The sequence below is a fragment of the Bactrocera tryoni genome, unplaced genomic scaffold (genome assembly GCF_016617805.1).
Source record: "Bactrocera tryoni isolate S06 unplaced genomic scaffold, CSIRO_BtryS06_freeze2 scaffold_7, whole genome shotgun sequence".
In the NCBI taxonomy this organism is placed as follows: Eukaryota; Metazoa; Arthropoda; class Insecta; order Diptera; family Tephritidae; genus Bactrocera; species Bactrocera tryoni.
The window spans coordinates 11,643,355-11,715,443 of NW_024396366.1; the positions used below are offsets into that span (position 1 = coordinate 11,643,355).

Genomic DNA, 72,089 nt, shown 5'->3' on the forward strand with positions numbered 1-72,089 from the left:
CTAGCAAGCAAAACTCCCTTTAGAAAGCCCAAAAGCCTCTAAGACAGTTAAATGGTTATTGGGCATGTAGTGATGAGGAAAAGGCAAATTGCTTTGCAAATCACCTAGAAAAGGTATTTCAACCTAATTGCCCATAGAACAACTTAAAGTTGCCAACTTTGGTCAATACCACTAAAGAGTCGCTTGTGTCTATTGGGACTTCTACTTCTGAAGTTACTGGAATCATAAGAGAGCTAAATTCGAAAAAAACACCAGGACACGATAAAATTACTTCAAAAATGCTAATTGAATACCAAATATTGCTACAACGGTGCTCACCTTGCTCTTTAATGCAATTCTTGGTTTCGGATACTATCTAATTTCGTGAAAAAAGTCGCAGATCATCATGATAGATAATCCTGGGAAAGACTTAAAAAAGCCGTCTTCCTAAAGACCAATAAGTCTCTGACCCTGCATTTCTAAAATATTTGAAAAAGTGTTGCTATCAAGGATGACTCCTTTTCTCCATGAAAATAATAAAATACGAACGCACCAATTCGGTTTTCGTGCTAAAGGTTGGTACGCAGCTCTCAAGTAATTGCTCAAGGAAAAAAATACATTAATTCTCAAGTAATTTTGGCAGCTGGTTACGCATTGTGAATGATCTACATTAGAAGAGCAAGAGAGAATAAACAAAGAAAACAAACTTTGTGCGTAATATGTATGTGTGTATGTATATGGTAACATAAATATTTTCATTGAGATTTAAGAAATGTTGTTGATGATTGGTAGGTTTTATACAACATTTCAAAATGGAATATACTTCATAATAATGATTTCAACTAATTTAGGATGAATTTGACGATTACTTCGAATTTCCTTCAAGAAACAATTGTTGATTTGATGTTTCTTCGCAAAACAAGGTTTGCCATATTCACATTTACTGAAAAAGTATCAAAAATTGGTACTAGATTTCTTGAGAGCTGCGTACTAGCACAAGTAAGTTTGTCGCAGGAAAGTATCTTGACCGTTTCTTAAGCGTTTTTTTATATGAAGTTTTTACGTTTCTTGCGAGCTGCGTACTAAGCTTAAACATGGCACTCTAGAGCAAGTAAATATAATTACCAATGAAATCAGGAAAGCATTCGAGCACAGAGAGTACTGTTCAGCTATTTTCTAAAACGTTTTACATTACGAATGACATAAAACTGTGGAGTCATATTTAAGATACAGGAACTTTCCAGTTAAAGCTTAGTACGCAGCTCGCAAGAAACGTAAAAACTTCATATAAAAAAACGCTTAAGAAACGGTCAAGATACTTTCCTGCGACAAACTTACTTGTGCTAGTACGCAGCTCTCAAGAAATCTAGTACCAATTTTTGATACTTTTTCAGTAAAATGTGAATATGGCAAACCTTGTTTTGCGAAGAAACATCAAATCAACAATTGTTTCTTGAAGGAAATTCGAAGTAATCGTCAAATTCATCCTAAATTAGTTGAAATCATTATTATGAAAGTATATTCCATTTTGAAATGTTGTATAAAACCTACCAATCATCAACAACATTTCTTAAATCTCAATGAAAATATTTATGTTACCATATACATACACACATACATATTACGCACAAAGTTTGTTTTCTTTGTTTATTCTCTCTTGCTCTTCTAATGTAGATCATTCACAATGCGTAACCAGCTGCCAAAATTACTTGAGAAATAATGTATTTTTTTCCTTGAGCAATTACTTAAGAGCTGCGTACCAACCTTAAAGCAACAGATTTCATATCAGAAGAACGAGCAATAAGGGCTGGTGTACCTCAGGGTAGCGTGTTAGGCCCAACTCTGTACATAATATAAACAGCAGACATCCCAACAGCTATTAACGTATTGACATACACTTTCGCGGATGACACAGTTCTAGTAAGCTGTAACAAGTGCCCCATCAGAGCATCAAGAATGTTAGAGCAGCACTTAACTTTTGTCGAAGAATGGCTAGCCAACTGTCGTACAAATATTAATGAGCAAAAATGCAAACATGTTACATTCTCGCTAAAGGTTGGTACGCAGCTCTCAAGGAATTGCTCAAGAAAAAAAATACATTATTTCTCAAGTAATTTTGACAGCAGGTTACGCATTGTGAATGATCTACATTAGAAGAGCAAGAGAGAATAAACAACGAAAACAAACTTTGTGCGTAATATGTATGTGTGTATGTGTATGGTAACATAAATATTTTCATTGAGATTTAAGAAATATTGTTGATGATTGGTAGCTTTTACACAACATTTCAAAATGGAATATACTTCATAATAATGATTTCAACTAATTTAGGATGAATTTGACGATTACTTCGAATTTACTTCATGAAACAATTGTTGATTTGATGTTTCTTCGCAAAACCAGGTTTGCCATATTCACATTTTACTGAAAAAAGTATCAAAAATTAGTACTAGATTTCTTGAGAGCTGCGTACTAGCACAAGTAAATTTATCGCAGGAAAGTTTCTTGACCGTTTCTGAAGCGTTTTTTTATATGAAGTTTTTACGTTTCTTGAGAGCTGCGTACTAAGCTTAAGACCAGAAACGTGTCGGACAGTTAAAATAAACAATGGCGTAGAACCAAAAGCGAATGAAGTAACTTATCTTGGTATTCACCTGGATCGAAGCCCCACGTGGTGAAAATATATAAAGAGTTAAGTTACTTGCATGAAGTTAAGAGCAGCAAATTTAAATTGTCTTTTAAATAAAAATTCTAATCTTAGCCTAGACAAAGTCCTGTTATACAATGCAATCATACCACCACCATGGTAAATGCGTAATGAAAACATTCATAAAGATCTTGATATTCCTATGGTAAAGAAGGAGATAGAGGACAGTAGAATGACGTATATTTTTAAACTTCCAAACCCATTGGTTACTGCCTTGGCAAATTCCTGCAATCAAACACGTTTAAAAGAAGTGATCTACCAGCCTACTAGAGAGCAACGTACTGCCAAAAAAGCTCAACCACATTCTTTAGCTTCTTTAGTATTAAATAGAATTAATATTTAAATACCTATTTGTTAGGCTTTTCCAAACAGATAAAATAAATAAAGAAATATTGAAAAAAATATATAATAACTTATTAGTATTCAATACATCTATGTACATAAATGTAAACTCGCGGTATTTGATATATTGTTTTGGCTTATGGTATTCTTTGAATTAATTAAAAAATGTAACACAGGGTGTCCCAAAATTAATTCAAGATTTAAATTTGTCGCCATTCCAATTAATCTTAGCAGTTGATGCAGTTAAAACACTACAGCGTATAATATATGAAATTTTCGAGCTGCGGCCGCCAAGTTTTTATTATGTTTGAAATGTTGTTCAATAATGAAGACAAGTTTTACTTCTTCACCCTCCACCTTTACAAAGCCTAAATTGTCATCGGTTGTTTTTTTTTGTAGGATTGTCACTACTTTAGTACATAAAAATTAAATCTTACATTAATTTTTGAATATCCTTTATTATTAAATAGCAAAAATAAAATTATTAATGTCACAAACGAAACTGAAGTAAGTGAAAGTATTGTTATACTTATGAAGTTGGTTAGCCCATTTTAATACATATTTATTTTTGTAGAATTTGCCAGAATCAATTTCTTTGAGGAATTGGATATGCAAAAAATCTCATTAGAAAAGCGCGATCCACTGTAGATTAGCTATACAAGTACAATTGCAATATTTTAAAACTTACATATATCGTTCAGCGAATTCGCCATTAAATAAACTTGAAATCAATAAATAGGCTGTGACCTCTAGAATAAGCCTTTCGTTAAAACGAGCTTTAAAATTTCAGATGTTTGAACTTTAATTTTGCTGAAATAATGAAATTTGCAAAATTTTTTAATTTTCAGATGTAATTATCGTTGAAGTCAAATTATATAGTTTTATTTATTCTTGAAAACTAGATGCTCTTTATACATACACTGTTGGTCAATAGGTTAGACGCACGTTTACTTGCATTACAATTGTTTAAATATTTATTATTTAATGATGATTGAAAAAAAGTTGAAATGCAAAAACATGGATAAATTAATGACAATTTAAATATAATATTCAAATATTTATTCAAACTTAACAAAATTGTGTGTTTTCAAACATTTTCTTAAAGCTACTCACAAAAAAGATGCCTTTTTCTTGGACATTAGAATAGACGCACATAAGCATTTAAATTTTTTATAAGAAAAGAATTTTTTTAATTTTAATTTTTAGTCTGCATAACTATTTGATTTATTAGAAACAAAATAAAATAATTTTAGTAATGAGTACTTCCTCCATTGTTAGTAATAACTTCATACATCCGGTCATTCATAGAATGATACAGGGAATCTATGTAGCTCAAGGAAATTTCTCTCCAAGCATCTTTAATAGCTGCAGTTAATGTCTCCTTATCTCCGCATTGCTTTCCTCCTTCGTATACCTTCCGTGTTAGCCAGCCCCAAACATTTTCAATTATGTTAAGATCTGGAGAATATGGTGGCCACGGGTTACGGGTCTGTTTTGACTCGAAATAAACGACTTTACTACACGGGCGTTATAAATGGGAGCATTGTCTTCTTGAAAAATCCAAGGAATTGGTTCTAAGAGATCTCTTAATTGTGGAAATAAGTACTCCAGCAATGTTTTGAAGCGACCGCCGTTCATCTTCTAATCGATAAAAACCAAGTCAATCGTTCCATAAAACGTAATGGCACCCCATACCATGACTGTATGATATCGTGATAATAGTATTGAAAACCATCGGGGCCATCTAAGTTAAAACGTTTTTCATCAGTAAAGACCACTGAACGTCAATCATTAAGTCGCGTGACCGACTAAACAGTCTACGTCATGCATTCTTTCGCGAATCGAAGCCGTTTTCTTTGCGTAGTTCATTCAGAGGGGGTTTTTCCCGATTTTTAAACGCTTTAGGTGTAGACTCAGTCGAATTTGAAGCAATTCTAACAATTTTGCGTACTGATTGTTCAGATAGGGCTTTCTTATTTCCTTTATAGTTTTTTCCATATTACTCTGAATCCTTTAAATATCTATCAACGGTTCTGGAGCTGCGCTTTATCTGTTTGGCGATGTTGCGATTGGATAGTTCTTGGGAGTAAAAAAAATCTACTTTTTCACGTTCCAATAAGCTCAGAATAGTAGCTTTTCCCATTATTACTTTAAATGTAGCTCGAAAACAATTTATTTGCTTATTTTTAGTATTTCAGACTAAGGGCAGATTGAGAGCACTTGAGTATCTGGATACATCACAATCTCTTGTGAAATTGATTGAACAGTTGCTACGCTGGGAGTTTCAACTTTGTGTAAGTAAAGGAACTATTTAATTTTGAACTTGATTTAAGAAATTTGTAACGATAAACTATAATTTTATTTTTTATGCATAATTCAACATCTACTATTTTACAGTACAAAATGACGTTGTTTATGTTGAGAAGTGCTAAGCCGTTAAATCTTTAATGGAGCATCGTTCTTTTGAGCCAAGTTTGATTCGACGCAAAGAAGAAAAGGTTCGTTCAGCGCTAGCATTTGTGGCTGGCAAAGCGCAAAGTGCGGGATAAATCAAATGAGCAGGAATGAGAATTATAATCATGACAATTTAACAGTAAGGGTCTTAACTGCCTCAAAAAGTGAACCGAGATTTAAATTTATGCCAAGAGATTCCCTACTCTTAAATAAAGGTATAAAGGACTTGCCTTAAGCTGAAAAGTAAAAATTGTTGTTTAGCAACCTCTAACTTGTCAGAAGGGATTTGGTAACTAGGGTTTTATTCCACAGAGCCATATTCTAACATAGATCTAACCCAAGTTTTCAAAAGGGTTTTATTAACATTCGTTTCTCTGAATTAAATCAGCGTTTAACAAAATCAAAAAACTCCTTTTGCTTTCAAAATCAATGGTATCAATATGGTCTATAGACCAGCAACACCCAAATCAAAAAACTTAAAAACTTTCTCTCGTCTATGGCTTATAAAAAGTCAGCCGAAATGACGAAATTCATTATATTTGGTGATATCTCTACCACGGGTTACGGGTCTGTTTTTAAAAGCCAGTTATACATAAATCACCTTAACTGTGACTGCGGAACTTTTGATTGGTTATTCAGCCTGATTTTACTTTACCAAGTAGCGAGAAAGCAGAAACCAGAACAAATGTCGAACTTAATATGTAAATATGTACATATGTGTTAATTACTGGTTTTTCGAGTTGATAATATTATTAGAGAGTGAACAGTATTACTTAGTTATAAGCAGGTGCCATTTTCATGATAGTTGTATTAATTTTAAATCTTGACAATATATTTTAGTTTTTAACGGAGATATATTAAAAATGAATGAGTACGAAGTGAGTAGAAAATATGTTTAAACACAATAATTTTAGTAGTAATATCCTGAATGTTCGGATTTTATATCAAGTGTATACACGCTTTAATTTATTGAGTTTGACCATTGGAGCTAAAAGCTAGGAATATGTATTCTAACAGAATCGTGGAAAAATGGTCTTATGGACCGCGAAGAATAGAACCGAAAAGAATAAAATAAGAGATTGCTAACTTTTTAATACTACTAATACTTTGGATTGTGCCGAAAAGATAGCAATAAAGCTTAGTTCGAGTGCATTGATGAATTTAAAGACGTGAGAAATATTTCAAAGTGTCTGCAAAACATTGTTATAAAAACTTTTGCACAGCAAATGTGTATGTTCAACCTTATTTGATTAAAACCTGAGTCAAGTTTTGAAAATAAACTAATGTATGCTTATAACAAAAATTCCATTGAACTTCAATAAGACATTAATGTTGTGCTATTCTTGTCCTTCTAAAGAACTAAAATTTAAATCTACTTGAACATTAAAATGTTTAATATAGCATGACATTTTTCTATTGCAAAGCTGTATGTATTCAGCTCACTTCTTAAACGTGAGTAGGATACCTCTGTTGTTAATGATATAAAGTGTTAAATTTCCTTAAAAATTAAAACTAACAAACTACATATATACATATTAAATAAAATTTTACTTATGAAAAAAGCTAACTAACTAAATACTAACATAAATCTGATTTGAGTTTGTTTTTAATCAAAGCCTACGTGATCTTGTGGTTCACAAACTTATTGAATAAACCCTCTGATTCAACAATCCTCTGCGCAACTTCTTACTTGAGCAATTCTTCTTCTCGCTTTAAATCTTTTAGTTTCTTTTATAAATTACTATAATTAATTTTTAATCTTAAGTTTTAAAAACACAAGGAAAAAAGAAATTTTTCATTTGAACCAATCATATTACTCAAACTGATCTAAAATATGAATATGTTTGTCTGTCCGTTCGTCCGACTACTTGAGTAAAAATTGAGATATCTCGATGAAACTATGTATGTATGTGGGTTCCTTAGTAAAAAAAAAATCGAGTTCGTAGATGGGCGTAATCGAACCACTGCCACGCTCGTAAATCGCCATTAACCGAAAACATATAAAGTGCCATAACTAAGAACTAAATTAAGGTATTAAGCTGTAGGTATCGCAACAGCAAGGGCCATCTGTTGCAAACAAAAAGTGAGCGTGCCTCCGCCCTCAAAAAAGTTTAATATACATATCTCCTAAGCTGTTTAAGCTACAACAACCAAATTTGCTGAGTACAAATCTTATAAGAACTTCTACCGACAGTGCGAAAATGGATATAACGGTACTGTTAAAAACTACTAACAGCGCGATAAATCAATACTTAAATATGTCAAAGACATTAAATTTTACCACCGACAAAAATTTGATGATGGGCGTGGAAATGCACACTTTCTGGTGAAATCCCATATCTCGAGACAAAATTTAGCACGTGGCATTCTTCCTACATTCTTATGTCACAGTACAAAATGCACGAAATCGGACAACAACCACGCCTACTGCTCATATATTATGACCAAAAATTGTTTAAATCCAATAAAAACCGTTCAAGCCCTTAGGTTCCGAATATTCAGACCCGGGTACCTATAGTTGACTTTCGATCGAAAATGTCGGTCAATGTGTGATATATATAACTGAAATTAAGAGATAATACTTCTCTTATAATAGTGTGTCTGTATGTCAAAAATAGATTGAATCGGACAAATACTTCCCTTAGCCACCATACTCTGAACTCTGGAAAGGATGTAGGAGTATTTATTTACATTATACAAAAACCATTTTTTAACTAGTAAAGCAGAATGTTTTGGATCCTTATCTTGAATAAAACCATTTAAATTGAGTTTAGCTGCTGATGGAGCAAAAATATTTTTTGATATTGCCTAGTAGTTCATTCTTTACAAAAATCCTTCGATTTAAACAAGGGTACTGAAGCTAAATACAAGTGCTGTTTCGCTTTTTAATCTTCCAAACTCGAATGAAAGAGTTCTTAGTTGAAGGCGTCACGGAAGGCATTCTCCAGAATAGCCTTAAGAGCCGAGGTGCATGCTGCTTGGATCCCCTCTGTCGTTACAAAATGTTTGCCTTTCATCGGCCTTTTCAGGCAATGAAACAGAAAAAATTCCGGGAAGCCACATCTGGGCTGTAGGCCAGCTGCGGAAGATTTGGAATGCCGGTCTTCGTTAGGCACCTGTTCACAAGAAAGGCGGTTTGAGCCGGAGCTTTGTCGTTGTGAAACCCTTCGATTCAGTCTCTTGAGGACTTCCACGCAAAACTTGGCATTGACGGTTTGAGCCGGAGCTTTGTCGTTGTGAAACCCTTCGTTTCAGTCTCTTGAGGACTTTCACGTAAAACTTGGCATTGTCGGTTTGTCCAGAGGAACAAATTTATTGTGAACGATGACTTTGATGTCAAAAAAGACAATCGTTTTCACTTTCGATTTGCTCATCCTTCCATTCATTTTGGGCGAGGAGACGCTGGCGTGTGCCAGATTTACCGAGTTTCACACAGAATATAATCGGGCTCTATAGAACGCTGCAGTCGGCTCCAGGTGCTCGGAGAAAACTGACCAGTCACTCGTTTGTTAGCTAGGAATGCCTTCTACCGAATCCAGTGCGTGCACGCACGTTCCGAAGTACAGTCGCGGCGGAAGAAAATCAGTAATATTACTTTCCGAAAAAACCCTGCATATGTATGTATAACTCAGTAGTCATCGGAAACATTAAATTACACAGCCAAGATGGTTCGGAAAGATGAAAATTCTTCATAGAAACTGATGACTCAATTGGGCAAAGGGTAAAGCATCGCCCTTTAAATGAAATCGCATATTTACCTGACCAATTTCAACCAAAAAATATCTGTCAATCTGAGAAATATATTACAGAAATTCAGAAAATCATTTCCCGATAATAAGTAGTGTACCGCTGTGTTAAAATTGGATAAAGACGGTCTCCTTAGCTCTAACTTACCGAATATAAGGACTTGTACTCTTCCATTGGACCATACACATATATCGATAAATCTATGAGATATTTGAGTGAAATTCAGTGAGCATAATTTTCTGCAATTTTAAAAAAGGATACAACCTTAGCCTTAGTCTTACTTGGCCGTGAATATATATATCGGGTGATTTTTTAAGAGCTTGATAACTTTTTTTAAAAAAAAAACGCATAAAATTTGCAAAATCTCATCGGTTCTTTATTTGAAACGTTAGATTGGTTCATGACATTTACTTTTTGAAGATAATTTCATTTAAATGTTGACCGCGGCTGCGTCTTAGGTGGTCCATTCGGAAAGTCCAATTTTGGGCAACTTTTTCGAGCATTTCGGCCGGAATAGCCGGAATTTCTTCGGAAATGTTGTCTTCCAAAGCTGGAATAGTTGCTGGCTTATTTCTGTAGACTTTAGACTTGACGTAGCCCCACAAAAAATAGTCTAAAGGCGTTAAATCGCATGATCTTGGTGGCCAACTGCCCATGCATCCCGAAAAATGCACTGTTTGGTGTGGTTTGTACGCTGGTGGAATCATTGGACCGTATTTTTTCAAAGATGCTGTTGGACGCAACGTTACGGTGAATGGCGATCGCTATCGTTCGATGCTAACAAACTTTTGTTGCCAAAAATGGAAGAACTGAACTTGGTTGACATGTGGTTTCAACAAGATGGCGCTACATGCCACACAGCTCGCGATTCTATGGCCATTTTGAGGGAAAACTTCGGAGAACAATTCATCTCAAGAAATGGACCCGTAAGTTGGCCACCAAGATCATGCGATTTAACGCCTTTAGACTATTTTTTTTGTGGGCTACGTCAAGTCTAAAGTCTACAGAAATAAGCCAGCAACTATTCCAGCTTTGGAAGACAACATTTCGAAGAAATTCGGGCTATTCCGGCCGAAATGCTCGAAAAAGTTGCCCAAAATTGGACTTTCCGAATGGACCACCTAAGACGCAGCCGCGGTCAACATTTAAATGAAATTATCTTCAAAAAGTAAATGTCATGAACCAATCTAACGTTTCAAATAAAGAACCGATGAGATTTTGCAAATTTTATGCGTTTTTTTTTAAAAAAAAGTTATCAAGCTCTTAAAAAATCACCCGATACATACCATAAGTAAGCCAAACAGGTGAGAAATTTCAATGTTTTTTATTTCTCTTGAAGGAACGAATTCGATGAAGCAAATTTTCTAGTACTTTTTACACTATATCAAGCCGTATGTCATGAAAGCACGTTCAATATTGACTTCTAAATCTTGAAGAGAGTCTGGCTTATTGCTTAGCCAATGACTTCAAATATTTCCAAAAGAAGTAGTCTAATAATGTTAAATTACAAGTTCTTGGTGGTCATTCAAAATTTCTTTAAATAATCGAATCTCCAAACTTTTCTCGCAATAATTCGGTTGTTGCACGTGCTGTGTAGCACGTAGCCAAGTCTTGTGGGAACCAGATATTGTTAAGATCAACTTCTTTCAATTGCGGCCATAAAAAGTTGGTTATCTCTTTTGTTATTGTGAGGGGCTTGTTACTTGTGAGGTTTTCCTTATGTTGACGTTATTTCAAAAGCTCAAATTTCTGATGTGTGAAAGCAAACCTCACAATACAAAATCGGTTGTGTTTGTTTTGATAATTTCAATATTTTTAAAGAAATTTGCATTTATTTTATTGAAATAGAATAGAAGAACTATTCTTCCAAACGCGTTATCTATTATACATATACAAAACTGTAAAACATGGTGGCGGGTCAATCATGGTTTGGGGGTATATCGCCAAAAACGGTATAGGTCGTCTGGTACGCATTAATGGAATCATACGTAAGGAGCAGTATCTGACCATTTTACAACCAAATTTGCCGATAGTCATCGAAAATTTAGGTCTTGCTGCTGAAAAAGTTATCTTTCAGCAAGACAATGACTCGAATCACACGGCTCGCCTTGTACAAGATTGGATTAAACGACAAAAATTTTCGACCCTTACATGGCCCCCTCAGTCACCGGATATGAGTCTAATCGAAAATTTATGGAGTCATATCAAGGCGCACCTGGCGAAGTACCCTAATCCTCCTAAGGGGGTAAATGAGTTGTGGGAGCGGACTCAAGAAGTTTGGAATGCAATATACAAAAAGTATGCCCAACCGGTTGAACGCTTTAAAAAAATCTAAAGGTTTTTGGAACAAATATTAACTTTTTGATTATTATGTTTTAACATTACATCGAGTGCAAAACTGTAACATTGAGCTTTTTTTACGTTATTACTTTTAAACATATTGAATTGTTTACTTTAATAAAGCTAAGGCTACAATTAATTGAAAACAAAAATTAAATTATTAAAGTCCTTCTTTATTTTTGTTTTCGACGTCATTTTAGAATGGATCACTGTGGGGTGTTACAGTATTGCTCGTCACTGTATGTATATAAGTATTTGTCTATTACAATACATAAATATGTAACTTATGCTGTTTTTACATTTTACTTCCTTCTAAGTGTGAATAGAAAGACATATATATATTTATGTTTAAATAATTCAGGCAAAATTTTATTTGTAAATATGTATGTATGTGTTTAATACATGTGCGGATAAAAAGATATTTTTGTTGAAATAATACCCTGTAATGCTGCAGCTGTTATTGAGTTGTTCTTTCACATTTTGAAATTCTAAAAATAAATGAAAATATTATATATGCACCAAATTTAATAAATTTGCAGGATTACTCACTTTTCTTGGTTGTCCATTTCTTTATTTTGTCTTCTTTGTTTTTGAAAAAAACTGCTTCACAGCAAAGTTCTTTTCGCCTCATGTAGTGAATGTTTTGTTGTTGAATGTTTGTTTCTCATTGCAAACCTTACAAAATAAACCTCACAAGCCAGTTTCTCAGAATAAGTATGTTAGTATACACAGCTCTGGATACATCGGCTTCATTTTGGGGCGGCACAACTTCCGTTTACGGTTGTGTCGGCTGATGTTTTTTGTTTTTACACGATCGAAATCTACATATCAGTGAATTGAGCTTTCCGAATGCCGAATTTGTGCTGAAAATTATTATGTCGCATAATTACCTATTTTATTATAAGCCAACAAAATTGTTTTTTATTAAAATCGAATTTATCGAGCACCGAAATGTAATTTATTTCAGCAATTCTATGTGGTCAGACTATTGTGGTAACTCCCTGTCCTTTAAGCATTGGCGTCGCACTTATAGAATTTTATTGTTGTCCTGAAATTTTGCTGAACGCATAATATTGGCGGAATGAAAAATGATTAATTTGTTTTTGGTCCAAGAAAAATATGCCGGTCAGTTGATAGAACCATTGTATGTAGTAAGAATGTCTGCAAAGCTGGCACTAATGGAAATAGTATTTCTTGATGACATATTCTCTTATTGGTTCAAATTAAAAAAAAACTTATGTAAGCAGTTCAAATCCAATTTAATTTTTTTTCTGTAAGTTTTTTTGTAGTATTGTTTTGTAGAATTTAGTGCTATTGTTTCATTTGAAGAATTTATTAAGGAATATACATTCTAATTTTAGAGTTGTATTATTGTATGTAGTATTTTCAAATCGGCGACTAGCAGAAAGTTTCAAGTCCGGATATACTTATACTCTTGTGGAACCCCCATAGGTGATCTAGAGACTGATGCGCAGAGCATACCCAAATTATGGATTAAAGCCCACCGTCAACATACTGATTGGACCTTATCAGTGTGGCTCTAGGCCTGGAAAATCAACTACTAATCAGATATTTACCAAACGCCTAATCTGAAAGACCTGAAAAAGAGAATCGACACACACCACCACTTCTTCGATTACAAAGATGCTTTTGACAGCACAAAAAGGAGCTGCATTTATGCGGCGGTGTCTGAATTTGGTATCCCCGTAAAACTAATACGGCTGTGTAAACTGACGTTGAACAATACCAAAAGCTCCGTCAGGATCGGGAAGGACATCTCCGAGCCTTTCGATACCAAATGATGTTTGATATAAGGCGACTCTCTTTCGTGCGACTTCTTCAATCCACTCTTGGAGAAAATAATTCAAGCTGCAGAACTAAAGAGAGAAGATACCATCTTCTATAAGAATGTACCGCTGATGGCTTACGTCGATGATATTGATATCATTGGTCAGAATGGATAGGGAAGTGAAGCAAATGGGTGTGGTGGTGAACGAAGGCAAGATGAAATATCTCTTGTCATTAAACAAACAGTCGTCGCACTCGCGACATGGCTCCCACATGACTGTTGACAGTCATAACATCGAAGTTGTAGATAATTTCGTCTATCTTGGAACCAGTATTAACAGCAACAACAATGTCATCCTTGAAATCCAACGCAGAATAACTCTTTCCAATAGGCGGTACTTCGGACCGAGTAGGCAATTGAGAAGTAAATTCCTCTCTCGACGAGTAAAACCAAATTCTATAAGTCACTCATTATTCCCGTTCTGCTATATGGTGCAGACGCATGAGCGATGACATCTGATGAGTCCACGTAACGAGTTTTCGAGAGAAAAATTCCTTCTTCGATTAGCTCTATTAATTTCTCTATCTCCTAAAAGCAAATAAATGAGCAGTGAAGAAATTTATAGAACATATGTTAAAATGAGTAACATATAGAAAAATATACAAAATGAAACTCATCAGAACCAATAATAACAAATGATCAAAATAAAACCACAGAAATACAAAATAAAGAAACAGCAAACAGCTGTTTATGGTTATGGCGGAAAAGCAAAATTCAATCGATAGGTACCGTGCTGGTTATAGCCATAGCGTTGTAGTAGGGCACCAATAACTGGAAACAGGTTTGCTCGTAAAGCTGGTTTGATGAGCTTTTTATTTGATTATGGTTATGGAACCTATAATTGAACCTTTATTCCTTCCTTACCTGTTCATTTATTATGTTTGATCAGAAGGCATATCGGTCAATATGTAAGATACAAAATTAAGCGAATAAATATGTAGTATTGGATATACTGATGTTTACTCATGTGTGAAAATAGTAGTCGATTTAGTCCAACGCTCTAGTTGGTTGAGTTTATTATCGCAGACACCAAGTAAAATTTAATAAAGAAATTAAAGGCGTTTACGATCTATAAAATTAGGTCTTTGACTGTAATCTATTCACGATATCATGAAATAATGAATGTTGAATTATTTTGTAACATTTTAAAATGTAAAGTTTTTTCAACGCCTGAATGTATTTCACCGAGAGTAGCAAATGTTTGGTTACATCCCAACTTAGCCCTTCTTTACTTTTTTGAATTTTATTTTATATAACTACATTTACCTTGTGCCGCTATAAATATTTGGTTAATGTGCTGTTTCTCGCCTTTTTATTAATTTGATTGTCTTTTTCCGAGTCGTAAAACTTAGATCCAAGACTTATCGCCAGCAAAAATCGTTTCACGAAATCCTGCTAGTCGTAGTGGTTGAGTGATTTTGGTACTAATCGTACTTTAAATTTTCTTAGGCACCAAATGATCTTTCAAAATAGTTTTAACTGATTCTTTCAATATTCCAACGATACCATTAAGATCTCTGACTGTTAATCGTTGGTTTTCAAGCACCAATTCCTTTTTTTTTATTAACGTGTTGATCATGAGTTGATGTTGATTGCCGTACTGGACGTGGTTCGTCGTTCGTCCACGGCCGAGAGATCATCTTTAAATAATTTTTACCAATCAAAAAGACTAGAAATTTGATTCTGCACACAAAATTTATTGGATATTTTTTTTTTGATCCAATGACTTTCGACAAATTGATGTTTTTGGACTATCGCCACAATCTTATACCATATATTGTAAACGAATGATGTACACATATTCACTTGCACTTGTTTTTGAAATTAAATTAAATAACTACATTAATTATATAATTTTGTAAAGATATTATTATTTCACTACAGGTTTTTTGATTAGATCTCACTTTATTTCATTTGATACACACACAATGTCGAAAACCCTTCTTATTTGCGGGTGAAAACGGAGTCATTCCGATCTGATTTTTTATCTTTGGGGTGGAGGATAAACAATGGTTGAAGTGCTGGTGTTTAGTGTGCTTGGTTAGTTTCTACAATGTGTTGTGCTTGTGTTTGGTGGGTGCTTTGAAGTCTCTGCACCTTTTGTAGTGTGATCGCTAGGGCATTTAATCTTGTTAATTTTCGCTGATTCTGAGTGTACCCTTCCTGCGCTGGACGGAACCCCGATGTTGTTGGTACCGGTTACGTGTATGAATTGTCGACGGATTAGCTGGCAGATTGCACGCCTGCTATGATCTTGATATTCAGTTCTTGATTGAGAAATTTTGCTTGAATCAGTGGAATCCAGCGAAGTCTAATAGTTTTGCCACCGAGGAAAGTATTTGGCTTTTGGTTATGAACTGATGCCAAAGATAACTGTTTTCAGTTCGTAGTCACTACGTTTAAATGAGTTAAGCATCTAACCGAAAAACTGGGGCACCCTAATAAAACACAGCTCAATTAACCACAGCTGATGACACTACAACCTACCACATCCGTACACCAACTCACTCATCAAAAGGATGTAGAACGGGAAAGCAGACACAATTTGTTACACATCTTATCGCACATCAATTTTTGCTTTTCGATATTCGCTTATACACTGCGCCGAGTTAACACCTAAAGCTACTTTCCACCAATTATACAATTCGACCACGATCCGCGGCAACTCGATCGCCAGCACCGACAAATCTTTTGGAATTGGAGTATCGCCACCTCGCCCATCGATATTCATATGTAAAGAATTTATAAAATATAAATTTATTGATTTAAATTGTTGAAAAAACTAAGTGCATACAAAAACGGATATTTTAATTATAATTACCGCACCCCAATGTATTGAGTGTACACTTAAACAGGGTCCTTCGAGCCTTAAAAAAAGGCACTATAGATTACAGCGAAAAGTTGTGAAAACAAATAGCACGGTGAAGTGACAAAAATAATATACAAAAATATGTAACATATACAAGAAAAAGAAGAACTGAAACAAAAAATTCAGTGAAACGAAAAAACAAAACTGTGGTGACAAAAGCATAAAACGGCGCGTAAAGTAAAAGCACCTAAACAATAACACAAACCAAAAACAAACGAGCGCGATCAATAAAACAATATACATACAAACAACACAACAACACTAAGAGGTAGCCAGCTGGAGAACAGGAAGAAGAACAAAACGCAGAAAGCATTCAGCAACATATGCACATACATATGCAAAACATACCATATGAAGTACCGAGTGAGCGTATTATGCTCGTTTTAATTTATTAAACGCAAATACTTATGTATGATTAAATTACAGTTTTATCTTATATAAAACTTGTAATGGAAATAGGCCTTAACGGCTTAATAAAACAAAATTCAAACACGGTAAAAGCCGCAATACCGCGTGGCACAAAATAATATATAGATATGTAGGTACATACATTTATATATCACTTAATAAGTATTAATTGAATGCCTACATAAGTATGCTTACGTTGTGTATTCCAAACACACATAACCCTCCAACAAAATAATTATTCAAATATTTCCTTGCACCAGTATCCGGCAATACCTCTTATACTTGATCAAGTAATAAACAGAATTGCTTAAAATTAGTAAGGGAAGGCGAACATTAAAATTATAACATAAAAAGGAACACAAACAACAAAAAATACCAAAAAACATACATAAGAACTTATATGCAAATTTTCTAATGCGAACAAATTTCTATGCCTTTTTAATATTTATAAAAATATATACAAAGAGCATACGGGAGAATACTTCCCTATCGTGCGACTTCTTCAACCTGCTTCTGGAGAAAATAGTTCGAGCTGCAGAACTGAATAGAGAAGGTACCGTCTTCTATAAAAGTGCACAGCAAACGACTGGCGCGCTATTGTTAACTCGGCTATAATCGCGTAAGCGGTGTCTACGCCAATGAAGAAGAAGAAGAAGGCACTGGTAAAAAAACCAAAAATAAAATATGGACTCTTAGAATCACCACATTATTGTAAATCATTGGCGTACGCAATATACGAAAACTGCTTGGATCAATTAAAGGTAATACAAGCAATTACACCTATCCCACATTCGAGAGTAGAGCTGCCACAAACAGCATCCACTTCGAGGTACCATGTGACTCTGAGAAAGTTCATAGAGGTTATGAAGAATGGCCGTCCTTCCGAGACATGCTTACAGCCGTATCAACCATCCCAAACTCTCAAAAGCACAAAAAATATGTCCCCTCAGATCAGAGGCGGCTTTGCCCTAAGGGCCAGTAGGCCCGGGCCTAGGGCGGCCAGATATTAAGGGTGGCAAATCGTGCCAAAAAAATCACTGATAACAACAAGATTAACAAGAAATAACTCAAATCAAAGTACTTAAATAATTTCGTACATCGTACATATAAAGTATCTAGTCCTAACTTATTGGTCTTACGCGCCGCTGTGACCTCGCTCCTTGCCGCTGCCAACCCCCGTCCCCCCCACGCCTTACTCGCTTGCCCGCTCGTGACTGCGATTGTCAACAATGTGCGTATAGCAATTGCAGTGAGCGGATTAAGTTTTTCATTAATTTGGTAACGACATTCGCGACGCGACGTGTATGCACTGCTATATTTTTTCTATTTACATACCCTGCGAACCACGGCTACCCGCTTGTGACAAATATTCCAATACAACTACACATTTTTTCTCTATACACTAACACCAACGCACATTTTCGGGTTATTTTTTGTTTACCTAAATGCCATGAAAAAAAGTTTCTTTCATCTCTTGATTTATTTGAATGAGTGCGAAGGAGAAAACATAATTGTCAATACTGACAATAGAAAATCTCAAAAAGGGTAATAAAAAAAATTATTGAAAGACGCATGTCGTTCGTGATCGTGCCATCGTAAAGGAGGCTCGTACAACAACAAGGTAAGTAAATGAATTTATGTGATTTTTTAACAATATTTTGAAAATAATTACTTCATTTATTTTTATAGCATTGGAAATCAGAACTGAATTGGAAGTAACAGCAGCAGCTATATCATCAGAAGCGGCAAATATCAATTGTTAAGTAAGTATGTGAAAAAAGTGAGTGTACTTTGAAATTGGACTGTGCAGTCCAATATAATACGCAAAAATAAATACATACTATGTACATATGTATTTTATGCGTTTAAGGAGGCCTGCACAATCCAATATAATATGTGAAAACAAATGATTGTTTTAAATTTTAAATGATCAAATAATATTTATCTTTTCTTTCAGAGTAAATTCTATTTGTATTTAATATGTATATTTTATTCTTTCAGATAACATAAATCTTTTTTTTTTCAGATATTATTATCATTTTATACAATTAATCTTTCTTCAATGTAATTATTATTTATTTTCAGGTATTAATAACCTTTATTTTACTTTCAGGTTTTAATAATTCTTTTATTTAATTAACCTTTTTTCAGATATTAAATATTTTTGTAAATTAAATATATATTTTTATTTATATAAACTGTAATAAATTTTTGTAAACATATTAAAATAAAATAAAAATTTTGAAAATTAAAAAGTTTAGTTTGAAATTTTAAGAAATTTTAAAAGTAGGAATCAAAAAATGCAACCCTGCATCAGCTATTTAAAAAGAGAAAATGCAACCCTGCATCAGCCGTCGATTGGGGATATTAGAGCAAGACAGATATACTTTTTTATAGGACACTGCTGAATGAGCGCAACAAAGATGTATGATCACATGTATACGTACGTGAGTGGGTATAATTGTCGCTCGGCCTATGGCAAAGTACACATGTTTTCCCTATGGATTACCCACATTCTTACTCACTGATTATCAGTTTTTTTACCCGCTCATGGTTGGCAGGGTAAATATTTGTAATTATCTCACGCACACATAAAAACTTTGTGTTACATAGTTAAATATGGACGGAAAGAAAAGGGTAAGGTTAAGTAGGCAGAGTATCGCAAGCGAGCTAAAGAAAAAGATGATAAACAAAAGGATACGATTAAAAAAACGCGGAAATTAGACGATTTCTTTGAAAAACCGTCTACAGATATTCAAGATCCTATTATTGACCCAACACTCGACGTTCTAAGTGGTAGTGGCGTTCCGTCCACTGATGATTCTGCAGTGTCTAAAGTGCCTTCAAGTGAAAATACTTTGATCAATGTGGCAAGTATATCAAAAGAACAAGCCGAAGATATCCCACTCGATTTAACAATTTTTGCTTATTTTGTTTAAGGCTATTGGATTATTCCTTCCATTTTTGGCTTATATTTACATATGTTTGAATTCAATCATATTTATTGAAATGAGTAAGATCATACACATATGAATGTACATATATATGTATGTAATTGTGCGCATTCAGAAATTCAAATTATTAGTTTATCATTTATCAATATACTGCATGTGCGCGCATTGATCTATTTGAATATACATACATACATAAATATACATATATATATTTGTATACATTGCCGAACAAAAAATGCAAAAGCATACAAATTTACATATGCGTACACATGTTAATATGTCACAAAAAAAAATTTAAACATTGTTCTACAAAAACAACAGTTGCCTCAATTAGCATAAGCACCACAAGTCAACACGGCAGCCAAATGGGAGAAGCCCAAATGCAGTAAATCTTTCAACAAAAACATTTTCATTCATAAACGGAGACGCACATTCAACAAGCGACCTCGCTACATTCTTACAAACAGATTCCGTAACATCTCCCCGAGCATGCCTTTGCTAACAAGCAAAAGCTAAAAATCATAAATTGAAAAACTTTCTCATGTTCCTCTGGAAGGAAAACTGACAAGTTCGCAAACTCACAAAACGCAGAAAACAGTGAGAAAATGTGCATACATAAACATACATATTTACAACGGTTTTAGGGCGAAGCTGTTCGAGCGGCAAGGGAAGCGGTGACAATCGGCGATCGTTTGTTAGTTTCTTTCGGCACAGCTCGGATTTTCTACCAACAACACAATGTTGTGACGCTTTGTCGTCGCGTCAGCGTTTCGAATCACTGATTCTTTGACAAAACATGAGCAAGAATAAAGGGATGTTCAATTTATTCCAGTATGAGAGCGCTTCAAAGTTAGCGTTTTTTATAACATTTTCCATTATGTCCAGATTGAACAAAATAATATTTTTTGGGTATTTAAATTAAAACACCCAACATTTAGTACGAATAAAAATTACTGCTTTGGTGGTTATTTATTATATGGAGCAACTATTTAAATCTTTTTAAAACATATTAGAACAACTGACTTTTGACCTTTCAATACCTAATAAAAGGATGTAAGCTTGTTAGCTCTTAATCATTAAATGTTTTTAATCATTTTCCATTGAAAATATTACTATGATTCTTCAAATTACAAAACGTTAATTTTAAGTTTTTTACATTTTTATACTCTCGCAACAATGTTGCTAACGAGAGTATTATAGTTTTGTTCACATAACGGTTGTTTGTAAGTCCTAAAACTAAAAGAGTCAGATATGGGGTTATATATACCAAAGTGATCAGGGTGACGAGTAGAGTCGAAATCCGGATGTCTGTCTGTCCGTCCGTCCGTCTGTCCGTCCGTCCGTGCAAGCTGTAACTTGAGTAAAAATTGAGATATCATGCTGACTTGGTACACGTATTCCTTGGCTCCATAAGAAGGTTAAGTTCGAAGATGGGCAAAATCGGCCAACTGCCACGCCTACAAAATGGCGGAAACCGAAAACATATAAAGTGTCATAACTAAGCCATAAATAAAGATATTAAAGTGAAATTTGGCACAAAGGATCGCATTAAGAAGGGGCATATGTGGACGTAATTTTTTTGGAAAAGTGGGCGTGGCCCCGCCCCCTACTAAGTTTTTTGTACATATCTCGGAAACTACTATAGCTATGTTAACCAAACTCTACACAGTCGTTTTCTTCAGACATTTCTATATACAGTTCAAAAATGGAAGAAATCGGATAATAACCACGCCCACCTCCCATACAAAGGTTATTTTGAAAATCACTAAAAGTGCGTTAACCGACTAACAAAAAACGTCAGAAACACTAAATTTTACGGAAGAAGTGGCAGAAGGAAGCTGCACCCAGGCTTTTTTTAAAAATTGAAAATGGGCGTGGCGCCGCCCACTTATGGACCAAGAACCATATCTCAGGAGCTACTACACCGATTTCAATGAAATTCGGTAAATAATATTGTCTTAACACCCTGATGACATGTACGAAATATGGGTGAAATCGGTTCACAACCACGCCTTCTTCCAATATAAAGCTATTTTGAATTCCATCTGATGCCTTCTCTGTATAATACGAGTATAAACATTAGGAACCAATGATGATAGCGGAATAAAACTTTACAAAAATACGGTATTTGAAAAATATGTAAATGACGTATTATGAAATCTCGATTATCACTTTACCATGCGAGAGTATAAAATGTTCGGTGACACCCGAACTTAGCCCTTCCTTACTTGTTTATAAGTGGTTTTGAACGATGCAACAAATCCCTCCGTTTACATATTTTTATACTCTCGCAACAATGTTGCTAAGGAGGGTATTATAGTTTTGTTCACATAACGGTTGTTTGTAAGTCCTAAAACTAAAAGAGTCAGATATAGGGTTATATATACCAAAGTGATCAGGGTGACGAGTAGAGTCGAAATCCGGAAGTCTGTCTGTCCGTCCGTCCGTCCGTGCAAGCTGTAACTTGAGTAAAAATTGAGATATCATGATGAAACTTGGTACACGTATTCCTTGGCTCCATAAGAAGGTTAAGTTCGAAGATGGGCAAAATCGGTTAACTGCCACGCCCACAAAATGGCGGAAACCGAAAACCTATAAAGTGTCATAACTAAGCCATATATAAAGATATTAAAGTGAAATTTGACACAAAGGATCGCATTAGGGAGGGTCATATTTGGACGTAATGTTTTTGGAAAAGTGGGCGTGGTCCCGCCCCCTACTAAGTTTTTTGTACATATCTCGGAAACTACCATAGCTATGTCAACCAAACTCTATGGAGTCGTTTCCTTCAGGCATTTCCATATACAGTTCAAAAATGGAAGAAATCGGATAATAACCACGCCCACCTCCCGTACAAAGGTTATGTTGAAAATCACTAAAAGTGCGTTAACCGACAAACAAAAAACGTCAGAAACACTAAATTTTACGGGAGGAATGGCAGAAGAAAGCTGCATCCAAACTTTTTATAAAAATTTAAAACGGGGGTGGCGTCGCCCACTTATGGACCAAAAACCATATCTCGGGAACTACTAGACCGATTTCAATGCAATTCGGCACATAATATTTTCTTAACACCCTGATGACATGTACATCTGATGCCTTCTCTGTATAATATATAGTACATTACGAACCAATGATGATAGCGGAATAAAACTTTACAAAAATACGGTATTTGAAAAATATGTAAATGACGTATAATGAAATCTCGATTATCACTTTACCATGCGAGAGTATAAAATGTTCGGTGACAACCGAACTTAGCCCTTCCTTACTTGTTTTGGTAAGATTTCAATCTGGCCATCGCTCGAAACGTCAAAACCTTTTGAACTCGATTAGCTGTCAAAGTTCAGGAGCTTTTGACGTTTAGCAACTACTCTCTCACTTCCAATGAGAGAGGAGTTGGACATCTCTTTATCTCAGACATAAGCGTCGGCCATTGGTTGTCCGTGACAACGGAGATGCGGAAAGATGCCTGCGGCACTTATTATTCCCTTATGAATTTGTACATATGTATGTATGTATGTACGTAAACGGCTCGTATTTGCTTTCGTAAACATACAGACAAATGTGCCAAAAAATAATACACATACTTGTATGTATGTACATTGCATGTCCTGTGAAAGCATTTGCTTATTTTGCTTGTCAGTCTATGCTTAAGAAATAAATTTTAAAAATTTTATTGAAAATAATATGAATTTTAAGATATACTTATGTCTTCTTCTTCTTAATTGGCGTAGACACCGCTTACGCGAGTATAGCCGAGTTAACAACAGCGCGCCAGTCGTTTCTCCTTTTCGCTACGTGGCGCCAATTGGATATTCCAAGCGTAGCCAGGTCCTTCTCCACTTGGTCCTTCCAACGGAGTGGAGGTCTTCCTCTTCCTCTGCTTCCCCGGCGGGTACAGCGTCGAATACTTTCAGAGCTGGAGTGTTTTCGTCCATTCGGACAACATGACCTAGCCAGCGTAGCCGCTGTCTTTAATTCGCTGAACTATGTCAATGTCGTCGTATATCTCGTACAGCTCATCGTTCCATCGAATGCGATATTCGCCGTGGCTAACGCGCAAAGGACCATAAATCTTTCGCAGAACTTTTCTCTCGAAAACTCGCAACGTCGACTCATCGGTTGTTGACATCGTCCAAGCCTCTGCACCATATAGCAGGACGGGAATTATGAGCGACTTATAGAGTTTAGCTTTTTGTTCGTCGAGAGAGGACTTTACTTTTCAATTGCCTACTCAGTCCGAAGTAGCACCTGTTGGCAAGAGCAATCCTGCGTTGGATTTCCAGGCTGACATTGTTGGTGGTGTTAATACTGGTTCCTAAATAGACGAAATTATCTACAACTTCAAAGTTATGACTGTCAACAGTGACGTGAGTGCCAAGTCGCGAGTGCGACGACTGTTTGTTTGATGACAGGAGATATTTCGTCTTGCCCTCGTTCACTGCCAGACCCATTTGTTTTGCTTCCTTGTCTAGTTCTGGAGAAAGCAGAACTAACGGCGCGGGTGTTAAGGCCGATGATATCAATATCATCAGCATACGCCAGCAGCTGTACACTCTTATAAAAGATGGCACCTTCTCTACTAAGTTCTGCAGCTCGAACTATTTTCCAGAAGCAGGTTGAAAAAGTCACACGATAGGGAATCGCCTTGTCTGAAACCTCGTTTGGTATCGAACGGCTCGGAGAGGTCCTTCCCGATCCTGACGGAGCTTTTCGTGTTGTTCAACGTCAGTTTACACAGCCGTATTAGTTTTGCGGGGATACCAAATTCAGACATCGCGGCATAGAGGCAGTTCCTTTTCGTGCTGTCGAAAGCAGCTTTGAAATCGACGAAGAGGTGGTGTGTGTCGATTCTCCTTTCACGGGTCTTTTCCAAGATTTGGCGCATGGTGAATATCTGGTCGGTTGTTGATTTGCCAGGTCTGAAGCCACACTGATAAGGTCCAATCAGTTTGTTGACGGTGGGCTTTAATCTTTCACACAATACGCTCGATAGAACCTTATATGCGATGTTGAGGAGGCTAATCCCACGGTAGTTGGCGCAGATTGTGGGGTCTCCTTTTTTATGGATTGGGCATAGCACACTTAAATTCCAATCGTTGGGCATGCTTTCGTCCGACCATATTTTACAAAGAAGCTGATGCATGCTCCTTATCAGTTCTTCGCCGCCGTGTTTGAATAGCTCGGCCGGTAATCCATCGGCCCCCGCCGCTTTGTTGTTCTTCAGGCGGGTAATTGCTATTCGAACTTCTTCATGGTCGGGCAATGGGACGTCTGCTCCATCGTCATCGATTGGGGAATCGGGTTCGCCTTCTCCTGGCGTTGTGCATTCTCTGCCATTCAGCAGGCTGGAGAAGTGTTCCCTCCATAATTTAAGTATGCTCTGGGCATCGGTCACTAGATCACCTTTGGGGGTTCTACAAGAGTATGCTCCGGTCTTGAAACCTTCTGTAAGCCGCCGCATTTTTTCGTAGAATTTTCGAGCATTACCCCTGTCGGCCAGCTTATCAAGCTCTTCATACTCACGCATTTCGGCCTCCTCGTCGTACCAGTTGTTCTTTTGCACTTTCCGAAAACCAAGGGTTTCGGATGCAGCTGTACGTAAGGAGTTTGAAATACCGTCCCACAGTTCCCTTATACCGAGTTGTTGATGAGTGCTCTCAGAGAGCAGGAGTGCAAGCCGAGTAGAAAAACGTTTGGCAGTCTGTTGTGATTGCAGCTTTTCGACGTCGAACCTTCCTTGTGTTTGTTGGCGTGCGTTTTTTGCTGCACAGAGGCGGGTGCGAATCTTGGCTGCAACAAGATAGTGGTCCGAGTCGATGTTAGGACCTCGGAGCGCACGCACATCTAAAACACTGGAGACGTGTCTTCCGTCTATCACAACATGATCGATCTGGTTGGTAGTTTTTCGATCCGGAGACAGCCAGGTAGCTTGATGAATTTTTTTGTGCTGGAATCTAGTACTACAGATAACCATATTTCGGGCCCCGGCGAAGTCGATCAGCCTCAACCCATTTGGGGATGTTTCCTCGTGGAGGCTGAATTTACCGACCGTAGTGCCAAAGATACCTTCTTTGCCCACCCTGGCGTTAAAGTCGCCAAGCACGATTTTGACATCGTGGCGGGGGCATCTCTCATAAGTGCGTTCCAAGCACTCATAAAAGGCATCTTTGGTCACATCGTCCTTCTCATCCGTCGGAGCATTGGCGCTCTCATCAAAAGCGATGTCTTTTTCAAACTTCATCCGGGCTAGTCGTCACAAGGACCTACGTTCGGGTCCATTTCATATGGGATAACGTGGCAGCGCACAACCCTTGCAGGGGGATGTTTCGCCTTCTCACTTTTTAGCTCGCCTTCGAACGGATGTTCTTAGGTTACCCAGAGGATACTTGGTCAAAGACCGGAAGTCGTGAGCTGCTTGAGTCATATGTAAAAGAATCGTTTCTGGCCACTCCCAAATGAATGGCGATCAGAGAACTTTCCTCACTTGCGTGAACTTCTACACATGACCCCATCCTCCTTTACATATACTTATGTATGTATCTTTAAATAGTTGATTAATTTATTAAATTATAATTTAAAATATTAAAAAGAGAAAGAATTTTTATTTGTTAGGTATAATATTAAAAGCTTTATTGATATTTTCGTAATTATCTTTTAAACATTTAATTGGGCCAAACAAGTCAAAGAAATCAAGATATGCCCTTCTCTAAATATATCTACACATACATATTTGGAGGATGGAGTCATGTGTAGAAGTTCACGCAAGTGAGGAAAGTTCTCTGATCGCCATTCACTTGGGAGTGGCCAGAAACGATTCTTTTACACATGGCTCAAGCAGCTCACGACTTCCGGTCTTTGACCAAGTATCCTCTGGGTAACCTAAGAACATCCGTTCGAAGGTGAGCTAAAGCGAGAAGGCGAAACATCCCCTGCATAGGGTTTGGGACCCGCCACGTAAAAGCCTATCCCAATGAAAAGCGACAAACAGCCTCGGATGAGAAACCCCTCTTTTGATGACGACCATGGCAAACGAAATAAGGATAACGATATCAGGGCATGCACCTGGAATGTCCGGTCCCTTAATTGGGAAGGTGCCGCTGCCCAGCTGGTTGATGTCCTCGTAAAGACAAAGGCTGACATCACCGCCGTCCAAGAAATGCGATGGACGGGACAAGGACAGAGACGAGTAGGTCCTTGTGACATTTACTACAGTGGCCATATAAAGGAGCGCAAGTTTGGTGTAAGATTCGTGGTGGGAGAGAGACTCCGTCGCCGAGTACTATCATTCACTGCGGTGAATGAACGTCTAGCCACAATCCGCATCAAAGCGAGGTTCTTCAACATATCGCTGATTTGCGCCCACGCCCCGACGGAAGAGAAGGACGATGTGACCAAAGATGCCTTCTATGAGCGCTTGGAGCGCGCTTATGAGAGCTGCCCCCGCCACGATGTCAAAATCGTGCCAGGCGACTTTAACGCCAGGGTGGGCAAAAGAAGGTATATTTGGCACTACGGTCGGTAAATTCAGCCTCCACGACGAAACATCCCCAAATGGGTTGAGGCTGATTGACTTCGCCGGGGCCCGAAATATGGTTATCTGTAGTACCAGATTCCAGCATAAGAAGATTCATCAAGCTACCTGGCTGTCTCCGGATCGAAAAACTACCAACCAGATCGATCATGTTGTGATAGACGGAAGACACGTCTCCAGTGTTTCGGGATGTGCGTGCGCTCCGGAGGTCCTAACATCGACTCGGACCACTATCTTGTTACGCAGCCAAGATTCGCACCCGCCTCTGTGCAGCAAAAACGCACGCCAACAAACACAAGGAAGGTTCGACGTCGAAAAAGCTGCAATCACAACAGACTGCCAAACGTTTTTCTACTCGGCTTGCACTCCTGCTCTCTGAGAGCTACTCATCAACAACTCGGTATAAAGGGAACTGTGGGACGGCATTTCAAACTCCTTACGTACAGCTGCAACCGTAAACCATTGGTTTTCAGAAAGTGCAAAAAGAACAGCTGGTACGACGAGGAGTGCCGTGTCGCAGCGGAGAGAAAACAGGCTGCCTACCTCGCAACGTTACGATCGACCACTACACGTGCGGGATGGGATAGATACAGAGAGTTGAAGAGGGAAGCGAGACGCATTTGTAGACAGAAGAAGAAAGAGGCTGAAATGCGTGAGTACGAAGAGCTTGATAAGCTGGCCGACAGGGGTAATGCTCGAAAATTCTACGAAAAAATGCGGCGGCTTACGGAAGGTTTCAAGACCGGAGCCGTATTCCTGTAGAACCCCCAAAGGTGATCTAGTCACTGATGCCCAGAGCATACTTAAATTATGGAGGGAACACTTCTCCAGCCTGCTGAATGGCAGTGAACGCACAACACCAGGAGAAGGAGAACCCGATTCCCCAATCGATGACGATGGAGCAGACGTTCCATTACCCGACCATGAAGAAGTTCGAATAGCAATTGCCCGCCTTCCTGAAGAACAACAAAGCGGCAGGGGCCGACGGATTGCCGGCCGAGCTATTCAAACACGGCGGCGAAGAACTGACAAGGATGCATGCATCAGCTTCTTTGTAAAATATGGTCGGACGAAAGCATGCCCAACGATTGGAATTTAAGTGTGCTATGCCCAATCCATAAAAGGTGACCCCACAATCTGCGCCAACTACCGTGGGATTAGCCTCCTCAACATCGCATATAAGGTTCTATCGAGCGTATTGTGTAAAAGATTAAAGCCCACCGTCAACAAACTGATTGGACCTTATCAGTGTGGCTTCAGACCTGGCAAATCAACAACCGACCAGATATTCACCATGCGCCAAATCTTGGAAAAGACCCGTGAAAGGAGAATCGACACACACCACCTCTTCGTCGATTTCAAAGCTGCTTTCGACAGCACGAAAAGGAGCTGCCTTTATGCCGCGATGTCTGAATTTGGTATCCCCGCAAAAACTATACGGCTGTGTAAACTGACGTTGAGTAACACCAAAAGCTCCGTCAGGATCGGGAAGGACCTCTCCGGCCGTTCGATACCAAACGAGGTTTCAGACAAAGGCGATTCCCTATCGTGCGACTTTTTCAACCTGCTTTTGGAGAAAATAGTTCGAGCCGCAGAACTAAATAGAGAAGGTACCATCTTCTATAAGAGTGTACGGCTGTTGTTATGCATTATGCCGATGATATTGATATCATCGGCCTCAACACCCGCGCCGTTAGTTCTGCTTTCTCCAGGCTGGACAAGGAAGCACAGAAAATGGGTCTGTTAGTGAACGAGGGCAAGACGAAGTATCTGCTGTCATCAAACAAACAGTCGTCGCATTCGCGACTTGGCACTCACGTCACTGTTGACAGTCATAATTTTGAAGTCGTAGATAATTTCGTCTATCTTGGAACCAGCGTAAACACCACCAACAATGTCAGCCCAGAAATCCAACACAGCATAACTCTTGCCAACAGGTGCTACTTCGGACTGAGTAGGCAATTGAGAAGCAAAGTCCTCTCTCGACAAACAAAAACCAAACTCTATAAATCACTCATAATTCCCGTCCTGCTGTATGGTGCAGAGTCTTGGACGATGTCAACAACGGATGAGTCGACGTTGCGAGTTTTCGAGAGAAAAGTTCTGCGAAAGATTTATGGTCCTTTGCGCGTTAGCCACGGCGAATACCGCATTCGATGGAACGATGAGCTGTACGAGATATACGACGACATCGACATAGTTCAGCAGAATTAAAGACAGCGGCTACGCTGGCTAGGTCATGTTGTCCGGATGGACGAAAACACTCCAGCTCTGAAAATATTCGACGCAGTACCCGCCGGGGGAAGCAGAGGAAGAGGAAGACCTCCACTCCGTTGGAAGGACCAAGTGGAGAAGGACCTGGCTTCGCTTGGAATATCCAATTGGCGCCACGTAGCGAGAAGAAGAAGCGACTGGCGCGCTGTTGTTAACTCGGCTATAATCGCTTAAGCGGTTTCTACGCCAATTAAGAAGAAGAAGATACATATTTGTACTTTCCATATCCACACAATTCCCTGGTTGAGAAAAAATGTTGATTGCGCATAGAAATGCAATTCTATGCTTGTTTGATTCCCTCATGCATGAATAATGTAAGGAAATACTATATATTAAAGTATTTTTCGACTGTTACTTTTTTAACTCATAACCAAGATAAATTTATAAAAATTAAACAAAAAAAAAATTTAAGAAATTTAGATTCCCTTCTGCTAAAATCAAAACAATGTTAATATTTCACCGGGTGAATTCCATGGTTGTGAGGTTCAAATTTTACTAATGCTCAAGTGAAAGTAAAGTAGAATCAAATAATAATAATAATATAGAAACCGACGACATTTCTACATTTTTAGTAGAAAAAATAAAATAAAATAAATAGTTACTAGAAAAAAGTCAATTACCAAGCATTAAAAGTAAAGAAAAGTAAGCAAAAATTTGGCATTGAACTAACGGAGAAAAAATTAATAAAAAATAGCTAACATCTAATGTCGCGTAAAAAATAAAATGGACATGAATAACACAGGCGATAAAAAAGTATTAAAAAACTGGGAAACTGATTTGTAACAATTGCTTTGTGTTAACTCTAATCCTTCAACAAACAAACTTCCAGGTAAGTGTACCGTTATCGAAATTAAATCTTTTTTTTGGTTTTGCTCTGACTTTATTTTTTTACAGTTCATATCTCTCTTGGTATCAATGATGGCAACTGTACGTTTGATACATTAGAAGAGACATCAGCAACAACAACATCGGAAACAAAAATAACAGCAACATGAGTAGCAAAACAGCAAAGAAAGCGACGTTGCACTGATAATCAACCTTTAGTTTTTAAATTTTATTTTACAGTTTGCCATACATATGTTGTTTATTTTTGAAGGTTAACAAAAAGTCAAAAATAAATATTTTCATTTATATTACCTTAATTATAAACTAATATGATAAAAAAATTTGCGATCATCCTACGTTTGTTTTTTCCAGCTTCTAAAATTATTGCTGTTTGTTGTTTGATATCATTTCCTAATTTTCATACATCATTATTGTAATCGCCATTGATAAGGATATAATCGTCTTTTAAAAATTTATTTTAACGCGGTGAATAATTTTGTAACCAGTAGATACATACATATGTATGTATCTGTATTTTTACCTTGGTAATCACCATGTTGTTTAAATGGTTGTCACGCACATTTTAAATAAAAGTACCGGCTTACTTGAGTAGTGTTACATAAAATATAATTTATTAAGAAAGTCTTTATATTTTTACAAACTTTATTTTATTAAAATTAATTATTCAATTATTTGGATAACCAACTTTTTTTGTATCGTTCAACGTGTGGTGATCATCCTTTTTGTTGCTTAGTAGTGTGAGGTGTCGTTGGTTGTTGACATATTGTTGAGTGCGATGGGGTTCTCAGGTGTGGAGTGCCAGCTCTGTCGATACACGAATTTTCTATTGGAGTATCGAAAATCTTTGCTTCAATTACACAAAACACTCTTGCAAATACTTTGTTGAATTTTTTTTTTTTCAATATCAGTTTTGGGTCCCGGTATGGTGTCATTAGCCATGGGCATATTCCATAGCCCTCAACCACGAGAAGTAATGCATCGTTTGTTGCATTTTGCCTTATTCTACATACCTCGCTGTTTCGTAAGATGCGAGAGTCATGAACTGAACCAAGACAGGATATGCATCGCTTGTAAATAGTTCTTTTCCATTACAAGTTGCCTTTTCTAAACTATACTCTTCGCTTTGATTTCTGAGTTTTTTTTTTAAATTTCAATATGAGTGCCATCAATCACTTCAATTTCAAATGGAAACCAATAATTTGCTTGCCATGGGCTTGCTGAGGGCACCACCAAATGTTTCTTTTTCTTCTTCTATATTGGCGTAGAAACCGCTTACGCGACTATAGCCGAGTTAACAACAGCGCGACAGTCGTTTCTTCTTTGCGCTACGTGGCGCCAATGGGATATTCCAAGCGAAGCCAGGTCCTTCTCCACTTGGTCCTTCCAGCGGAGTTGCGGTCTTCCTCTTCCTCTGCTTCCCCCGGCGGGTACAACGTCGAATACTTTCAGATCTGGAGTCGTCCATTCGGATTACATGACCTAGCCAGCGTAGCCGCTGTCTTTTAATTCGCTGAACTATGTTAATGACGTCGTATATCTCGTACAGCTCATCGTTCCATCGAATGCGATGTTCGCCGTGGCCAATGCACAAAGGACCTTAAATCTTTCGTAGAACTTTTCTCTCGAAAACTCGCAACGTCGACTCATCAGTTGATATCTTCGGCCAAGCCTCTGCGCCATATAGCAGGGCGGGAATTATGAGCGACTTATAAAGTTTGGCTTTTGTTCGTCGAGAGAGGACTTTACTTTTCAATTACCTACTCTACTGGAGTTGATATCAATATCATCGGCAAACGCCACTCTACTAAAAGATTGTACCTTCTCTCATTAGTTTTGCAGCTCGAAATATTTTCTCCAGAAGCAGATTGAAGAAGTCTCACGATAGGGAGTTGCCTTGTCTGAAACCTCGTTTGGTATCGAACGGCTCGGGGAGGTCCTTCCAGATCCTGACGGAGCTTTTCGTATTGCTCAACGTCAGTTTATACAGCCGTATTAGTTTTGCGGGGATACCAAATTCAGACATCGCGGCATAAAGGCAGCTCCTTTTTGTGCTGCCGAAAGCAGCTTTGAAATCGACGAAGATTTGGCCTATGGTGAATATCTGGTCGCTTGTTGATTTGCCAGGTCTAAGGCCACACTGATAAGGTCCAATCAGTGTTTTGACGGAGAGCTTTAATCTTTTACACAATACGGTCGATAGAACCTTATACGCGATGTTGAGGCTGCTTATCCCACGGTAGTTGGCGCAGATTGTGGGGTCTCCCTTTTAATGGATTGGGCATAGCACACTTAAATTCCAATCGTTGGGCATGCTTTCGCCCGAACATATTTTACAAAGAAGCTGATGTATGCTCTTTATCAGTTTTTGGCCGCCGTGTTTGAATAGCTCGGCCGGCAATCCATCGGCCCCCGCCGTTTTGTTGTTCTTCAGGCGGGCAATTGCTATTCGAACTTCTTCATGGTCGGGCAATGGAACGTTTGCTCCATCGTCATCGATTGGCGAATCGGGTTCGTCTTCTCCTAGCGTTGTACTTACACTGCCATTCAGCAGGCTGGAGAAGTGTTCCCTCCATAATTTGAGTATGCTCTGGGCATCAGCGACTAGATCACCTTTGGGGGTGCTACAAGAGTATGCTCCGGTCTTGAAAGAATTTTTGAGCATTATTCCTGTCGGCCAGCTTATCAAGCTCTTCGTATTCACGCATTTCGGCCTCTTTCTTTTCCTGTCTGCAAATGCGTCTCGCTTCCCTCTTCTACTCTCGGTATATATCCCATCCCGCACGTGTTGTGGTTGATCGTAACGTTGCGAGATAGGCAGCCTGTTTTCTCTCCGCTGCGATACGGCATTTCTCGTCGTACCAACTGTTCTTTTGCATTTTCCGAAAACCAATGGTTCGGTTGCAGTTGTACGTAAGGAGTTTGAAATGCCGTCCCACAGTTCCCTTATGCCGAGTTGTTGACGAGTGATCTCAGAGAGCAGGAGCGCAAGCCGAGTTGAAAATCGTTCTGCTGTCGGTTGTGATTGCAGCTTCTCGACGTCGAACCTTCCTTGTGTTTGTTGACGTGCGTTTTTTGCGGCACAGAGGCGGGTGCGAATCGTGACTGCAACAAGATAGTGGTCCGAGTCGATGTTAAGACCTCGGAGCGTACGCACGTCTAGAACACTGGAGACGTGTCTTTAGTCTATCACAACATGATCGATCTGTTTGGTAGTTTTTCGATCCGGAGACAGCCAGGTAGCTTGATGAATCTTTTTATGCTGGAATCTAGTACTACAAATAACGATATTTCGGGCCCCGGCGTAGTCGATCAGTCTCAACCCATTTGGGGATGTTTCGACGTGGAGGCTGAATTTACCGACCGTAGTGCCAAAGATACCTTCTTTGAACACCCTGGCGTTAAAGTCGCCTAGCACGATTTCGTGGCGGGGGCAGATCTCATAGGTGCGCTCCAAGAGCTCATAGAAGGCATTTTTGGTCACATCGTTCTTTTCTTCCGTCGGGGCGTGGGCGCAAATCAGCGATATATTGAAGAACCTCGCTTTGATGCGAATTGTGGCTAGACGTTCATTCACCGGAGTGAATGATAGTACTCGGCGACGGAGGCTCTCTCCCACCACGAATCCCACACCAAACTTGCGCTTCTTTATATGGCCACTGTAGTAAATGCCACAGGGACCTACTCGTCTCTGTCCTTGTCACGTTCATCGCATTTCTTGGACGGCGGTGATGTCATCAACCAGTTAGGCAGCGGCATCTTCCCAATTAAGGGACCGGACATTCCAGGTGCATGCTCTTAATTCGTAGACCTTATTTCGTTTGCCATGGTCGTCATCAAAAGGAGGGTCTCTTATCCCAGGGCTGTTGCTTCCTTTCATTGGGGGTGGTTTTTTTACGTGGCGGGTCCCATACCCAGCGCACAACCCTGCGGAGGGGATGTTTCGCCTACTTGGTCAAAGCTGAGCTGCTTGAGTCATATGTAAAAGAATCGTTTCTGGCCACTCCCAAGTGAATGGGAATCAGAGAACTTTCCTCACTTGCGTGAACTTCTACACATGACTCCATCCTCCGATGGATCCTCAAAAATATAATTAGCCAACCAGCAGATGCTACTATCATCAAACCTATGTATTTATCATTTTATTATTAATTATATAAAAAACAAGTAAGGAAGGGCTAAGTTTGAGTTCAACCGAACATTTTGTGCCCTTGCAATTTTCAAGAATCAAAGCTGCGGAAATACTTTTAGGTGTAAAACCAATCATGCAGAGTGAAGTCAGATGGATGTTCGAAAGTCTTAATATTAGTCATAAGGAAGCTAGGCCAAATTTTCGCTCAAATGTATTTAGTTTAGGTACAAAGATACACTGTTATGAATAAAACACGTTCTCTTATTTTCAACAACTTAAACAATTTTTGATCATAATGTGACCTCCACTAAAGACTTTATTCGTGCAAAGTTTTATCCCGTTATATTAATTGCTTCTTGATTTGGGTACTGGAACCTGGAAAATTGGGTTGTTGTCCGATTTCATCCATTTTCGCAATGTGATATAAGAATGTAAGAACAATGCCACGAACTAAATTTTGTCGAAATTGGCTAGTCGAGTCCCGAGATATGGGATTTTACCAAAAAGAAGACGGTGCACGTTCATCGTTAAATTTTCACACCAGATCCCAAAATCTTATGCTTTTTGGGTAGTAAAATTTAATGTTTCTATCGTATTTAGTTATTGATTTATCGCGCTTTTAGAAGTTTTCAACAGTACCGTCATATGGGAATAAGCGGGGTTATACTCCGATTTCATCAATTTTCAGACTTCTACCATTAGTCTTATAGTTCTTATAAGATTTTCAATCAGCAAATTTGGTTATTGTAGTTCAAGTGGTTAAGGAGAAATGTACATCAAACTTGTTAGAGGGCGGGGCCGCGCCCACTATTTTATTATACATACGACAAGCACCTTTTATTCAAAAAATCGAGTGCGAGCTCAAGCTCACGTTTTATGCATGAGCCCCATTGATTTACTCATAATTTTTAGACTTCTAGGTGGTAACTGCTTACATTTGACCGATAGAAATCATAAAAGTTTTTGCTTTCCTAAGTCAATCTAGTTTTTTAACTTTAAATTCGCTAATTCATTTAAATAAATTATTTCCATAAATATATTCTTATATCTAAATGCAAATTCCAAATATTTTTCTGTTGTAACGGCTAACCAATTTGCATACGTCAAACGAAAGACCAGGACTGTTTTTCTTTTGCTTGTAAAAATTAAGCAATTCTTAAATCATGTTCTTTTTCTTTACTGGCGTAGACACCGCTTACGCGATTATAGCCGAGTTAACAACAGCGCACCAGTCGTTCCTTCTTTTCGCTACGTGGCGCCAATTGGATATTCCTTCTCCACTTGGTCCTTCCAACGGAGTGGAGGTCTTCCTCTTCCTCTGCTTCTCCCGGCGGCTACTGCGTCGAATACTTTCAGAGCTGGAGTGTTTTCGTCCATCTGGACAACATGACCTAGCCAGCGTAGCGGCTGTCTTTTAATTCGCTGAACTATGTCAATGTCGTCGTATATCTCGTACAGCTTATCGTTCCATCGAATGCGATGTTCGCCGTGGCCAATGCACAAAGGACCATAAATCTTTCGTAGAACTTTTCTCTCGAAAACTCGCGACGTCGACTCATCAGTTGATATCTTCGGCCAAGCCTCTGCGCCATATAGCAGGGCGGGAATTATGAGCGACTTATAAAGTTTGGCTTTTGTTCGTCGAGAGAGGACTTTACTTTTCAATTACCTACTCTACTGGAGTTGATATCAATATCATCGGCAAACGCCACTCTACTAAGATACTAAAGATTGTACCTTCTCTCATTAGTTTTGCAGCTCGAAATATTTTCTCCAGAAGCAGATTGAAGAAGTCTCACGATAGGGAGTTGCCTTGTCTGAAACCTCGTTTGGTATCGAACGGCTCGGAGAGGTCCTTGCCGATTCTGACGGAGCTGTTGGTGTTGCTCAACGTCAGTTTACACAGCCGTATTAGTTTTGCGGGGATACCAAATTGAAACATCGCGGCATAAAGGCAGCTCCTTTTTGTGCTGTCGAAAGCAGCTTTGAAATCGACGAAGAGGTGGTGTGTGTCGATTCCCCTTTCACGGGTATTTTCCAAGATTTGGCGCATGGTGAATATTGAGCAGAGCACACTTAAATTCCAATCGTTGGGCATGCTTTCGTCAGACCATATTTTACAAAGAAGCTCATACATGCTCCTTATCAGTTCTTCGCCGCCGTGTTTAAATAGCTCGGCCGGCAATCCATCGGCCCCCGCCGCTTTGTTGTTCTTCAGGCGGGCAATTGCTATTCGAACTTCTTCATGGTCGGGTAATGGAACGTCTGCTCCATCGTCATCGATTGGGGAATCGGGTTCTCCTTCTCCTGGTGTTGTGCGTTCACTGCCATTCAGCAGGCTGGAGAAGTGTTCCTCCATAATTTAAGTATGCTCTGGGCATCAGTGACTAGATCACCTTTGGGGTTCTACAAGAATACGCTCCGGTCTTGAAACCTTCCGTAAGCCGCCGCATTTTCGTAGAATTTTCGAGCATTACCCTGTCGGCCAGCTTATCAAGCTCTTCGTACTCACGCATTTCGGCCTCTTTCTTTTTCTGTCTGCAAATGCGTCTCGCTTCCCTCTTCAACTCTCGGTATCTATCCCATCCTGCACGTGTTGTGGTTGACCGTAACGTTGCGAGGTAGGCAGTCTGTTTTCTCTCAGCTGCGACACGGCACTCCTCATCGTACCAGCTGATGTTTTGCGTTTTCCGAAAACCAATGGTTTGGGTAACAGTTGTACGTAAGAAGTTTGAAATGCCGTCCCACAGTTCCCTTACACCGAGTTGTCGACGAGTGCTCTCAGAGAGCAGGAGCGCAAGCCGAGTTGAAAATAAACTTCAGAAACTTCCTTGTGTTTGTTGACGTGCGTTTTGTACTACACAGGGGTGGGTGAGAACCTTGACAGCGGCAAGGTAGTGGTCCGAGTCGATGTTAGGTCCTCGGAGCGCACGCACGTGTGGAACCCTGGAGACATGTCTTCCGTTTACCACAACATGATCGATCTGATTGTTGGCTTTTCGATCCGGAGACAGTCAGGTAGCTTGATGAATTTTCTTGTGCTGGAATCTAGTACCACAGATAACCCTATTTCGGGCCCCGGCGAAGTTGATCAGCCTCAACCCATTTGAGGATGTTTCGTCGTAGAGGCTGAATTTACCGACCGTAGTGCCAAAGATACCTTCTTTGAACACCCTGGCGTTAAAGTCGTAAAGCACGATTTTGACATCGAGGCGGGGGCAGCTCTCATAGGTGCGCTCCAAGAGCTCATAGAAGGCATCTTTGATCACATCGTCCTTCTCTTCCATCGGGGTGTGGGCGCAAATCAGCGATATGTTGAAGAACATCGCTTTGATTTGGACTGTGGCTAGACGTTCATTCACCGGAGTGAATGATAGTACTCGGCGACGGAGGCTCTCTCCCACCACGAATCCCGCACCAAACTTGCGCTCCTTTATATGGCCACCGTAGTAAATGCCACAAGGACCTACTCGTCTTTGTCCTTGTCCCGTCCATCGCATTTCTTGAACGGCGGTGATGTCAGCCTTTATTTTCACGAGGACTTCAACCAGCTGGGCAGCGGCACCTTCCCAGTTAAGGGACCGGACATTCCATGTGCATACCCTTAATTCGTAGTCCTTATTTCGTTTGCCATGGTCGTCATCAAAAGGGGGGTTTCTTTTCCGAGGCTGTTGGTAATTTTTCATTGGTAGAGTTTTTCGTGACGGGTCCCAAACCCTGCGCACAACCCTATGTAGGGGATGTTTCGCCTTCTCACTTTAACTCGCCTTCGAACGGATGTTCTTAGGCTACCCAGAGGATACTTGGTCAAAGATCGTAGGTCGTGAGCTGCTTGAGCCATATGTAAAAGAATCGTTTCTGGCCACTCCCAAGTGAATGGCGATCAGAGAACATTCCTCACTTGCGTGAACTTCTACACATGACTCCATCCTCTTAAATCATGTTAAACACTTGTTAAAAAAAAAGATTACATAACAGGTACTATTCCATCCAAAATGTAACAAACATGCAAAGTAATTCAAAACAATCACTTTAATAATGTAACATTTTGCATTACATAATAAGATTATGTATTTATGTTAAATGCTAACACGACAACCTCATTACAATAAAAGTAGCAAAAAAGTGTTACGCAACACCCTAAGATTTTCTGGAGTTGAGTATATGTACGTACCAAATGGTTATTTCTGTATCTACTGAGCATTAACTGCTTATGCTGATATTTTTCATCTGCTGCCAATATTGGAGGAGAAGGTTTTGCAGATATGACGACTGAAGATTTTAATGAATTTTATTTTAAATGCTGCTTTCAGCGGTGACAAAAGCAATAACGCAGCTGAAATTGAAGAGGTGAAAAGTTCTGAATCTCGACGTTTTACTGCAAACTTTATTCAGTAAGACTTTTTAAAATTTTCTTTTGGAGAATATGATCTAAATAAAGATCGTTCAGTCAAATTTCAACGAGATATAAAAATATCGAAGAAGTATTTGAGATCATTTCTTCGAATTCCTTTGTTTCAAAGCTGAAAACTTAAAACTGATTCTTTATGTTATATGAATCAATATTTATTTTTTGTTATTTGAAATAAATGACCCAAATTTGTGAAAGGAAAAATCAGGACAATTGTATGTAAAAAAGTGTTTTCTGCGGAACACTTTTATTTTCGGTTTATCCTGCCCAGACAACTCATTTAAAAAGTGGATATCGGCCTCTGTTTGAATGCTTGATAATATCACAAGTTAATGCAATCATACACATTTCCCTCTATCCCTTATAAAATTATAAACTCTTGTATTGGCCAAAATGTGTTATTTTAAAGCAACTATTAGCGAAATTCAGTCATTATTTGAGACATTTTGTCTCAGAGTAGGTCACAAAACGGAACTCTTGTTTGCATTTTGATTATTCTGGCAAGTTACTTATAGGGATCATCACAGATTTTAATCGATTTTAATTTTGGAATATATATATTTGGAATAGGAGGAAGGATTCATGTGTAGAAGTTCACGCAGGTGAGGAAATTTCTCTGAGCGCCATTAACTTGTGAGTAGCCAGAAACGATTCGTTCACATATGGAATAAGCAGCTCATGGCCTCTGGTCTTATACCAAGTGTCCTTGGGGTAGCCAAAAACCATCTGTTTAAAGACGAGCTAAAGTGAAATGGCGAACCATTCCTCTCAGGGTTGTGTGCTGGGATTGGGATCCGTCAAGTAAAAAACGCCCCCAACGAAACAGAAACAACAGCCTGGGATGATAGAACCCCCTTTTGATGGCGAACACGGCAAATGCATTAAGGACTACGATTTAAGGACATGCAGCTAGAATGTCCGGTCCCTTATGGTCTCGATTTGCATTCCTACTCTCTGAGAGCACTCGTCAGCAACTCGGTATAACTGTGTCGAATGCTTTCAGAGCTGGAGTGTTTTTGTTCATTGATACCACATGACCTAGCCAGCGTAGCCAATGTCTCTTAATTTGCTGAAGTATATTAACATTGCCGTTTATCTCGTACGTTCCATCGACTGCGGTATTCGCCGTTGCAAACCCGCAAAGGACCATAAGGCTTCAGCAGAACTTTTCTCTCGAGAATTCGTAACACCGACTTATCAAATGTTGTTCATGCCTCTGCATCGTATAGCAGGTCGGGGATGATGAGTGACTTGTAGAATTTGGTATTTGTTCGTCGAGATAGAACTTTACTTCTCAATGGTCTACTCGGTCCAAAACAGTACCTGTTGGTAAGAGATACTCTGCGTTGAATTTCGATGCTGACATTGTTGTTAGTGATAATTCCGATTCCAAGATAGACGAAATTCTCTACGACTTCGAAATTATGAAGTTATGACTGTCAACAGAGTCGTAGGAGCCAAGTCGAGTGCAAGGACTGTTTGTTTGAGGACAGGGGATATTTCGTCTTGCCATCGTTCTTTACCAGACCCATTTACTTTGGGCCAATGATATTAATATCATATGTACACCCTTATGGTACGTTTCTGTTAAGTTTTGCAGCTTAAGTTTTTGTCTCCTAAAGTACGTTGAAAAAGTCGCTCGAAAAGGAGTAGCCTTGCCTGAAACTTTGTTTGCCATAGAACGACTCGGAGAGGTATTTCCCGATCCTGGCGGAGATTTTGGTATTGCTTAACGTCAGTTTACACAGCGGTATTAGTTTTGTGGGGATACCAAATTCAGACATAAAGGCAGCTAGCTCCTTTCCGTGCTGTCAAAAGCAGCTTTAAAATTGACGAAGAGGTGGAGTGGGACTATCCTCTTTTCGTGGGTATTTTCCAAAGTTTGGCGAATGGTGAATATCTGCTTAGTTTTTGATTTTCAGGTGTAAAGCCACACTGATAAGGTTCAATCACTTTGTTGACAGTGGGCTTTAATCTTTCACAAAGTAGATAGTTCGATAGAACCTTTTATGCGATGGTGAGGAGGTTTATCCCACGGTAGTTGGCGCAAAGTGTGGGTCTCCCTTTTTGTGGATTGGGGGGAAAGCACACTTAAATTTTAATCGTGGGGCACGCCTTCGCCTGACTGTATTTTACGAAGAGGCTGATGTATGCTTCTTATCAGTTCATAACTGCCGTATTTGAATAGCTCGGCCGGCAATCCATCTTTTCGTAGCATTTTCGAGCATAATCCCTGTCGGCCAGCTTTTCAAACTCTTCGTACTTGGATTGCTAATTATGTTTTACGGTATATTCGCTTCGATGAATGTTTGGCAAAGATCTAAACAAATGTGTTTCTGACTTGTGGCTGCTATTTCGTCAAAAGAGTTTGTGATTATGAGGGTTTTCGCTTCTCTGCAGCATCTTTATGTTTTGCTGTTGCAAGTTGCTGCTTCACATTAAATATTTTTGTGGTCGTATGCAGAACAGCAAAAATAAATCCGACCTAAGTACGCCCGGAAGCTGATATGTCATTCGACGTATGAATTCGCGCAAGGATTTCTTCTAAACGTGCTTTTAAATATTAAATATGCAAAATGCATATTCGCTCTGGTAATGGGGCAAGCCAATTAATTACACTTTTCAATAGATCTGAATGAAAAACTGCGACTAATATGCCAAGAGGTCTGTGGGGTATCTTTGGTGTTTAGATTACGAATTTGAGTTCAAAAATTGCCCATTATATACAGCCAATTTTGTCATTTCAGTAAAATGTGGTGGCTTGACCCCTACATGCCTTGATAAAACATAAAAAAATTCTAAGAGTTATTGTCTACACAGCGAAAACTAAGCTTGGGAAACATAAAGCTTACATAGTAGTAACATATGTCACTAGTATACTTACGTGGTATAGTATACGTATGAGATCGAAAATAAAACGGAATGAGTTTCACACTCGTTATAAAATTTATTTAATTCCAAAATTTATGTATATATGTGTATATACTCTATGTGTATATTTTTATTGTGATGTGACTTGGTGATTCACTTCACTCCCGCCACTTGGCGTTTTTAATAAGAAAAAAATTGCGTTGATGATTGCGTTGAAAAAAATGAAAATTAAATGTCACGGACGACTGCTTTGCTTCACGGATGCAAACGGTAAGAGAGCGATCCCGGTCGGATCAATCTCTTTTGAAGGTTTGGGTGGGGAAATAGATGCTGATTACGAGTCGTCTCGTTGATAATCGTGTGGTTGTTGTGTTGTACTGTTGTAGTAATGATCGGTGTTAAGTACTGTGTTTGATGGGTGTGTGTGTATTGGTGTATGCTGTGAAATGAAGTGCTGTGACGTGACGTGATGTAATGTGACGTGACGGGAGGTGATGCGATGTGAGATGTTGCAGTTCATAGCTCATGTGAACATCCCGGCCCCCCTAGGCGAGTTAATCGGCTAGGAGCCGCTGCAGCTGTTGCAGTGTGTTAAGCACAGCGCTCAACCCTGTTGAGCGTCGTTGTTGCTGACGATGAGCCTGGCGTGGCGGAGATGGCCGTGTACGTGTTGTCGTTGATTGGCTGCTTCGTCGTCGCCGGATAGCATCGCTGCGTGGTCTGGTACGGGTGTTGGTGCTACTTTCCGACGGATTGGCTCGGCGGGGAAAACGATGAAATAGAGTGTGATGGGGCCTCTGGCAATATTGACAGGCGCCGTCGGCCCAGCACTCTATGGTCATCTGCCTGTTTTCGTTGAGCGGGCTTCATGCTCTGAAAAATGGTACATCGTTTCAGGGCGTGTGGGCGATGGCACTGGCTGCAACATGGAGGCCCCTGTGGCTCCAACAGCTGCTCTTCCCTCATCTCCCTGACTGCTTCGGTGGATGGCGGTGGTCGCATAACCCTGGTCCTTGGAGCGGCAACGGGTGCAGCCGACTCCTTGGGTATAGCGATTTCGGACCTTATGGTGTTGGAGGTGGTTTGGGTCTCCTCTACGTCCATTTCTATGGGAATATAAAATTGTATTAAATTGATTTTGTTTATAATATTAGAATGTAGTTGTTGTAGCTACATATCTATACATATGTATATGTATAATACGTTGATCTTCAACGCGCTTGTTTGAATTTATTTGTTGTGTACGGATTATAAAGCGGGTTAATTTCGAATTAGCGGAATTGATTTATTATTTTTCGATTAATTTTGCGAGTTATTTTGCGGTTTTGGTTGAAGTTGTTCTTCGCTGTTTGGAAGAAAACACAGTTTAGTGACTGGTCGAGTTAATATGCCGGTTTGTGTTCGAACATCGACTACTCGTATGGGACCATCTGATCCTCGATGAACCTTTTCAATGCGGCCTAGTCGCCATTCTGTTGGAGAAAGGCATTCGACCTGTATGATGACGCATTCTCCTGCATTGGCTTCCTTCTGGGCCGTTTTCCACCGATATCTCTTATGAAGATCCTTGAGATAGTCTTCCTTCCATCTGTGGCTGAATTCGTGATGGAGAATCTTGATTCTTTCCCATCGATTTATTAAAGTGAGTGAGTCTCCTTCTGTCTCAGGTATGGCGCGAAGAGGAGCTCCTCTGAGGAAATGACCTGGTGTGAGTGCTGTGAAATCGAAGGGATCTTGCGAGAGGGGTGATATGGGTCTTGAATTTAACACGGCTTCGATACGAGTAAGTAGTGGAGTAAACTCCTCATAATTAAATTTATGATTACCAGCCGTTTTCTTTAAATGGGACTTAAAGCTTTTTACTGCAGATTCCCAAACTCCGCCCATGTGTGGAGAACATGGAGGTATAAACTTCCAATCGATCTCTTGGGGTGCATATTTATTAACAATTTCAGGGGAGACTTCTTTCATGAAGTTTATAAACTCCTTCTCTGTTGCTCTTTGGGCTCCGACAAAGTTTTTCCCATTATCGCTCATTATTTTTGATGGAAATCTGCGTCGTCCGACAAAGCGTGCAAATGCTGCAAGAAAAGCCGCAGTAGTTAGATCTGAACAAAGCTCGAGGTGTACTGCCTTTGTCGTAAAACATACAAAGACAGCCACATACCCTTTTCTAAATGAAGAAGACCTTAACATGGAGGCCTTTATCTGGAAAGGTCCAGCAAAATCAACCCCAGTGATGGTAAAGGGTAGAGCATAGTTGCAGCGTTCAGGTGGTAAAGCTGCCATGATCTGCGTACGCATTTTGTATTTGTACATGGTACATGGTTTACACATGAAAATCGTCCTTTTGATTTGTGGCTTTAGTCGCGGTATATAAAATTCTTGACGGACCATTTGTTGCATTAAGCGATGCTCACCATGCAGTGTAAGCTGGTGCAGATATGATAGGTAAGTAAAACGGGATTTCTCTGGAATAATGATGGGATGTTGTTCGTTATAACTAAGGCTGAAGTTCTCTAATCTTCCATTTGCCCTTATTAATCCCTTAGAATCCAAGAATGGATTTAGGACGAGAAGAGAGCTTCCCTTTTCGAATCATTATTGGCGAAGGAAAGTATTTGGCGTTTGGTTATGGCGCACATTGCAGATATTGACTCAATTTTATATGAGAATTGATCTGTTATCGCATTCCATTGAATCCCTAGGGTTTTTGTTGTACTGGCCGTTTCAAATTTAAGGAAATTTGTATCTAATAAGTCTTCCTTTTTTGTGTCTTTTATTATTTCGGGATGATTTGATGTAATTTTCTTTAAGGGGAATCCCGCTGAGATAGTGATTCGCACGCTAATGACAGATTGTGGCTACCTGATAAAATATCATCAACATATGTTTGTGTTTGTAACACGGAAGTTGCTAAGGGTAAATTTGTTTCACACGTTTTTGCTAATTCATGCGGTGTCCTGATCGCTAAGTAGGGTGCGCAATTGATGCCAAAGGTGACGGTTTTATGTTTGTAGTCGCTGATTGGACTATTACTTGATTTGCGGAAGACTATACGCTGAAAATCTTGGTCATCTTTATGTACTAGAATTTGTCTGTACATTTTCTCTACATCCCCGTTAAAAACGTATTTAAACCTGCGCCAATTTAATATTAACAGCATGAGATCAGGTTGTAAGGTTGGCCCTGTGTATAGTACATCATTGAGTGATTTGCCTGAGCTCGTACACTTTGAGGCATTGAAAACCACTCGTACTTTTGTTGTAATTTTATCACGCCTAATTACCCCATGATGTGGCAGATAAAAAGATAAATATCTACCTTTAGATACCTTTTCATATGGTATAGCTTCTTCCATATGATTGAGGTCAAGATATTCGTCCATCACATTATCGTATGCCGATTTAAGCTCACTTTTCTTTATCAGGCTTTTTTCCAGGCTTAGAAATTGCTGGACTGCTGATATTCTAGAGTGGCCTAGAGCTATGGTTTCAGGGAAAGTTGGTTTGAATGGTAATCGCACAACATAACGACCATGTTCGTTTCTTGTTGTTGTGGATTTGTAATAGGCTTCGCATGCCTGGTCTTCTTCTGAAAGCTGGGTGATTTGGGGTAATTCTTCTATTTCCCAAAATTTTTTAAGTTGATTGTTTAAAAATTCGTTTGAGATATTTTCCACTTGTGTGGTGAAAGAATTGATTTTTTCAGGGACTTGACCACTTATAATCCACCCAAATATTGGATTTTGGGCTAACAATTTATTGGAGATTTTCTCAATACCTTCAAGAATTATTTGAGGTATTAAGTCACTGCCTAATAATATGTCGATTTGTGATGGGGTATGACAATTGGGATCTGCTAATTTGAGATGTGAGCATTTTTCCCAGTGTATTTTATTTACTTCATAGCTTGGAAGCAAATTTGTAAGTTGCGGTAGAACGATGGCTTGTGCATCTATTCTAATATCCGCATTTGGAGATACTATGGTAATTGGGCATATTTTGTTCGAATTTTGGATAATTCTTCCGCCCATTCCCGAAATTTGGAAATTTGAATGTTTTATTGGCAATTTGAGCCGATTTTGAGCCTTTGATGACATAAAGGATCTTTGAGATCTTTGATCTATTAGTGCTCTTAGTTTGAATAAATCACCCTTATGTTCTATGGTGATGACCGCAGTGGGTAAAAGAATTTTGCTTTCATTTTCGGAATGAAGAGCTTGAATTTTTGCTGCTTTAGAGCAGCATGGTTGTTCTTCCCTTTTTTAGGGATTTGAGATTTCGGGATTACCACTTTTGGTTGTAGTGACTAACCCGGTGGTTTTATGAAATTGATTTTGCTTCATATTTTGAAAATTTGTAATATGAAGCAATGAGTGATGTATTCGTTGACAGTACACACAATTAAATTTGCTTTCACAGTCTTTTGTCGTATGAGCATTCGACAGACAGTTGATGCAAAGTTTATGTTGTCTGACAAGTTTGTTCCTGTCAGAAACGGAAAGTTTTTTTAATCTCTCGCAAGATCTTATGTTGTGACCTCCTTTACAAATTTCACATAATGGTTACCATTTATTCGTTTGGTTTGACACGAAAGTGTGACTTTTATTAACGTGTCTATTGTATTGCATATTATTGCTGGCTTGAGGTTTAAACAAGTTTTTACTTGAGTCATTTTGATGACTTTTTAGATTTATATTTTTGTTGTCAATTCGCTCAGCTATCTCGTATTGAGCAGTGAGGAATGCTTTCATTTGCTCCCATGTGGGCATTTTTTTCCTTTCCACAAGTGATTGTTCCCATCGTAGTAACGCAGCATCAGGAGTGTTTCTGCACAAATAGTTACTATGATGGGGTCCCACGATTCTGTGGAGATATTTTGTGTTTTTAACACTGATATGCAATTAGTCACTGTCGAGTATAAATTTTGAAATTCCTGGCTGGTTTCTTTTTGAATTTTTGTAGATGTAATAATGTTTTTATTGGGTTTTCTATCATAATCCCTTCCATTTTCGTACCTTTCGACTAGTGCTTCCCAAGCCAGCTTAAAATTTTCGTCATTTAAAGCGAATCGCTTGACGATACTGCCTGCTTCCCCTTTTGTTTTGTACCTTAGATGGTATAACTTTTGTGCTTGTGAGAGTTTAGGATGGTTTATATAGACGGCAGTGAACATGTCCCGGAAGGAGGGCCATTGATCATAACATCCATTAAAAACTTCAGTATCACAAGCTAGTACTTTGAGATACATGCCTTTATCTAGGTCTTCTTTTGGTGTTGTAACTACTCTGGGAGGGGGAGTAGTGGCTCTACTTGGCCTTACTAAACTTATTTGTTCAGTTATCATTTCATTTGTCAACTCATACTGATCGCGGCAGTTATCACATTTGGCTATCGCCGAAGCTTTTGCGTTTTCTGGCAGTTCTGCGTCGTCAGTATCTAGTACTGTATCGTACGCTGCCAGAAGGCGTGCCCATAGATTGTTAACACTTTCTAATATTATATTTAAAACTGATTCTGTAATGTCAGTAATAGGGGAAGCTTGGAATCTTGTACAATATCTTATAAAACTGTCACTTTCAGTGATGAATCTAGATATTGTCTGATCTTTTAAACTTTTTTGTTTTATACTCTGCTTTGAGCGTGTAGCTTCTGCAGGTGTGCCGTGTGGCTTATCTTCATCAGCCATTTCAGGAATTTCTAATGATAGAGGTGTTTTTGGCTTAACCTCTCTTGATTTGTCAGATTGCATTAATTTGAATAGAGTTTAAAGCTTTTAGCTTAAAGTTTTGTCTAATAAATAATTGCCAAAGCAATGTAGTCAAATAGAAAGGGTATATGTAAATTAAATTTTTTGTTAACAGAAGATTTATTTTTGTAAAAATTAAAAAATATACATATATATTTTTGTAAAATATATTCTGTGATCAAATTTTCGTTTCCGTACCGCAAAGATTAAAAATTTTTTTTTTTTCAAAAAGTTTGATATTTTTTTGTTTTTTTTTTTTTGTAAATGTGACTGAAAATTTTTTGAAGTGTATCAAAGTATCTTCAGTTCACTCGCGCTTATTTGTATGTTTATATCTGTAAACGAATTAAGAACGCGAAAGAAAAATACAAAACGTAAAATTGTTTGTATACATCTATTTATTGTCATATGTTTGCATATGCATATGCTTTATATGTTTGCTTTTGTTTAGCTTTGCTCGTACCCTTTTAGGTATGTAACTGATATATATGTATGTATGTATGTTATAAAAATGTAACATATGCCTATTTACTAATCGCACATACATAAATGTATAAACGCGCGGAAAAAATAGAAGTAAATAATATATATATGTTTATATATTTATGTAATTATGTATATGAGTTGAATAGTAGTTCAAATGTGAACTACTATTAGAAAATATAAATAGAAAATAGAAATAAATAATATATGTATGTTTATATATTTATTTAATTATGTATATGAGTTGAATAGTAGTATGTATGTATAAAAGTACATATGTATGTCGCACGGGAGATGCATAAGTTTACCGGCACACTGGTACATACATAAATGTAATGCCTTTTTTTTCAATTTTTTGTTTTTTTATTACCTTTGCTTGAATGTTGTAAACGATTTGCACAACCAAGCAGGTAGTTTAGTATTATTATGAGTTATTGCTTTATGCTAAATTATTTTATGTATGTACCATATAATTGTGTATGCATATAAATATGTATGTACATATGTATATTAAAAGGAAGAAATGCAATTTTTAGGGGAATATGCTTATATATGTATGTTTTTTTTTATATACATATGTTTGTATATATTTCGTTTTCTTTTCGTATCTTCCGCTTTTGCTTAGGGTTTGAGCGATCCTGCTTGTTGCTTTTAATTATAGCCCAAGGGGTATCGCAAGAATTATCGCAAGTTATACTTGACTTAGGAAATTTTATTTATTTTTTTTTGAAATTATATTGGGGTGCCTAACGACACAAGCTAAGCAAAAGGCGGGTAATGTACTTTTTTGCAGTTATTATTTTTTTGTAGATATACATATATCGAACTGTTAAGAACAGTTAACGGTGTCCCGAAATACCGTCAAAACTGAACCTTAACATACATACATATATATGTGCATAAAAATTTAATTTATATATATTTATATATTAAAGTAAATATGGAACGGACTCACTTTTATTTCCGCCAAGGGTTTTGGGTCATTGAACCTTTACTCTTTTTTTTGTTTCCTTCAGTTCCTTATTCAGTTTTTTTTTCTTCTTATGTACGTCCAGCGCTGTCCCTGATGATTAGCTGTCTTTCTCTTTGTTGTTTTTTGATGTAGTCTCCCGTGACTATTTATGCTAATTGTGATTATCGCCTGTTTGCTGTTTCAGTTTTAATGTTTGTATGTTTGTTGAACTTTGTTCTTTTACCGCGCCCGTTTTTGATGTTAGTAGGGTTTGGTTTTGTTGTTTTGGTTTTTAGTTTATTTCGTGCCCGTTTTTGATTTTTGGTTTTATATTTTTTAAGCTTTGCTGTATTAATACCGCGCCCGTTTTGATGTTAGTAGGTTTTTTGTTGTTTTTTCACTCACTTTACGTTTCAATTTCTTTTTTGTATCTTTACACGTCACTTTCTATTTTTTCTTATATTTAAATTTCTTTTATGTACTTATATATTTTCACGTCACTTTCTGTTTTCCGTGATTCGGGTATGTTTCTTTTTTTTTCACTGTAACATATGTATTTGTTCACTTTAACTTTGTCATAGTATGTTCACTTAAAGGTTTTGTTTTATTTGATTTTATGAATTTTGTGCTTCAGACACTGCACTTGCGCACTTGCACCAGGAAGTTATTAAATTATTATTATTTTTTTTTGCTTAGGTGCCTTTCTGAAAGGCTCGAAGGACCATTTAGTAACGTAAGTCACTAGTATACTTACGTGGTATAGTATACGTATGAGATCAAAAATAAAACGCAATGAGTTTCACACTCGTTATAAAATTTATTTAATTCCAAAATTTATGTATGTATGTATATATACTCTATGTGTATATTTTTATTGTGATGTTCTGCGGAACCCACTGCTGCACACGGTTGGCGAACTTGGTGATTCACTTCACTCCCGTCACTTGGCGTTTTTAATAAGAAAAAAATTGCGTTGATGATTGCGTTGAAAAAAATGAAAATTAAATGTCACGGACGACTGCTTTGCTTCACGGATGCAAACGGTAAGAGAGCGATCCTGGTCTGATCAATCCCTTTTGAAGGTTTGGGTGGGGAAATAGATGCTGATTACGAGTCGTCTCGTTGATAATCGTGTGGTTGTTGTGTTGTACTGTTGTAGTAATGATCGGTGTTAAGTACTGTGTTTGATGGGTGTGTGTATTGGTGTATGCTGTGAAATGAAGTGTTGTGACGTGACGTGATGTAATGTGACGTGACGGGAGGTGATGCGATGTGAGATGTTGCAGTTCATAGCTCATGTGAACACATAGTATACGATAATTATAATTATTTTTTTTTTTATATACTATTAATAAAAATATAAACATAAACATAAGTTATGGGGCTGAATATAAAATTTTTTATTTATAAAGCTCTTCCGAGCTTTTATTAGGACATTTTTACTATCATTTTCGGTTTTAGCAACTCAAAATTAGCTAGAAACAATCTCCAATATCACAGTCGCAAAATGATATTGCCTTTATAGAGATTTAAACATGTTCAACATATTATTACAGTATAAAGCCTATATAAATTTATTTATTACTCGAAGAACTTTTCTTTCTAGTACATGAATGGTTTTGGATCTTACTTTTCGTCAGAAGATAAAAGATGCCCTGCCTCCTTACCCTTGGGTCAAAACTCTCCACAGAACTGTCCTTACGGTTTATATGCGGAACAAATATCAGGAACAGCTTTTACTGCTCCTCGTAAGGAAAATTTAAGATCGTGGTTATACAGAATACGTCCTAGTGTATTGCACGAACCGTTTAAGCCTTTTACCGGTAAAACGGGACTAAATAACAATTGGAATGAACAACATCCAAATCCTAATCAGGTAAGAAAACTTACAATCATAAACTTTTTAAAATAAGGTAAGATCCGGAAAACATTTAAAAAGTGCTAATTTATCGTCCTCGATTTAGAAGTGCGGTTCTAATAGAAAATATTTTTTTAATAGGGAAAGTAAATTCTAAAAATATCTGATATCTTGAAATCCTGTCATACGCTTAAAATAAAATAAACGTCACATTTGAAATCAATTAAATCGTAATTTGTTTTAGTTGCTTTTTGTGAATATATTTTGCTAGTGAATTTTCAAGTTAGAAATCGTTATGTAAATTTTGAGGATATTAAGTCTAATAAACCTAGAAATCTGATTATTAAAAATTATGTGTGTATTCCAGATGCGTTGGAAGCCGTTTGATATACCGTTGGACGACGTAAATTTTGTCGAAGGTTTACACACGATATGCGGTTCAGGGGGTGAACATAGCCATCATGGTATTGCAATACATATTTACAGTTGCACTACTTCCATGGAGAAAATCGCTTTTTATAATAGCGATGGTGATTTTTTGGTTGGTAAGTAGAATTATATAATTGGATGCCTGATAAACGCACTCCAACTGTGATTGGATTCAGATTAAGTCTACGGATGGTTAAAAACGAACAATAATTATTATTACTGAATATTAATATACAAAAATTTAATGAGTGAACCGCTTTTAATGATGTACTTAGGAACATATGACATTGGATATACAGCTGTTGAAATTACAACGTTCCGTTTTTGTAGGTGGCTGATGAATATAATAATAAAACGATTTGATATACCGTTATTTATTCTCCTAAAAGTTTTGCATTGTTTGTGCTACTCTATTTACTACTAATTTGACTCAGTTTTGTATGAAGAATAACAATAAAATTACCAAATACCACATATGTAGTAAAAGGGGCAAAAATTAAATCGCTTAAAGTTTTTCTTTGAAACTTCCCTGTTTTTTACATTAGGGTCAAACCATGTCAAGTGGACCCTGAAATTTTCACAAAATCCCCAATTTTGAAAATTAGCATTTCATTAGATGAGGGAACAGAAGCATACCTCGTGATATATTATTTCATCACAATTAAATTTTTTGTTAACGTTATTGAAGGTTGAATTTTAGAGTATCATAACTTTGTTAAACAGTTCAAAATTTCTTTGCTTTCTTTACACTAAAGAAAAAAAGTTGATACAGCGCGGGAAAATGCTCACCTGAATTATATGCAACAAAATGTTGTTCATTTATGCCATTCCGAAAATATTAAATTTTTCGTTCTCCGTTGCGCTCTCAAAACGCATTGTAGGCTAAGCTTCCGATATCTGTGCCGAAAGAAAAGTATCAAATAAAACAACAAATTAATCATTAGCTCCATTAATGAGATTACTAATTAATTAAATTATTGTAAATTATTACGTACATATAGCAAAATGTGTGACCATAAAGTGTTAGAATAATGTAATGTATATATCTTTGCATGTTTTCTTTGTCGCAGATTAAGAGATAACATTTTTAGTACATTTAGTATATAATCATAACACTTGTTTTACAATGACTAACATTAACAAATAACCTAAAATTTAATTACATTTTAAGTAATGTGTGTGATTTTTTTGGAAATTTCTAATGTAGTTTCCCAATTTCAGTCACATATAATATTTAATACGCTTGATTTATCATTTGAAAAACTTTTATGCCGAATCCTCATGTCGATCATTGAAAATGATGGAATTACCGTGTTTTTTTAAACTCTTGCAACTTGTTGCCACAGAGTATAATAGTTTTGTTCACCTAACGCATCACCTAAAAGCTATAGAGATAGATACATATAGGGTTATATACATATGCATATACAAAAGATCAGGATAACGACAAAAGTTGAAATTCGGGTGACTATGCTATAACTTGAGTAAACATTAAGATATCTCGATGAAATTTGGTATTCCTTTGTACAAAAAAATTACAAGTTCGTAGATGGGCGTAATCGGACCACTGCCACGCCCAAAACAAACGCCATTAATCGAAAACATATAAAGTCCCATAACTAAGCATTAATATATATGTAAAACTCTATTTTGGCACAGGGGATCACAGTAGAAAGGGGCGCTTATGGGCAAACAATTTTGAAAAATTGGGAGTGGCCCGCCTTTTAATAAGTCTAATGTAGATATCTCCTAAGCCACTAAGGGTACAAACACCAAATTTGCTGAGTGCAAATCTTATAAGAACTTCTATCGAGAGTGTGGATGGATGAAATCGAAGGATAACTTCAATCACTTCCCATATAACGGTATGGTATAACTACTAAAAACGCGATAAATCAATAACTAAATACGCCAGAGACGTTAAAATTTACCTCCAAAATTGTATGAGAGGGCTTCATGGGAGCCAGTGTGAAAATTGGACGATAGCCGGTCACCGCCCACTTTTTGGTGAAATCACATTTCTCGGGACCTGACCACACCGATTTCGATTAAATTTAGTAGCTAGCATTCTTCTTATATTCACTAATATCTTGCACTAATAATTCCTCTAAAGTATGCCCTTGTAACCAAAAATTGTTTGTTTTCAAATATAAAACTATGAAAGTTGTTATCTAATATAAAGATTGCTCAAAAAATTAGCATTTACAAATATTATGCAAATAATATACATACATATATGAACTCTACTTATGTTTCTTCATACGACATGAATGACAAATGCGTCGGTCAATGTGCAGTGCGTTTTAAGAGCACAATAGAGCACAAAAAATTCAATATCTTCGGAATGGCACGAAAGAATAAAAATTGGTTTGCAGATTGTGTCACATATTTTTGCAATTACCGTGAAGAAGGCATAAAAATGTTCAATAGTTTAACAGAAATGTATATTAAATATTATTATTTCAAGAAATTGACCATGAAAAATACTTATATATAGCAGGAGCATTTTTCTTTGAGTAAACAAAATTTCGTCGGTACTATGTACTTACATATATACATAACTAAGTGATCAGCTCGACGAGTTTAGTTGATTTAGCCACGTCCGTCTGTCTACCTATATACATATACATATATAGGCGAATTAGCCTATCAGCTTTCGATCTGAAATTTTGCACGAATTGATTTATTATTGTGGTAATAGTTACTTACATTTATTTCTACAAGCATTAAAAATCACGCATGGAGAAATTTAAAAAAAAAACTACTTCTTAACAGGCTGTCAAAATCTAATTTTACAACTATCGGCGTTGCCGCCGTTTATTTAGGTAGGCACCATATAAAATCTATGAACATGAGAAATTTTTGACAGTAATTTACCAATTCCGCTTTTATTTAGGGTCGGTTATATTTGCTACTAATCAATCTTAACCATCGATAAAAATGAAGACAAGAACTTGAAATTAAATAAGGAGCTACAAATTTATTTAGGTGACTCTTATGACCGACTTTAAATTTCGATCTGTAACTGTTAAAGCAACTGTTTACAGCAACAATAATGTAAGCCTCGAAATCCAACGCAGAATAACTCTTGCCAACAGGTGCTCTTTGGACTGAGTAGGCAATTGAGAATTAAACTGCTATATGGTGCAGAGGCATGGACGATGGCAAGATCTGATGAGCCGACGTTGAGTTGGGAAAAGAAGAAACGACTGGCGCGCTGTTGTTAACTCGGCTATAATCACGTAAGCGGTGTTTACGCCACTAAAGAAGAAGAGAACTGTTAAATCCCTTATTTCTTTTGAGTCAAGACAGTCTCGAAATATTAAATACTGTATAGATGCTATCGGTTTCGAAATCAGTTTAGCAAAATTATTAGAAGCGGATTTGTCCGAGATTTTATTCCACATGAAAAATCTTAATCGTTTTTAAGATGCGAAAATGGAAAAATAGACTCATTGAGATGCGCAACTTGATTAAAGTGCTAATTGCTTGTGCTTGCTTAGAACGAATTTAAGATCTCCGATTGAAAAAAGACGTCCGTTCGCGTGTATGATGTTTATACAATAGAATTCTTTATCACATAAGTTTGAAGGTTTAGCCTAAGCCTTAACCTAACGGCTTAAGGGGGGAGCCAGCTTTAGAAGCTTCAAAAAATCGATTTTTTTTGCTTAAAGTTCTTTAAAAATAATCTAAGAATATGTCCCCAAAGTTATAGAAGGGAATTCGAAATATTTTCGAAGCTAGAAGGGAAATAGTGGCCGAGCGTCTAGCAAATATATAAGCGCTTGGACAGAATGCGAAAACTTTGACGCGCGATTTCTCGGTATTTCATTTTTACGATTTTTCTTAATTGGCGGGCAGGATAGAAAAAAAACTAAACTTCGCATGGAATTGGGGCAAAGATTATTATCTTCGGCATACAATTATCTTCTATTTAAACTAAAAAAAACTAAGAAAAGTCAAGTTTAAACATATTTTTAAACACAATAAAGTCAAATTTTTTTGGTCAAAAACCACTTTTTTTTCAATTTATAAAAAAATTGTAAAAGTTTTAAATTTTTTTGGAATTTTCTTAGTTTAACTAGAAGATAAATTATTAGAAAATATGAATCTTTTGGATTTTTTTGTTTCCGACAGAAATTGGGACCTACATCCTGCACGCCGTCCGACAAATGCACATACGAGATGCATCGGGCAATTGCTTCCCAAAGGCAGAATATTAAAGATTTCGTATCCAAAAAATTTAAACACATAACTATAAACTCTAGAAATTTCGCTTTAATCAATTATTTCTTTCACTCCCAAAAACACCTCAAAAAATCGAATTTTTTAAGCCTCTAATGCAGGCTCCCCCCTTAAACTAGTGGTAAGTATGTCCATAAAAAAGTGGTAAGTATGTACATGTAGTTATAATTCAACAATCTCATAATTCATGGTAATAGAGAATTCTATTACATTGGTAGTAGATGATGTTTTTGTTAATATAAAAATGGTGAGTATTTTACATGATTCACGTCAAAAGCAACATTATTTTTATATTTGTAAAATCTGCGTCAAGCGACCACCTTGAAAGGATCATGATCTTCAACTTCGATAAGTAGCAGGGCAAGCTTGTGAATAGGGCGCTTAATTGTGCCTGCTTTGGTTGCCACGTCTGCCACTCGTACTTTTCCGTCTTCTGTTACGGCGATTCGTCGTAGTACCCACTGCTGCGGTGGCGTATTGTCTTCGTGGACGAGGACGAGATCGCCGGAATGCTGCTGAATATTCATAATGTACGTTTTTAACCACTGTTGCTTGAGACAGCAAACAAGTTGCCATCTCTCGTAGCAGCGAATTGGCTCCATTGACACTTGTGCCGGTGGTAAAGCTCGGAGGGAGCACCCTTGCTCAACGGTGTGAGGGGCCGCGAATTGAGGATGACCTCCACTTTGGCTAGCAGTGTTCACAGCTCTTCGGCGGTGAGCAGCACGTTGCCCATGGCGCGCATGGCGAGGTGTTTGGCGGACTTCATTGTCGCCTCCCATAATCCGCCGAAGTGCGGCGAATTAGTTGATAAGTCAGAAAATAATTCTAAGTGTACTGCTTTTGACGTGAAACAAACAAAACTGCGATATAAGTTTTTACGGGTGGTCGACTGCCACATACTTGTATAAAAAGGGTGGTGGCGATCGAAGTCTTTCGACCGGCATATTTCCCATTGTTTGGGTTTGCAACTTCGGCTTATGATGAAAGCAGTGTGTAAAGTTTCGTACGGTTCTACTGCATGCTTCTCATGCATTAATCAGCCATATGCGTTCTCGAAGAAGCGCAATCAACGCTCTTGCCCCTGCGTGGTGATTTCGAAAGTGCAGGAACCGTAAATAATTGATAACGAAGTGTGAATTTTTATTTAGTAATAATGGGAATTCGACATCGTATGGGAGAGGTGAATTTAAAAGGCGACATCCTACTCAGATTAATTTGAATGAAAGCGACATATCCGAGTACTCATGCAATAACGGATGGAGTTTTTGCAAGTTTGTGGGTAGCGTGGTGCCTTTAGTCAGTTTTTGGATTTCATTCGCAAATTCCGAATGTTTGATCACCTGAACAATTTTCAAAAAACTCAAATGTAAATCGTCAGATGTCAGATCCCTTCCCTCCGTAGGCATTTTTGGTCGTTTAATCTACCGTAATAAATAGGCAGTCCCACGAAACAATTTTTGATGAGAAGAAAATTTTTCGATAAGGTTCAATAATGTAATATCTTTCACATTTATGGCTAGTGTAAAAGTATTTTTCTTCTTCTCTTTTTTCTTTTTGGCGCAATTCGTGACCATAATTTGGAAACAAGATGCGCTGCCCTCATAGACTGACAGTATGTTTCGTTTAGTGGCTCGCAGATCATAAAAACTGGCTTACAAAACAAATCGAAACCAATTTTCTTTTTTCTGTCGAAAAATTTAGGGTGGTTCAAAAACCACTTCGTTAAGGTGAATTCGCCCAAGTTTAAATATTTATTTACTTCACATCTTATAAGATCTAGAGACTCAAAATTTTCAGATCCTGTTAATAAATCATTAACATAAAAGTCTATTTTAATGGCCAATGAACCGAGATGGTATTTAGTTGTACTAGCATTGCTGAGCATTTTTAAATACCGAGTTGCTAGAAATGGGCAGTCCCGTAAGGGACGGTGTTAAGTCGAAAATTCTGAATTTGTTCTGAGGGATGCTCTCTCCACTCAATTTGCTGACAGTTTTTGTCTTTTTCATGCATGATTATTTGGCGGTACATTTTAGTAATATCTGCCGTTAAAGCGCACTTATGTAAACGAAAACGAAGAAGAGTTGGATACAATTCCTCTTGGATGATTTGGGCCTACCATCAAAAGTTCATTTAATGAAATTTGAGAAGAAGGACAACTCTTAGTTTTGTTGTTGTGCTTTCGGGCCTCAAAACGTACTGACGCAGAATGAAATGGTGTGGCTCACTCGGGATCTTATAATTTGTTGGACTCATGTGACTCAGCGCTTTATACACATTCATGAAGTCCAAATACATTTTACGAAGTTCTGGATCTTTCAATGTTCTCCTCTCCAGGGCCTGAAACCGCGGAACTGCGATTTCATAGCCAAGTAGCTTACGGTGAGCCTTAAAGGTCATTCTGACTTGAAGGCTTCCTGAAGTTATTTTTTCAGTTGTATTGACGAAAAATTGTTCAGACTCTTTTTGTTCAGAGCCCAGAGTTAAGTCTTCTTCAGTTTGGCATAATGTGTTATTTACTTCGGGAGGAGGATTTGAACTGCTGACATATTTGCCAGACACAACCCAACCTAAAAGAGGTTTTTGTAGCGTTGGTTGATTTGGACTACTTTAAATTTGTCGAACAGCTAGCAGATCGCGAAAAAGGTTTCTGCTCCCAATAACATATCGATCTTTTGGGATTTTAGGAATTTTGGATCCGCCAATTTAATATTGTGCGGAATTTGCCAACCATTAATGTTAATGGTATGTTCTGGATGATTAGCCGAAATACATCGCAAAATCCATAACTCCGCCGAAAATTCATAATTATTTAGGCGCGACTTAATTCTCATCGCCCAGCGATAGCAATGTGTCATATACAGCCGATACTCCATCAATCATCGCGCGCTGATGGGCTAAATGGGCTGATGGCGAACGGATAGTTGGCACCTCAAAAAGTTTGGAAATTGTATTGAAAAATATCAAAAATTCATTATTGTAAACCTTTTTGAGACTTGCCATCGCCTTCGGATAGTTTTCATCCATTTGAAACCGTACCCAGAGCCTCTCCAGATAGACAATTAACCAGATGGGTAAATTTTTCATTATCTGGGATGTTTGGATCATTGTGAACCAAACTTTCAAAGAAACTCATGACACTCTTTTCGCATTCGTACCTTTGAAGCTTTAATGACTGCTTATTTGGAGAGAGGTTGGCGATAGTTGACTTTGGTTTGCTCATTTTTGCTTGCTTAAATTAAATTTCCGAAAAAGGAAAAGGACGATAAAGATTGGCAACAGATATATTAAGAATCGATTACGAAAACGAAAAAAAAATATCGATTCCCAATTATACGAAAGCCAAACCGATACGGTTTGAAAAATAAGCAATAGCACAGTTGAACGCGCCAGGCTCGATGAAAACAATTGGAGAGCGCCCATCTGCGGTGACATCGGCCCAAACCATTATTTGTGGCGGGTGCTGCTCTTGGTGGCCAACCGATAACTTAGATTCTCGTATGAACGGTCGGTCAAGTAAACCCTATCGTTTTGAGAGTTTACGAATTGCTCAATTGGAAAAATTTTTTCGTCAGAAAACACAATGTTCGGAATTTGACCGCTGACTGAAAAATGAGCTCAAGGTCAAGCCTTACAAGTTCCAAAAGGCCCATGATCTCACACGGAAGCAGCAACAAGTAAGACTTGAGAGAGCGAAGCAGTTGCTTCGCTTCAGTAGTTCAGTTCAGTTTTTTAGCCATTTGATTAGCACTTCGTCGTGGATTTCGCTCAAGTCGCTTCTTCACTTTCTGAACCATCTCACGTGACGTTGCAGTTTTTTGATGACTACCTCCATGGCATTTTGCGATGCTACCAGTATCATTTGTAACGAGTCATGGTACAATAAATAAAAACTTTTTTCATATTAAGGTGTTTGAGCTCACGAACAATTGCTGGCTGTGATTTTCCAGCTAAATATAAAGCAATCACACTATTACGTTTGAATTCCATCGCTGATCACTTTTTTTTTTGCGTTCACTTTTGGCAAAACGCTTTTGTACACTTGTGAACAATACTCCGAACTATTATTCAGCAAATTTATGAACAGCTGATTCTAGTGAGACAGTTGCGCGAAAGGCCTGAAGGTGGCTCGGAACTACGACTCCTCGGGCATTCTATCACTAAAGATGGTACTCGGCCACTCCCAGAATGCGTTCAGGCTCTACGTAATTTCAAACGACCAGTTCTCGTCAAGGACTTAAAGCGGTCAGCGGAAGCAGCAGACAGTTATGCTGCATTTAGGGAACAATTGGTTAATTGTGCATTTCTCGCTCATCCACCACACAACGCGGAACTTTCTTTATGGGTGGATGTATCAGATTTCGCTGCTGGCGCAGTATTAAATCAATTCGTGAATGGTAGTCTACAAACATTAGGATTTTTCTCTCGCAGATTTACTAGTGCTGAGAAAATATACAGCGCTTACGACATGGAGCTGACTGTCGCATACCTAACATTACGGCATTTTCAATACATGGTCGAAGGTCGCCGTTGTCATATTTACACACACCATAAGCCGCTGATATACGCATTTCAACAAAAGCTAGATCGAGCTTCTAATCGGCAGATCCGTCAACTCGACTTCATAGCTCAGATCACCACCGACATTATATGTAAGCGACGAAGGTAATGCAACAGCAGACCTGCTGTCACGAATAAATGCAATTTCGGCAGAAACTTTGAACTATGATAACTTGGCTGAGGACCAGTCCAAGGGCGAGGAGCTTCGAAATCGTTTAAATGGTAACATAAAACACTCTCCTTACCTCCAAAATTTCGCTTTTCCTTTTAGTTCCAGAAGCTTATGCTGCGACACCTCAACTGGCCGTGTTCGACCGTTCATAACCAAAATCTTTAGAGAAACGAGTTTACTGTCAACTCACAATCTTTCACACCCAGGTATAATGGGAACTACATGATTGGTAACAGAGCGATTTATTTGGCCTGGTGTCCAGCGAGAAATTTTGCCCAATTCTGTTTGAAGTGTCAGCGGAATAAAACTATACGACACAACCGAAGTTTGTTACAGCGTCAAAAATGTTCAACACTCCGTGTCGCGCACATCCACACCGACCTAGTCGGACCATTCCCACAATCCGAAGGAAACCGCTATTGTTTCACTATCCTGAATAATTCACACACTGGCCAGAAGCGTTACCTATACCAGATATAACAGCTTCAACTGTCGCCAAAGCACTACTAAATGGCTGGATTTCACGGTTTGGTTTACCTGTAACCATCACATCAGACTTAGGATGTCAGTTTGAGAGCGCCATGTTTCAATCATTACTACAGCTATTGGGTACACGTCATTTTCGAACCGCGCCTTACCACGCCCAAGCAAATGGTCTAGTCGAAAAATGGCATTGTGCTTTAAAAGCAGCACTTCTATGCCATAAAACTAGTCAGTGGACTTTATATTTACCACTTATTTTATTGGGCTTACGATCCACTTACAAAAACGGCATGGATGCAGCACCAGCCGATCTAGTTTATGGCGAGAGCCTGCGACTACCTTCAGAATTTTTCATAGATAGCAAACCGGTATACAGCGAAGCTGATATGGTCAAACAACTACGTTCATGTAGGCGAGACCTGCGACCAGTTGACACCACTTGGCGCGCAAAACAAAAAGTACAAAATTATTCAACGATTTCCGAAATACTTTTTAGTGGAAGTGAACAACAGCGTCGTTTGAAACCTGCTTTCATCGCAACTCCTCAGAGTGTCTAGGAGGGGAGTATTGTGGCATCCTCGAAGAATCATTACGGCGTTAATTTAATCTTAGGCGCGACACTCCTCAAATACAACTCTGCCTAACTCCTAAAGGCAGCACTAGCATATGTTTTTAATCCTTCATTCCTTTTGCATTCATTATTCCATTCTAACTAGCTCTTAAGTTATAACGAATCAAAAATAAATCTCTTCTGTGATTGGACGTCAAGCATAACACATCATCATCTTTACTTACTCCCACATACGTACATATGTATTTGAATAGTAATATATAATTTGGTGTAGTTTATGCAATAAATATACATGAAAAAATGTGAAAAAAGAGAAAGCCAAAAACTGAAAGTGCGCACTTGCTTTTGTTTTATTTTCAATTTTCGTACTTATCTTTATTCGTACCACTTTCAGTAATTCCCACTCGTTACCTGTTTTGAATGCATAGGCGGTTTGCCTGCGTTCACTTCCCTTTTGCAGAGAATGCAGTTGTGATCATTCCCACGAAGCGTCAGATGTAGAGGATGTATGTGTACCGTTGACTTAACAGGGGCGAGAATGTCGGCATTGACGCAGCAGTGTGATGGAATTCAGCGTTTGAAAAATTACGCTACTCCCGTAGCATTTCATTTTGCTCTTGCTACCGCTCTCACTTTGTCGGGAGTCACAGCAGAGCCTTAGCACAACAAGTAAAGGTATGAGCTCTGCTCTGCTTGGAGTTTTGTTAGGTAAAAAACTATAGCTGTAGGGGTAGCAAAAAATTGGTAGGTTCGTCGGTCGGTAGCAGAGCAGAGCTAATGATAATTTTCATGTGCTACAGCTCCCGCATATTTTTTTTCTTTTTTGTATTCTGTTATTATTAGATAATAATTGAATAAATTATAATTTTTTTTTATTATGTAAAATATTTACCATTTTTATATTACCAAAAACATCATCTATTACAAATGTATTACAATACTAAATTACTATGAATTTTAGAGATTAATTTTAACTACATACTATCGGGTGATTTTTTAAGAGCTTGATAACTTTTTTTTAAAAAAAACGCATAAAATTTGCAAAATCTCATCGGTTCTTTATTTGAAACGTTAGATTGGTTCATGACATTTACTTTTTGAAGATAATTTCATTTAAAAATGTTGACCGCGGCTGCGTCTTAGGTGGTCCATTCGGAAAGTCCAATTTTGGGCAACTTTTTCGAGCATTTCGGCCGGAATAGCCCGAATTTCTTCGGAAATGTTGTCTTCCAAAGCTGGAATAGTTGCTGGCTTATTTCTGTAGACTTTAGACTTGACGTAGCCCCACAAAAAATTGTCTAAAGGCGTTAAATCGCATGATCTTGGTGGCCAACTTACGGGTCCATTTCTTGAGATGAATTGTTCTCCGAAGTTTTCCCTCAAAATGGCCATAGAATCGCGAGCTGTGTGGCATGTAGCGCCATCTGTGTTGAAACCACATGTCAACCAAGTTCAGTTCTTCCATTTTTGGCAACAAAAAGTTTGTTAGCATCGAACGATAGCGATCGCCATTCACCGTAACGTGCGTCCAACAGCATCTTTGAAAAATACGGTCCAATGATTCCACCAGCGTACAAACCACACCAAACAGTGCATTTTTCGGGATGTATGGGCAGTGAAATTATCTTCAAAAAGTAAATGTCATGAACCAATCTAACGTTTCAAATAAAGAACCGATGAGATTTTGCAAATTTTATGCGTTTTTTTTTTTAAAAAAAGTTATCAAGCTCTTAAAAAATCACCCGATATATACTTTCCTCTTTTTTATATATTATACATGCTTACCACGAGTTTAAGATGTTAGGTTAAGTTTTAGGCTAAACCATGAAATTCTGGTAATAAATAATTCTATTGTACAAAAACCATTATCGCGAAAGGACGTTTTCTTTTTTTTTTTTTCTTTTAAATCCGCTTAGGCACAGGCACGTTCACAGCAATTCGCGAAACCCAATTAATTTGTTCGTCCTAAAAAAAAACTGCCTGTTCAGAAGCAAAATCAGTATAACCCATATACCAAGCATGTATGGATATGCAAATTTTTACTTATTTCTTTCTATTATTGAATTACTAAAATTTTCAAATGATTCTTACATAAATTTTGAACAAATGCTAATGATTTGAAATATAATTTTTGTATTTATGAGTTGTATTGAATTTTAACATAAAGAGATACAAATTATCCTATGTCCTTTCCCTGCTTCTAAGCTACTTCCCCACCAATTTTAAGCCAAATCGGTTAAGCCGTTCTTGAGTTATAAATGGTGTAACTAATACGACTTTCTTTATATACTATACACATACTTGTAGATTACAGAAAATAGCAAAAAGTAAAAAAACAACAAACAACAAACACATGCGGGAGCTATAGCACATGCAAATTTTCATTAGCTCTGCTCTGCTACCGCTCCCAATTTTTTGCCAGAGCATAACGGAGCATTTCATTTTTTGTTCTCGCTACAGCTATAGTTTTTTACCCAACAAAACTGGGAGCAGAGTAGAACACATACTTTTACATTGTTATGCTAAGGCTCTGCTGTGGCTCCCGACAAAGTGAGAGCGGTAGCGATAGCAATAATTCTAAAAAATTTGCTCCTACGGACTAGTAAATGAAAACCCTGGATGGAATGATGGTGTTGACGTAAGCCGTACGGTACCGATGTGATGTTATCCCAAATTCGCGGAATCTTTTTTTTTGTTTTTGCAACGGCGCTTTATGTTTTTGGCGGTAGTTTTTTATAATTTTGCTTTACCGCAATAATTTCGATGCAATAACTGTGATTATTTCCACCACCTTTAGTGAACAAGCAAAGATAACAAATTGTGTGCTTTTATTTTTAAACTCCACTGTACATACCGTTTAATCGAATTATTGAATGTGTTTGCCGACGCCCCTTTTGGTTTTTCTTTTTCTTTTTTTTATCTATGCCGTAGGCCGTACGTATGTCATGTATGTATGTATATTGTCGGACAAAACTCATTGGACTAACTCGAGTCTCACACATATTCCGTCATAACTTTTTAAATATATGCATTAGAAGAATAATATTTTTTGCAAAAGTAAGATCACATATTCTATATTAAGAAACAACGAAATTTAGTTTTTCAACTTTTATGTAAGATTTATAAATTATAACAGAAAGGAAAAAAGTAAAATATTCGTGGAACACAACTCATTGAACTTTAGCTAAATACAAAAATAAATTAGTTATAAATTAATACGAGTATTTTACTGAGTAGCCATTATTTTTTTTGATTGCAACATATCTTTTAAGCATAGATAAAATTAAATTACTAATATGTGTCTCATTTATTTCCTTCCAGGCTCGTTTTAAGGCATCAAATAGCTTGTTTTTATAACCGTGAACTTGTTTTTTTACCTGTTGACAATTTCCCATAAGTTTTCAATTGGATTCATATCAGGAGACTGGTCGGACCATCTCATAACATAAGCTTATTATTCCAAAAACCAATCTTTCACAACTTTGAGGGTGCGTCTGGGGTCATTGTCATGATGAAACTGCCAATCAGGCTGCATTTTTTGGACAGCGTGAGGTAACATTTGGGTTTGCAGTATATTTCTATATTGAGACCCGTCCATATTCCCTCGTATTCTGTAAATAGGTCCTACTCCCTGGCCAGGAAAGCATCTCCTCTTCTTCTTCTTTATTGGCGTAGACACCGCTTACGCGATTATAGCCGAGTTAACAACAGCGCGCCAGTCGTTTCTTCTTTTCGCTACGTGGCTCCAATGGCGGGTACTGCGTCGAATACTTTCAGAGCTGGAGTGTTTTCGTCCAATCGGAAAACATGACCTAGCCAACTTAGCCGCCGCCTTTTTATTCGCTGAACTATGTCAATGTCGTCGTATATCTCGTACAGCTCATCGTTCCACCGAATGCGATATTCGCCGTGGCCAACGCGCAAAGCACCAAATATATCTCGCAGAACTTTTCTCTCGAAAACTTGCTACGTCGACTCATCAGTTGTTGTTATCGTCCTGGCCTCAGCACCATATAGCAGGACGGGAATTATGAGAGAGGACTTTGCTTCTCAAGTGCCTACTCAGTCCGAAGTAGCACCTGTTAGCAAGAGTTATCCTGTGTTGGATTTCTAAGCTGACATTGTTGGTGGTGTCGATTAAGTTCTGCAGCTCGAATTACTTTCTCCAGCAGCAGATTAAAGAAGTCGAACGATAGGGAGTCGCCTTGTCTGAAACCTCGTTTGGTATTGAACGGCTCGGGGAGGTCCTTCCAGATCCTGACGGAGCTTTTCGTATTGCTCAACGTCAGTTTATACAGCCGTATTAGTTTTGCGGGGATACCAAATTCAAACATCGCGGCATAAAGGCAGCTCCTTTTTGTGCTGCCGAAAGCAGCTTTGAAATCGACGAAGATTTGGCCTATGGTGAATATCTGGTCGCTTGTTGATTTGCCAGGTCTAAGGCCACACTGATAAGGTCCAATCAGTGTTTTGACGGTGAGCTTTAATCTTTTACACAATACGGTCGATAGAACCTTATACGCGATGTTGAGGCTGCTTATCCCACGGTAGTTGGCGCAGATTGTGGGGTCTCCCTTTTTATGGATTGGGCATAGCACACTTAAATTCCAATCGTTGGGCATGCTTTCGCCCGAACATATTTTACAAAGAAGCTGATGTATGCTCTTTATCAGTTTTTGGCCGCCGTGTTTGAATAGCTCGGCCGGCAATCCGTCAGCCTCTGCCGCTTTGTTGTTCTTCAGGCGGGCAATTGCTATTCGGACTTCTTCATGGTCGGGCAATGGAACGTCTGCTCCATCGTCATCGATTAGGGAATCGGGTTCGCCTTCTCCTGGCGTTGTACTTTCACTGCCATTCAGCAGGCTGGAGAAGTGTTCTCTCCATAATTTAAGTATGCTCTGGGCATCGGTGACTAGATCACCTTTGGGGGTTCTACAAGGGTATGCTCCGTTCTTGAAACCTTCTGTAAGCCGCCGCATTTTTTTTTATAGAATTTTCGAGCATTACCCCCGTCGGCCAGCTTATCAAGCTCTTCATACTCACGCATTTCGGCCTCTTTCTTTTTCTGTCTGAAAATGCCTCTCGCTTCCCTCTTCAATTCACTGTATCTATCCCATCCCGCACGTGTTGTGGTCGATCGTAACGTTGCGAGGTAGGCAGTCTGTTTTCTCTCCGCTGCGACACGGCGCTCCTCGTCGTACCAGCTTTTCTTTTGCATTTTCCGAAAACCAATGGTTTCGGCTGCAACTGTGCGTAAGAAGTGTGAAGTGCCGTCCCACAGTTCCCTTTTACCGAGTTGTTGACGAGTGCTCTCAGAGAGCAGGAGTGCAAGTCGAGTAGAAAGTCGTTCTGCTGTATATTGTAATTGCAGCTTCTCCACGTCGAACCTTCCTTGTGTTAGTTGGCGTGCGTTTTTTGCTGCGCAGAGGCGGGTGCGAATTTTGTCTGCAACAAGATAGTGGCCCGAGTCGATATTAGGACTTCGGAGCGTGCGCACTTCTAGACCACTGGAGCCGTGTCATCCGTCTATCACAACATGATCGATCTGGTTGGTGGCTTTCCGATCCGGAGACAGACAGGTAGCTTGATGTATTTTCTTGTGCTGGAATCTAGTACTACAGATAACCATATTTGGGGCCCCGGCGAAGTCAATCAGCCTCACCCCATTTGGGGATGTTTCGTCGTGGAGGCTGAATTTACTGACCGTAGTGCCAAAGATACCTTCTTTGCCCACCCTGGCGTTAAATTCGTCAATCACGATTTTGACATTGCGGCGGGAGCAGCTCTCATAAGCGCGTTCCATGCGCTCATAAGAGGCATCTTTGCTCACATCGTCCTTCTCTTCCGTCGGGGCGTGGGCGCAAATAAGCGATATGTTGAAGAACCTCGCTTTGATGCGGATTGTGGCTAGACGTTCATTCACTGGAGTGAATGATAGTACTCGGCGACGGAGTCTATCTCCCACCACGAATCTCACACCAAACTTGCGTTCCTTTATATGGCCACTGTAGTAAATGCCACAAGGACCTACTCGTCTCTGTCCTTGTCACGTTCATCGCATTTCTTGGACGGCGGTGAGGTCAGCCTTTATTTTCACGAGGACATCAACCATCCTCCAAAGCATCTCCACAACTATATATTACCCGCACCATGCTTTACTGCAACCTGAAAATGTCGACATCTATACGCTTTCCTGTTGGTCTTCGTACACCTGTCATTCCATCTGAGTTCTGCAAATTAAATTTGGCTCATCTGAAAACAATATCGACTTTCATTGCTCTACAGACCAATTGAACAGCACGGAAGCTAAAAAGACCAGCACCAACGGCGCGTCGTTGTACTGTACGCATACTTACTCTTAGTTGTAAGCTATCTACAACTTTTTTTTGCTGATATCTTTGGATATTTTTTAAACTGGCACACTATTCGCAAGTCATCCTTTACCGAATTGACTCTAGGACGTCCTCCAGTATTAAGTTTTTTACCGGTTCCTTCAGCTTTGTTCTTGCGTAAAATAGCAGAAACAGTTGATTTCCCCCGCGAATAATTTTTTCCAAGCTCCTTTATTGCACATTTTATGTGAATTCGCTTAAAATTAATAATTTAAGTTCAGTTGAATGCGTTTTGCTTACCTTTTTTATCTAAAATAAGTTTTTAGTAGCATTATTCGGGAAAAGTTTATATATTCCACAACACACCCGTTCTCATTAAAATAAACAATGCGAAGAAGTGTGATCTACGATTTATAATTATAAGTACCTGCAAAATTCTTTTCCCGCCAGATAACGGTAAATTAATTCATTGGAAGTGGTTATTTCTATATACAAAGTGTAAGTGCAATGAGTTATGCCGCACGAATTTTTTACTTTTCGCCCTTCTGTTATAATTTATAAATCTTACATAAAAGTTAAAAAATAAATTTGCATTGTTTCTTAATATAGATTTTGCGAAAAAAATTGTTCTTCTAACGCATCTATGTAAAAAGTGATGACGGAATATATGAGAGACTCGAGTTAGTCCAATGAGTTTTGCCCGACACTGTATGTAGCTATGTTAATTATTATTATTTTCACTACACACTCCACAAAACTTTTTCTTCAATTTTTAGTTATGAGTTATTTTGTCTTTTATTTTCTTTATGTTTGATTTTACTACTTCGTTTCACTTGAATGTATGTGTGCAATTTCTTATTAATTTTATATATATACATACGCACCGTCCCTGCTCGAGCGCCATGAAAAATCTCAATCGTTTTTAAGATGCGAAAATGGAAAAATAGATTTATTGAGATGCGCAAATTGATTAAAGTGCTAATTGCCTGTCATTGCTTAAAACGAATTTTGCCGCTTGAAAAAAGAGGTCCGTTCGCGGGTTTGGTGTTTATACAATAGAATTCTTTATCACATGAGTTTCATGGTTTAGCCTAAACCTTAACATAACGGCTTAAACTAGTGGTAAGTATGTACATTTAGTTATAACTCAACAATCTCATAATTCATGGTAATAGAGTATTCTAATACATTGGTAGTAGATGAAGTTTTTGTTAATATAAAAATAGTAAGTATTTTACATGATGAAAAAAACATTTTATAATACATTAAATATTGTTTAATTAGTTTTGCAAATTTATTTCTTAAAACATTATTTTTAGATTTATAAACTCGCTTGACGCAACACCCCACATGACAAGGAAATCTTATAAAAAGAGCGTATATTTTATGTAGGTACTTTACTTTACTTTTATGCTTCGATTAGTTAACGACGCAAAATCGTATTCCATATCAGCTGATACGACCTATGTTATGAGAACGCAATGTAGATAAGGAATCACAATCACTTTTAGTGTTCATATTGAAATTCCATGAAAATGAGATTTTTCCCGAAGAAACGACTCATCTGATTCTTCTCTTACAAGACAGCCCAGTCGCGGTATTTTGCAGTAAATAAGAAATAAACTTCAATATAATTCAAAAAATCGTCAAGTTACTCAAAATTACCGTCGAATGCAATTATTTATAGACAGGTAGTCTATTTTGGCCACGGCGAATATCGCATTCGATGGAACGATGAGCTGTATGAGATATGTGACGAAATTAGCATAGTTTAGCGAATTAAAAGACAGCAATATTGCGTTATTTACAAAATTTATTATTTGATGAATCTACCACGTCTTATTTACTTAATATCTTAAGTTATACGGTCTGATACCTAGTTTCATTACAATAATTTGCTTGAAGATATTTATATTAAAATCAATCTGTAAGTGAAATGATAAGAAATATGCGATATTGTATTAGCAAAAAGTTAAGCAAAAAGGCATTAATCATTATATTACGGGTATAACCAGACCGATTTAATTCATACTGAATATGACCATATGATTTATAAGAATTTTATTAAAATATTTTTCATATCTGGAGGCTTCAAAATTTTCGGTCCGATTACTACAGTATTTAGACATGAGATAGCTTCCTCCGAGGCTCAGAAAAAAAAGCCAACAAGAGAAACGGAAATTAATTTATTGGATACAAAAGTTCGACTACGGTCTAGACCGATTTCATTCATATTCAGCGTTAAACCATGCAATGTTAAGAAATTATATCCATTTCATCTCATGAGACTGACTTACCAACAAATCCGCTAAACTAACAAATCATTATCCTCCTCAGTCCTGACTGCAATCTAAAAGCTAAAATTTGTTAAAAAAAAGCTTTTTTATGTTTTGCATAAATTCATTTGAAGAAAAATTTGTTCCAGGACATAAAGGATAACAGGACTCCAAGATAATGCATGTGCAGCCGGCTGAACACTTGTAAATAACTTAAATAAAACACAATATAGCACAAGCACATTAATTACATATTTTTACTTCAAATTACATTAGAGAAACGATAAGATTTTTTTAAAATTAAAAAATATAATAAATTAAGAGTGGAACTCCATGAAACGTTTTTGTCAGAAATAGCACAAATAGGTAAATTTTTATTTTCTTTTGCAAGGGTTCATCTTCTTTCTCTGAAGATCTTAGCAGATCCATAATATTTTTTCTGTTTTCACTGAAAGGATATTTATCTTTTTTGTACACAACCCATGAGGTGCTTGCCGCAAGATGCCAAAATACTTTTTTGATGCGAATAGAAATTGTGAGTATGATATATGTATACCTGCCCGCTAAGTCTAATCCTCCCATGCATTGATTGTAACATGTAACGGCATTTGGACAATCAACAGTAATTTATTTTACGCACTTCATCCCATCGCCTAGCTGATTGGAGAGGAAGGGATGCGGCGGATCCACTTGACTATGCAGATTTTGTCATCCTCTCTAACAAATTCTTCGTAGCTTGCTCTTCCTTTTTTTAGTAATGTTTTGTCGCTTGACAACTTTGAGATAAGTTCCTTAGGCAGTAGGGTGGGTCGATTCCGGACTTTTTTCGATTCGGGACTTCTAATAGTGCGGAAAAGTTGCCTTAGTACTTCCTGATTCCAATGCAACTTTTTGTTTTGAGATCGGATTGCATCTTCAACCCCAACTCCGGCCTTGAAATTTCGGAAATTCGTCTAAAATCGTGAAATTGACTACCTAGCGCCTGAAATACGCATCTCATGGCAAAATGTATAAAACAAAAGTTATTTGTCACGTCATTTCCTACGTAAATGGTATAACATGGCCGTAGGACGAACCGTTCCCGAGATACGAGCGAAAATTCGGCGCGCCACAGCGCAAGGTGAAAATCGGCTTGCGGACACACTTCTTGACGTTGATTTCGCCGAGTGCTATCACTCACATTCATTCACCTACGCCAAAGGACACGTTCGGACTGGTCTCCACATAAATATTTTTTCATCGAGTTCCTTCATTCTTGTCGTTGATTTCGCCGAGTGCTATCACTTATATTCTCTCAACAGAACACAGAACTCAAAATGTCTGTATCTAAATTTAAATTTAGACAAAAATGTCCTGTGTTTGACACATACATATCCGTACTATCTCTCTGAGTCCCAATAACCTACTTACCAAGATGTTCTTTTGTGTTATCAGTTTGAAAGATTTCGTATAGGGCGACTCCGAGGCGACAACTATGAACCTAGGAGTAAAGAGGTTATAGAAATAGTTGCAAAAAAGGTTGAGAATACTTTCAAAAAATCATCTATTCCGATAGTTTCACTCACCAGAGTTGTACAAATGCTCACCACATACCATAAGAAATTTCTGACTCTTAAACAAATGTTTTTAAGGAACCCAATAGGTTTGAGCTCTAAAAGAGACGACTTTGTCTCTTCTGCCGGAAAATTATTTGACATCGCTGCTTGTAAATGCATTTATTTTTCTTCTTGCACTTGTCCATAGGAAAGGAAAGTTCCTATCAATGAACAACCATTTCTTTTGGACCAGAGAACCAGAAGAATTGGTCGCATTGGAAGTGTTGATCTACCTGAAACAAAAAAGATTACAAAGAAAAATGAACGTAAAGAAAAGCTTTCAAAACATCGACACTTACCAGAAAAGTATCAGCTAGAACACGTGACCATTCAGATCAGCCAGACTCTCATACAGACGACAACAATGTAGGTGCGTCGCACATGGATTCTTCCAAAAACGATGCTGATGATGAGTTTTCTCTTCCATCCTCTAAAACCAAACAAAACACACTAGTATTAGAACACACTGCTTTGGCTGCCCAAAGATTTGGAGTAAGTGATAGAGCAGCGGCCTTGATTGTTTCATCTGCTTTTCTAGATGCCAAAAAAGCAGGTTTGATAACAGAGGATTAGGCTAGCTTTGTCACTGACAAATGCAAGATTAGTCGGGCAAAAAAAAGTGTTGGACCTAAGCTTCAAAACACCGAAAGTATTGATTCTGC

The 72,089-nt window shown here is 38.0% G+C and overlaps 1 protein-coding gene across 1 annotated transcript; it reads left to right on the forward strand.

Moving 5' to 3' along the window:
* The first annotated feature begins 6,845 nt into the window (after nucleotides 1-6,845).
* Nucleotides 6,846-51,314, forward strand: LOC120781779 (homogentisate 1,2-dioxygenase-like). The gene is made up of 3 exons (XM_040114007.1): nucleotides 6,846-6,934; nucleotides 50,510-50,779; nucleotides 51,129-51,314. The coding sequence occupies exons 1-3, from the start codon at nucleotides 6,911-6,913 to the stop codon at nucleotides 51,312-51,314; spliced, it is 480 nt and encodes a 159-aa protein (XP_039969941.1). The 5' UTR covers nucleotides 6,846-6,910.
* The last annotated feature ends 20,775 nt before the right edge of the window (nucleotides 51,315-72,089 follow it).

What these genes read in the sequence shown, in the direction of transcription:
- LOC120781779 (XM_040114007.1), top strand. Translation starts at nt 6,911, where the DNA reads ATGTATTCAGCTCACTTCTTAAAC. An exon ending in ATTCAGCTCACTTCTTAAAC is followed by an intron (nt 6,935 to 50,509) that starts GTGAGTAGGATA and finishes TTTTCTTTCTAG; the next exon opens with TACATGAATGGTTTTGGATC. An exon ending in AACATCCAAATCCTAATCAG is followed by an intron (nt 50,780 to 51,128) that starts GTAAGAAAACTT and finishes TGTGTATTCCAG; the next exon opens with ATGCGTTGGAAGCCGTTTGA.